Raw genomic sequence first — 72,089 nt, 5'->3', positions numbered from 1 at the left:
GGAGGGTGTGGGGCGTCGTGAGCTGGAGGGTGCCTGAGAAGGACGCAACAGCTCATGGTGCCCTGTGAGTCCAGCACTATTTTTGCAAGTCTTGCAAAGTGATACTGGGCTTGCAGGGCACTGTGCACCCCTCAAAGCTGGCTGGCCAGTGTGCAGGTGTTGCTCTGGCAGTGCACCCCAACCCCATGGCGGGCTGAGTGCGCATACCCCAGACACAGGCAGGAAATGCTCCACCACTGTGAGCATCTTCAATCCCACTCTCCTAGTGTCCATGGCACTCAATGCAGCTCTTGCCAGAAGGGTGCAAATGAGGACAGGGCAGTGCTCTTGTACCCTTCTGCCCTTTCCCCATTATAAAACAAAACAAAAACACTTTCCTCTCCCTTTGGAAACAACAGGAAGGAATAAATTTACACCAGATCCCAGGCTGGTAAAAATTCCTCCTCAGGATTGCACAGGCATTGGCTCCTTCAGATCCAAGCCTTCTTGTGGCCTCTTTTCATCCTGCCAGTGTCAGAGCTCTGTTTTCTGTAGGGTCAGGGCTGCAGAAATTGCCTCAAGGAGTTTAAAACCTGACATGAGCTTCCTCTCTCCATGGTCAGAGCTTTCTTTCCAATCTTGGAAAAGACCTGATGTATCATGAAACCTTCCGATAAAATCATAGCTGAAAATACAAGAAATACCACAATAAAAATGCATAAAATACAAGGGGGGGGGGAGATTTGGTGTCCCGAGAGAGCCCCTCCCCCACTCCTCCCCAACCTGTCCTTTATCTTGCCCAACCAAAGGTGTCAACCCTAGAGGAGGACATCTGCTTCTGATCTTAGGAAGCGGACAAGATGGTATGGGAGCAGAACTCTTGGGTCTAAACTATTAAACACAGATTCCTCTCTTGGATCTCCCTTCTACCTAGATCTCTTTCTTAGGGGTTCCTCTTGCATAGCTTTAAACCCTATCTTTAGTTGTTATTTTTTTACTGGTTTTAGCTGTTCTTATTGTATGTTTGTAAAAGAGAATTCATAAATCAAATGAAAAAGGAATTAAGGGCTAGAAGTTATTATATACAAAGCGCCTTTAACTTTTACAGTGTACAGTACTATTAGTCAAGCTGACAGTGTTCATTGGGCCTTGTACCCCAGTAACTACATAGGAATGCAACCTTAGCCTCAGATTTTGAGTTGTAGGGTTTTTTTTTATAACCACCTGATAGACAACGCTGCAGCTGAGCATATTTTGTATAGAAAGGCTCACTGGACCGTGACATTTAGGGTCAAATATGTGGCATCTTGATCTATTTATTTTATGAGTTGCAGTGATGTGATCAGTGCTTTCATTCCATGCATTCAAGGCAAACAAATACTGTGTGTAAAATGGTTTGCATCTTACAGATGGCTTGCTGAGTTATCTAACACTTGCAATTTCGAATTTGGCACTCAGAATAAAACACCAGAAAGCTTACAGAAGCGTGTCGGAATTATGACATTTCCACCTTTGAAGGGCAATTGGGTTCTTGCAGAGGAATCTATGGGGTAGCAGAAGAGTTGTTTCCAAGGAAATAATCTAATTTAGGTTACAACATGCATGTGGATCTTTTACAGCAGTTTCCCTTCTTGCTTCAACCCCAGGGGATTCCTTGGTTAAAAGGTTTGTTTCCCTCATTTCTCACTTTTGTTGCTTGTATGGTACTGGAAAGGAAAGAGGCAGTGGGAAGGGGAAACAGCTTCTATGTTTTGATCTGCAGGAAGCGTGAAAAGAGCGCACTGTCCACATTGGAAGGTTACAGCGGGGGCACTTTGACAGGAGGGGGCTTCCATTGTTACAGTCCCACTTGCTCTGTGAATTAACACCATCCTTGTGGCAAAGTTAAACAGCGGCTTGATTTACACCAGCTGACAGTGTAGCAAATATTCAGAGGTTTCTATATTGCTGTTTTCCTGGTTCTAAGTTGAGGTTTTGGTTTTTTAAAAAATGCTTCAATGATATAATGTGTTTTAAACTGTACACCACTTTGATACTTTTGAAATATTGAGTGGCATAAATGTGCTTTAAAATAAAATAAAATAATAAAAATAAATCAGCCATTAGCAGATCACAGATTAAAGGGGTCAGAAGAAACCCCTGCCCTAAGACCTTGTAGAGCTGCTATTTGTCAGAGAAAACTTACTAGGTAAGGTGGACCTACTGCCTGCTTCAGTTAAGCAACTTCCTATGTTCACTGATAAAACAGATCCTGGTGAGGTCATATAAATCAAAGAGCTAGTAATAAGACAGAGCTCACACTAGCCACCTGCAACAAATCAAAGTCTTTCTTCCAGCTGTCTCAAGATTATCTTTGGCTGCCTTAAACGAAACTTGGAATGATACGTGTTCACAAAAACAAACTCTTCTGTCATCAGCATCCTTTGCAATGGTGACAGAACCTGTCCTATTCTCTAATTATGCAAAGGCTAGACAAATTCTATGCAAATTAAAAAGTAAATCCACCGGGTTCAATAGTCCTGCAGCAAACCACAATGAAGTCAATGGGACTCATTTATGCGTAGTCATTATTCAATTATGCTGTGGATTTTTTACAGCTCCATTTATAAATACAGTTGCACAATTTTGAATAGAGGTGGTGGTATATTTCTGTTTAGATCTGAGTTGTTCTTGTTTTTAAGATTCAGCCATACTTAAGGGGCAGGAGGGAGCATTTGTCATTTATACATGAAAGTTTATTCAGGAAGACATCCTTGGCATAAACTATCAATAGAAAAATGAAATACAAGAGATTCCTTTCTCCCCAGTGCATGCCACACATTAATGCCACAACACTTAAGGGCTGATTCCTACATTGTGTGAAATAGACCTCCAGATAAAATGCTATCTGCAGGAGGCGCTCATCTGCAGAGTGCACAGTTAAGTTGGGTATATAAGGCAATGACAGAGCAAGAAGGCGGAAGATGAAAACATGGATACCAGAAATTGGGGAGTAATGTTGCCAGGTCCAGGCCCTGAAAAGGCTCCTGTAAAATGAAAGTCAGACTGAATTCTCATGTGTGACTTCCCTGGTAATTTCAGCACTTTGAAAAGAAAATTGTACACGGTCACAGTCTCTTCTTTATAGACGTTATAGAAGTCCCTTCAAGGTCTTGGCCTAGCAACCAAGCAATGGAGGCACAGAGACATTGAGTAGGCTTCACATCTCATCACTGAAAATTAGTATACTCCACCTCTGCAATTGGACACCAAACATAATTTTTTCTCATCATTCATATAGAGTAGAAATACTTTGCAAAACAGTAACTGATTCTCAGGAACATAGGGAGCTGCATCTTGCCATGTCAGACTATTTGTCAGTCCAGATCAGCATTATCTTCTGTGACTAGAAACAGCTCTTTGGTGACATGGGCAAAGGTATTTTACATCATTTTCTACTTGACGCTTTTTACCTGGGATCAAACCTGGGATGTTATGAAGGCTCTATCTCTGAACCCTCCCTGGTTCATCGTGCAGACGATATGCAGCTCTGTAATTTAAGTGTCAGGGCTATTTAGCTACACTTGACAGGCATATTAAGCGACAATCCTATTTAGGCTGTCAAATTAATGTAAACTAAGGCACACAATATCTTCTGTGATTCTGCTGGCTGCTGTTTCCAGATCTAGATCTGCAGAAACTGGAAATGTCAGTGGCTCAGCTGTACAAGATTTAGATGGAAAACATACACTTGAGTACCGACTGAAAAGGTCAGAACCTTGAAACAATGTTTCCCCAAAGCCTAATTTTGATGCCATTGAATAATTGCAAGAGGAAAACCCTTGCTACTTAGAAATATATGCTACTATATGAACATAGGTCTAACCTTATCTGATCATAGCACTACCAGTTGTGCTACTTACACCTAGCTTTTTACATTTGATTAATGTCACTACAAATAAATCTCTCCCAAAGAAGTGCCTTGCAAAATGAAGTAGGAATACCGGTATGTCTTCTATTCAGAAACAGCTCAGTGACATAGCATCTCTGCATTCTCTCTATTGTCTTGTTTATGTTCAAGTATTTTCATTGCTCAATGCCTCTGGGAAGCAAATAGCAAGTTAGTCTTCTTAATTCATTTTTGAGATGCTGCTGAATAGAGTGAAAAGAAGCCAGTCATTGTTAAGGAAACCACAGCTAAAGGAAGGAGAAAGAGAAATGGGCAGCCATAGACTGGCAGCTAGGAAGAATGGGACAATTAAGTGGGGCTTATGTTGGGCTGGCATGTGAGCAGATATGTGCAAATGACAAACCTGGAAGTGGCTACTTACGACAGAGCCTGTTCACATTGTGTAGTCTTCATACAACAAAATGAATCCACTATACCAGCCTTCCCCAATCTGGATCCTTCCAGAAGCTGCTGAATCAAACAACCTGGGCCCAAAGTACCTTAAGGATGATCTGATCCCATGCTCCATCTTGATCATTGAGATCCTCTGATGGGGAATTAGGGTAGTTCAACATACTCCTGATTTTTTGTTGGCCTTTGCAAGGGACCAAGTCTTTAGTACCAGGCAGGGAAACCTGGTTTGGATTCCCAGTGGATAAGTTAAGTCCTAGAAAGAGCTGAGTGGTTGTTCTTGGCTAGAACACTGACAGCCATTCTAGGTGGGAAAAGTCTACCTCTGAGACCTTGTGTCATGAACTGGCAGGATGATGGGGAGAAGGAAGAAGGTTGGAGTCAGGACTGGGACACACTGGGGAAGCAGAGGATAGAGAACAAAGTACTCACAGGGCGACGGAGGTTGGCGAGGGATTGGTGGTCAGTGCACAGAAACCAGAGCAGCAGGACACATCACCAGAGAGGGCCCTGTCCCCATGAACACAGCAGACTCTGAGGCATTGGGAGCAGCAGACGGGGCACTCCAGGAGGCTGAGGCATGCAAAGGCCCACAGCCCAGTTCCCTAGCTGGCCAGGTGGGGCTTGCTAGCTCTGGAAGAACGTGTGTTCTTCTTCAGCTGGAGTAGGCTTGAAGCAGGTGAGGGTCACATGTCTCACCAAGCCCAGATGCTGCAATCAGCATGGAAGGTATAAAAGCTAAAGCAGAACTGAGAGTCTGTGTCTGCTCAGAGATCCATGTTCCTGGCCCTTAGGGTACTGTGCTTTGGGTGTGACTCTGAACTGTATCCTGACTGCTTCAGACTTGGTCTGCAACTCTACATGGATTGACCCTGGACTGTGTTTCTGGACCCTTGGATTTTGGATTTTAGACTTGGCATACTGACTTGCTGCAAGGTAGGCCAGGGTTTCAGGACACTTGGTTTCAAACGAATGCTGCTTAAAAGCTGCTCTGAAAATAGTGTGTGTTTTAAATTAAGTTTTGTTAAAACCTCAAAGAGTGCAATTAAATAAATGTACAGTACAGGGCTTCCATTCTGGGCTCCTGCACACATTGGTGGAGTGTACATAAGCCCGCCTCATTACGCCTGTCCCTGGTTTGCCCTTTTCCTGGTCCAAAAGGATCTGCATCAGCGGTCATGCACCAATTGGATGCATGCAAAATGGTTGCCCCCTGTAGTGCCTCCTCATACTTTGAACCTCTGGGTAGGGACTGGGTCTTCACAGAAATATACCTTTGTGACTGTTAAACATAAAAGGTAGTACAAATAATTAATTATTGACCTCTGCTGTGTGAATATGATGGGGGGTGTTAATTATTGCACCCATTATATTAGCAGTGTCACCCAGCACCCATCTTCAGTGAGGCTGTCTGTAACAACTATACAGTGGTACCTCAGGTTACATACGCTTCAGGTTACAGACTCCGCTAACCCAGAAATAGGGCTTCAGGTTAAGAACTTTGCTTCAGGATGAGAACAGAAATTGTGCTCTTACGGAGCAGCAGCAGCAGGAGGCCCCATTATCTAAAGTGGTGCTTCAGGTTAAGAACAGTTTCAGGTTAAGAACAGACCTCTGGAATGAATTAAGTACTTAACCCGAGGTACCACTGTATTGTGAAAGTAACTGTCCAGGTTTGATTTACATTAACCAAAGGGAAGCAATGCTAGTTTTCATTCTCTGGTTGTATTTTGCTCCCGTTGTAAATGCATACCACCCTGGAATATTCTTTGATTGGAAATCATTGTTGCTCAGTAATACGTCAGCACATTTCAATTTACCAAGACCATGATCAAGTGCAGCCAAACTCACTCGTCCCCCCCCAACTGTGAAGCAATTTATTTAAGGCCTCCTTGAAGGCTCTTTCAGTGGACCTCACACAAAGGCTTTCCAGCACATTTATTCTTGAGAGGTTGAGTCAGTCACAAGGAAGTTTCACAATCCAATTTCTCCTTCCTTAAAGTAACCCATCAAAAAGGGCAAAAGTTCACACAACCCGCTACTGTGACCTAGCACTTGAGGCAGGATGTGCAAACAGCCAATGCAATGGTGACAGACTTGCTGCCTATGTTGCCCAGTGTAGAAAAAAGCTTATTCACAGCATTACCTTATTAACTGTCATTTCAGAAGCAATCGGTGAGACTACATAGAGGGGAGAAGAGCTTCAGAGCACAGTTTTATTTAGTATTGCCTCTCTGTTGGCAATGTTTAAAATTTAAAAAGTTGGATAAACATTTATACTTCCTCTTTAATGCAATATGCTGAAAGGACAAGTTGTCAACAGCTTTGACTATAACTATAAAACATAATTTGTTCATGGTTTTTATATTATTAAGGACAGACTTGCGTGCTCAAGTCTGGACTTTCACAATAAGAGGAAAGTGAGATAATGAATTTAAAAGAATGCATTAGGACTCTGTTAGATGCCAGAAAGAATATGCTAATACACCCATTTCATCCTTTCCTTTAAATAAACAAAGGGATTCCTTTGTGATGTCATAAAATATTCCCTGTGGGATTTGCACAATGTTTGTAGATACTGTGCTACTGAAATAGAAGCTCATAAACAAGCATTTGATTTATGTCATTCCTTTGGAAATTTAATAATATTTTTTCCCCCTTGGAATGGAATTTTGGCATATTTTACATTATGTTTATTATTATTAAACACATCCCACAGGAAAACATTATTGGCCGTGAAAGCTTGCAATTCATCGCAGATACTTTCTGCATGCAAGAGTGCCCTCTAGATACGACACAATATTGCCATATGCAAAAACATGTCTAGAGCATGAGACTAAACTAAAAGGTATCAATTTCAAGAGTTACTGAAAACCGATATACATAATGGGTTGCATCCATTGGCAGTGGGTGGCCATTTAATCTGGTGAGTTGGAGGCAGGCCCTATCACACAATCTGTCTGTCTCTCTGTGTGTGTCTTTCTTTCCTGACACACACTTTTTCTATCCTCCCTAGTGCTAGCACACACTCATGTGCACGTGTGCACACACACAAACACACATGGGAGGAGAAGTGACAGTGAGTTGGCAGTAAACCACACTGTTCAAGTTGGAATTAACTCTTTACTAGCAAGAACACAATCAAGCAATAGGGGAATGTGCCTGCACAAAGCCAATATTTTCATGCCTCTTCTGGTTCTGGGAGACAAGGGGAGGGGAGCCTGTCACAGTAGGAGGGGGAGATGCCCAGCCTGGCTCATCTCTGCCTCTTGGCCTTCCTCATCTCACTCTCCTGCTTCAGCTTCTGCCTCTGATTCTAGACTACAGTGGTACCTTGGGTTAAGAACTTAATTCGTTCTGGAGGTCCGTTCTTAACCTGAAACTGCTCTTAACCTGAGACACCACTTTAGCTAATGGGGCTTCCAGCTGCCGCCACACGATTTCTGTTCTCATCCTGAAGCAAAGTTCTTAACCTGAGGTACTATTTCTGGGTTAGCAAAGTCTGTAACCTGAAGCGTCTGTAACCCGAGGTACCGCTGTACTCTCTGCCACAGCCTCTGCCTGCTTACTAAACCCTGCTACCTCTTCAGCTTCCAACACCTCCTTCTCCTAGTCATTGTTGGAGATTCATTCCCCATGCCTGCAGTTATGGGATTGTTGTCTATCACATGACGGTGTATGTTTTCATTCCACAGTGTGCGAAGTGACGGAGACAGGATGTTTCTGTTACAGTGTTCCATGAAGTGGGACTATTGTCCTTTGTTCCTTTCTCTCTTTGGTGTCTGATGAGAAAGAGGGAGGAGCTAAGTCAGAAAGCACTGAGTGTATTATATGTAAATAAACGTAGATTAGCCAAAATGCTGTGATATTGGTTCTGTTACGCAAACCGTGGAGACTCTGCGTATCCCTAAGTGTGCCAATGTCTGTTGTCATCAGTAGCTGTGATGTTCAGGCAGAAGAAAGCTTTTGAAGCTCCCGAAAGATTGACCAGGAGGGAGAGAACATGCCAGTTGGGCATGTGTCTCTACCAGGGTCCTACACGACAGGAGGACGCTCCTAACTGTCGTCCTCCTCTTCTCCCTCTGACAGCTCAACATCAGCCTAGAATCAATCCCCTGGCTCTTCCCTCGGTAGTTCCCTAGCTGGTTCCACCCACCATCCCTCTGCATCCAACCGGTCCATGACCTGAAGCTAGAGTCTGCGAGGAGGAAAATAATAAAGCTAGGGAAGGAGAGCATTTATATAGTTCCTGGTCACCAAATTGCACAGAAGCAAACCAGAGGAGCTGCTTGGGGAAGAAGTGGACAGCCTCCCTTTCTTCCCTGAGCAAATCACACCCTTTCTTCTGTGGCAACAAATACAACATCTATTGTTTAGACCAGTTTTCAGAAGAAAAGCTTTCCTCAAGGCTTGTTCTCTGCCAGAGTGAATTGCAGCTGACTGGGTCTTTTTTTTACCTCATCAGTGCCATCTTTTATTTCAGTCAGATTCAGTCTTCCATTTCTCTTCCTTCCACTACTGTCTGCATTTATATCTTTTTCTACTGAAGTGCTCAGGTTAATAAAAGTGAAGCTTGATTTACAGGAAAGTGTAGACTAAATACCAAATATTCAAGTTCTTCTAGCTTTGTGAAAGACTGGGTGTATAAGAGTGTGGCAGAGGGGAAAGTAGCATTGTGACATTAAAGGAACATAGGTGCAGTATAAAGTTGTGTAGGACAGCTCGCTTACACAAACTGGTAGATAATAAAATGAATGAGGGTTAAAGGGTTGGCTGTGTGCTTTTAGCAGAGTCCTCTGAGAGATACAATGTACATGTGGCTTTCATTTGCCAGGAAAGAGCTAGGCTAGCACAGTTTCTAGAAGTGTCTATGTGCTTTTAATGCATTTTCTGTTATGTCAGTTGTCATTAGAGACCATCTTTTTCCTTGTAAGGTACAGTAGGATCAAAAAAGGGCAGACATCTTTTACTGGGCATTGCATTCAAACTCATTGGTCCTTAGCTGCTTTTTAATGACATGTCAGAGGGTAACTTTTGATTGGTTAAAGAAAATAACATAGCAGCAACTAAAGGAAATAACTGGTATTTCAACATAATTAGAGAAGGACTGTTTCCTTTGCTATTTATAATTGACCCTATCCATGAGGACTCAAGACAAGTAATTGAAAGAGCAGAACTCTGGCTGTATTAAATGCCAGGCATGTGTTCATGGAATGCATACAAGGTGCCGCTGATGATGAAAAATTAAATACTCAATAAACCAGGCATGGAGTGGAAATAAAGCTTCTTTTATTATAACGCTCGGACAGCTGTTACAAACCAAATGCATTTTCCTGACATGTAAGTGGAACCTTGGTACAATCTAGTTAGGACATTCCTTTTAGCTATGCACTAGCAAAAATAAGAAGTATTTCCTAGAAGCCATTTTGCAAAAACAGTGTGTACAGCTAACTAACGGAAGCTATACAAATATCCAACAGAAGCTGGCATGGTGGGTCAGAGATACTCAGAGCTCCCTCCTGACACCAGTATTGCTACAGCAATGGATGGAGCAGCTCTGCCCACTCCAGTCTCATCCAGGTAAGGTGAAGCAGCACCAGTCTTGGGATGGTGGGGGGCTTGCCCCAACACACTGGCTGCTACTGCAATATTAACAGATGTTGGCAATGGCCCATCTCAGAAACCAAGGGTCACTTGGAGACGGCACTCCTACACATAGAAGTCTCATTGTGCACAATGTGGTTTAACCCCAGGAAAACAAGTGCACACAGGATTGCAACCTATCCCCCCCCCCCAGTAGTACAGTATTCTGAGGAACTCTGGGATTCCTCAGTTAAAAGCTGAATAGTGGAAGACAATCTGCCTTAAGGGCTTTCCGCAGGCATCTGGTTAGCCACTGTGAACAGGATGCTGGACTAAATGGGCCTTTTGAATGGCTCCAGCAGGGCTCTTTTTAGGTTCTGATAGTGGAATGAGCTGTGTTTTCTTGAAGGACAACTTTTCTTCCGTCACTCATCTCTCCTTGCAGTGCACAGCTGCAGAGGATTGTTGGATATGTTCTGGAACATTCAGTTTCCACAAGCCAATAGGCCAAGCCAGTGAATCAATAACACATCCTAAACCATCCTCGAGACTTTTCTGCGGTTATGCAGCAGATGTGTAAGAATTTGTCAGCAGATCAAAAAATCTGGAAAAGTGGTTTTCTGTAGACCGAAAATGTGAAAACCACTTCTGTACAGTATTATGTTCCCTTCTATTACTATATAATCCCCTTGTAGGAAATATATAAATGTTTTAAGTCTTTCTTTCTTTTTTACACTGGGCACAGCCAAGCCACAGTGAAGCCCTCGGAAGTCCTGATTTCAAAGTTAACCCTCTCGTGCATAAATGAATCTGATTTCGAAGCACTTTGCTTTAGCTGAATTATGTCCATGGTTTATTGTATTTTACAGTCTTGCTTTGGTGCTATTGGTAGGGAACTCTGTAAATACCGTAAGTCACTATTACTGCTACTCATTCAGAGATATACAAAAGTTCATACCCATTACAAGTATCTTTTTATAATACCCTGAAATAAATCAGCTGCTTAATCTAAAAAAGAACAAAGGCATAAATATGAAAAGAAAAAGAAGAGAATGCGAAAGAAAAAAATTAAAGAATGATAAAGACTTCAGATTCATTGTCCTGCAGCTAAATATAGTATCCACTCTTTAAGAGCCAACCATTCTATCCTCTGTAAACCAATATTTTTTCAATCTTCAAATCACTGTGCTACAAGTTCATTTTCTCTTTCACACAGAAAGTCAGTAAGAAGTTACCAGTCCTGAATAAATGTCAACAATTATTTGCCATCTCAGCCTAGTTTAATAATTTTATCAGCCAGGGCTGTATTTTTTCATCTTTGTGCATATAATAATCTTGCCATTGTAAGCACACGTTGGAGTAATCTTCTATCATTCTTTTCTGGTTCTGTATCCATTAAGCCCAAAAGAAAGAGTTCCAGCTTCAATTGAATATTAACCTTTAAAATCTGCTATATCAATGTATGCATTTGTAGCCAATATATTTTAGCCTTTTTACATGTCCACCTTGGAAGTACCATTCCTTGTTGGCAAACACATTTCTTGCCACTGGTCAGTGTCTGAAATTATTCTTGCACAAAATCTTGATTGGGCAGCACAGGCTCTTGATGCACAACATTGATTTAGCTTGACTGCTTTCTTAGTGTTGACCTATAGGTTCCCTGGTGAATTCCAAGTACCATTAGAAACAACTTTTCAGAGCATCAAATGAAAAGGGAGCTTCATTTACAAAAAGCAGCTGTTGCCACGCAGGTTTAGGTTAGGACCATGGTGCAGGAATGAAATCCAATCATTTGCTCCCATATTAGTTCCAGAAGCAGGCCCATAAGCCTTCTCTTCCATGTGTTCCCCAATATGATTCAGGGTCCAGTTTGGCATTGTTTGAGTGGCCTGGGATGATCTAGGCTCCAAACTGGTTTGTGGGCCTTTCATAGCCATGCAATCAGGGGACGTAGGAGAGATATGCCTCCCCTCCCTCCTCTCTGGACCAAGTATTTAATCAAGTTTTAGGACTTTGTGGTCAGGGGTAGGATGGAGGAGACATTTATAGGCTGTCTGGGAGCATCCTTCTGCCCCACACTGTTTCTTGCTGCCAGACCATCTCCCCCCTTTTGACAGACCTAGATCACTCTGGATGGCTCCAACCTGGCCCAGAGTAATCTGGGACTGCTGAGAGTTCTTGTCCTATGTTATTTAACTCAAAGATGCTGAGGATTGGTACATAAATAGGGATGTTCCTGCTTGAAAGGGGGAAAGTAGCAGCATAGAGCAAAGCACCAGCAAGAAGAATGAAATCAACAATAATATAACTAATAAATAAATGAGAATTGATGTCATGTTTGTGAAACCAGTGGAATGTTTGTCATATCATATATAATACAGTTGGTGTGGGCTCCAGCAACTATTTTTTCTCACATTTGTGCATCTTATGGTAAAGCATTCCTTTTTTGGGATTTTGTAGGATTGCAATGACCAAGCTACCCTGGGACGAGAGCTCACTAGCTTGGTTATCTTTATAGGCTTTGAGTTCTCACATGTTCTTGGCTTAATTTCTATCCTTGGTGACTATTTTTGGCAGGGTGAATTAAATGTTAAGGTGGTTGGAGTGTCAAAAGTGTCCCACAATGGATTGAGATCATGAGCACACCAGATGTTTCACTAACATTATTTGCAGTGGTGTGCTAGAGTTTTATACATTTTTTAACACGTCTCTTATAGGTTTTGAGTGCCTTGTTTTAGTAAGGAAGACAGGTCATGCTATACTTTCCTGCTACAGAATGTAAAGGTGACTACTATTCAGCTGAAGTTAAGTTCCGTATATAAAAATATTACAAGGGAGAAGGATCGCAACGCCTAATAGAAGATATGAGGATGAATTCTGAAGAGCTCTTATGACTAAACCTAATGTAATTTACAAGAAGGATTGCCTTCAGGGAATGAATGGTAGATGCTTGGGTATTAGAAGGGGGAGAGTAGCAACCAATATTTGGATTACTTGAACCTTCGTTTTACAAAATGTCTGGAGGAGTTTTAGAGAGCTCTCATGCCAATGCCTCTTACTTAGTGCCCCAAGACAGATTGTACTCATGGAATGAAATAAATGAGAATTCCATGTGGACGTAAGTGACATCCTGCACTAGGTTCAATACAAAAGAAACAAGATCCTCTTTGAAATGGTGAGGTGACCATCCAGAAATGACAGCTGAGTAATTTGCCTTGTGATTACCTACTCATGTGAGTCATAGAGCATGATGCACACAAAACATTACTCATGTTTGAAAATCAATGGGTACAAAAATAAAGAGATGAATTCTAAAGCCAGATAAGACCCAGCTTCGCCAAGGCAAATCATACCACGTCCTCCATTCTCCAATCTGCAAAGACTAGTAGTGTTATAACAATGAACATGAAAAGTTGATAGAGTACTGTAAGTGTAATAATAAAGTGGTTGCTGCTACTAATTATTTTTAATTAAATAATAATTTTACACCACAGTTCCATATTAACAAACCCTGGCTCACATTATCTCAAGTAAGCCTTTTAATACATCTCAACTTCTCATCCCCTGTGGGTTTGCAAATTACAACAGCAATTTGGACACAGGACAGAATCTTCAGCACTTCCTCCTGTGCCCTCTTGGCCAGAGGAAACGGCCCTTTTGCCATCAGTATCTGAAGACGAGCAGCATCTCCAACATTCCCATCTTGTAAAAGGTTGTGGTTACAGAACAAGGGATCCTGCCCCTTGTCCAGGCAGCTCCCACAGAAGGGGAGGTCTTTCCAGCTTTCACAAGGCTCCAAGCAGCATCTCTGCTATGGCAACATCCCATTATTACCCACAATGAAGAGTGGGAGGAAGGGTAGCAGAACTCACCGGGAGCAGAACTCACTGGGAGCTATCCATGGTCCTGATAAGGCTGCCTAAATCTGGACATACCCTGCCATGTCAAGCTATAAGTTTCTTTTATATACAGCCTTGTAAATATGTCTTGCATGTTACAAACTTTTTGTGGGGTTTTTTGGTCAGTGTTTCAGTTCAAAGAAGCACTGTGCCAAAAAAGTGCATGCCCGTGCACTTAGAAATTGCATGCCTATTTGTTTGCAAAGGAAGGCCTCCACCTTTTCTACGAGATCCACCAAAACCGCTACCCAGTCTGCACAAAGTCCTACGCCATCAACCACTTCCCCAAAAAGATGGCATTGAAGACAGACTTCTGTTTGAGCTGCTCCCTGACTTCTGTCTGTGACAATAACTCACTTGTTAAAACTCACTTGTTTAAAACTCGTCTGCTTAAAACTCCTCTGCTTGTAACAAATAGCCATCAGTAAGCACAAACTGGTTGTTCCTACATGTGAGTGTGGAATAATGAGGTTAAGCTAATGGCAACTTCAATCGGAGCATCTCTTAAGTTCCCACCCTTTGCAGGAAGCTGCTGTCTCCTGGATGAATTTAGAGCTGATTTCGTTGTGCATTGATTAAAGGTAACGGGACCCCTGACTATTAGGTCCAGTTGCGGATGACTTTGGGGTTGCATCGCTCATCTCACTTTACTGGCCGAGGGAGCCTTCCAGGTACAGCTTACGGGTCATGTGGCCAACAGTGCACGGAAACACCATTTATTTTCCCGCCAGAGTGGTACCTATTTATCTACATGCTTTCGAACTGCTAGGTGGCAGGATCAAGCAACGGGAGCTCACCCAGTCACGGGGATTCGAACCGCCAACCTTCTGATCTGCAAGCCCTAGGCTCTGTGGTTTAGATCACAGTGCCACCCGCATCCCATGCATTGATTCGCATCTGAATAACAGTACAATCAAAGTCTCTCCTCCCCTGCCCCATTGCTCCAGTTCACGTACTCTCGGTATGAGGCAGCAGACTCTTTCCTTGGAGGTTTATAAGCAGAGATTGGATGGCCATCTGTCATGTATGATCTGGTTGAGATTCTTGCATTGCTGGGGGTTAGACTAGATGGCCATTGGGATCCCTTCCAACTCTGCAATGGTATTACTGGCAAGTTATAGTCCTTCATATGTCACTATAGAAATGGCACACATGCAGGCCAGCACTTCTGCTACCCCAAGCATTTAAAATAGTTTGTAGTTTACTGTGAGGCTATTAGTGTGACATGAGAATACCTACTGTACCCTCATGGGGTATGAGCCGAGGCTTTAAAGGTAGTGTATGCAAGGGAATGTATTCCTTGTGACACTTAACAGTGCTATTTGCATTCTGTTGGTGAGAAAATTCTACGGATTCAATAACATAAGTAAATGATTTTCATTTGCTTTTATGCAATACATGGGCTGGATTTTGTTCATGGGTGCTGCTAGTGTACTTTCTCCTGGAGCTTGAGACACAACATAGAACAGATTGTCTCCTTTTCAAAATGGCCTTGATTTTCTGTGGTGAGCCATTACATGCCAACAGTTTACCACAGAGACAAATGCTACGTGATGTGAAGCAGCCTTTGTCTTGCAGCTGTGATGTGCGCAGCAATCTTAACTTCAGTCATTCTGGCTCCTCACTCGACTTCATCGGCTCCTTTTCTTTACCTTGACACTATAATGATATGACTCCTGACTTGGCTACTAGGCTTGCTCATGAAACTGCCAAAATGTACTATATAGACTGGGAAGGAATAACATGGTTTCTCACTACAGCTTGCTTTCACATGTTACACTCTACAGTGGTACCTCGGGTTAAGAACTTAATTCGTTCTGGAGGTCTGTTCTTAACCTGAAACTGTTCCTAACCTGAGGTACCACTTTAGCTAATGGAGCCTCCTGCTGCTGCCATAGCACGATTTCTGTTCTCATCCTGAAGCAAAGTTCTTAACCTGAGGTACTATTTCTGGGTTAGCAGAGTCTGTAACCTGAAGAGTCTGTAACCCAAGGCACTACTGTACAGACATTGGCCGAACTAGCTCAGTATTGTGCACAATGACAGTCAGTAGTTCTCCAGAAATTTAGATGGGATATTCCTAGCTCTTCCTGGAGATGCCAGAGCCAGGAAGACCGGAGACCTTTTGCTCTACCACTGAGCCAAGACCCCGAGTATACAAAATCATTTTCTGCTAATGCTGTTCTGCAATTAAAAGCATTAATGAAGGACAGTCGATTAGCTCCATTTTTTTCTATGATCAAGAGAATGCATACTAGCACTTTCTCATCAAGGATAGATACAAGAAGCTAACGGAAATGAAAAACGTATATAAATGGCACATGAGAAATGGAAAGGAACCACTGAGTAATTTAGTACCACCTCCTCACTGTGCGTGTGCTGTTTATTCAAATTACGAAGATATAGATGACGTTTGTTGTGGAGTTAGATGAAGCAAGGTGGCAGTGCATAGCACTCATACTTCCATAAGCTAGTCAGGCTGCGATATCCAACAAGTATGTAAACTGCATATTTTTCAGCTGACTGTTCAGAATCATTACTGAATATGTTAGGGTTTTGTTTGACAGAATTTCCATTTTAGACACACATAAAGATTATAAAATGAAACAGATGACAAATATTCCTGAAAAGCCAAGGCCATCACTGTGTGTTTATATTTTAAATCTATGACTTAATATTCTTATAGCTCTTCTGAGAGCCTGGTGTAAGCAAGGAACAACTTCTTCCCAGGATGAGCATTTACAGGAATGTACGTTCCGTTCTGAGTAATTTAAAAGAGGAGTGGCTTCAAATGTTATGAGAAGTGCTGATAGGTGGATGCACAAAGTGGCACCTGCTTCTGCCTTCTCACTTTCAGTGTCCTGAATTAACAGGGTTTTTTTGCAAGGAGGAAGTCCAACTTCAGTTATAGTTTCCCTCTCCAAACAAAATACCACCCCACCCGCCACTTTGAGACCTTATAGTCCAGGGGTGCCCAAACGTTTTCAAAGAGGATCAAACTTTTTTCCAAAGAGGACCAAAGTGAACATGCGTGAGGGCCGACCACAGTTGTTGTGCTTTTAAAAAAATGTTTACCCCAAAATTGTTCAGCTTTTTTTTTTAGAATTTTACCCCAGGACATATCCTGCCACGGGGGCCAGATTAGGCCCCCAAAACAGACTTTAGACATGCCTGCCTTACACAGAATATGCAAAAGGAAATATCTCCACAAACCAAGGTATGAAGATAGGATCTGACCCTGGCTTCATATCATAGCTTGGCAAGAGCTCTCAAGTCACAGTCACTCAGTTTGGGTGTCATCGGAAACTGGGGGCTTAAGAAACAACAAAAATCTTCACTGAAACCAGGGATGCAAGGAAACAGCTTCTTCCTGCCCATGGACCCACAGTTCATCAGAGTGGAATGATAACATTTGAAATGGGCCACTGCTATTTTTGCTTATTTTACTTCTGTGTGGTGAAAAGAGAAAGTGCAGTAATGTGTATCTTTGTCATCAAGTGTCTATTTATAGTGCCCCTATATCCAGAGCAAAGAGCTCAGGGTTACATAAAGTTCACAAGATTTCCAGAAGTTTTGAAACTCTTGGACATTAAATGTAGATTGAATTCTACAGTTATTCTTCTATGGAATTACAAAGAAGAGTTAGGAAGATACTGTGCATGAAGAAAAATGGTTAGAACAAACACTATTTTGCCTTGTCCCAAGCAATTTATTTGAACCATTTTACTTAGATGTTTTGCTGTGCAAACATGAACTCTCATTAGAATTATGAGCTTTGCCATACACTGAAAGTTTCAGAATGCTGTTTCTTTTGAAATAATACAGGCATTTTATATTCATACAAATTATCTTATACATTTAAATTTAAAATTTACAAGAACGGTCTTGGATAGAACTGTCGTACCACACGGGCATTTAAAAAGCATGCAGACCATTTAGACATTTACAGGTTCAAATCTTTATTGTTTGAAAATTCTACGTGTCTTTTACAATACAATAATTTGTTACTTCAATGACCTTTTCATAGTTAATGTACAATGGATTCTTTTTTTCCTGAACCTCAGCCATGAAATATAATTTTATCAATATGATTTTTCTAAATAGATTAATACAAGACTTCTCTGTGGTTTGGGAAGGTTCAGGTGCTTCTTTTAAATACAAGAGCACATCTGCTTCCCTTCAAAATTCTGTGATCAATCCTTTGAAAAAGCTTTACCTATTGCTGTTTCGTATCAGTCCAACATTTTTCTTCTCTCTCTCTTCTATTAAAGGGCTTTGTAACACCAGTTGCAGTAGTTACCTTTTCATCTACTGAGGCAAACTCATGTTGAAGAAACTTATGATTATCTGCATGCAATGAACACTCCTCTTTAAATAACTGATGAATTTATACATATTATAAAGAATCTGTTAAAGAGTGCAAGTATTTTGATAATGATTTCACAAAAGGTCATATGCTGGTAATAATGGTAGCTAACATTTAACACCTAATAGGAACTAATGTATATTTAACAGGCTATTAGCATGGCTAGTAAATAAGCCATGATATGTAAGATTTGCCCTTTCAGAAAATGAACTCATTTGGTCCACACTTCTAAAGTTATCCAGGTAAAAAAAATTGGAACAGTTAGGCCAGACGTTGTGATGAAATCCTTGTTTCTAAAATGTAACACGTTAAAAAGGAAGAAGGGAGGGGGGGACAGTATTACATTGTGGAGCATTGTCATGGGACCTCAGTATAAAAAGATGATGGCCTGCTACTTGGGAGTGGTGAATGAGCACTGAAGGCCAGGCCAGAAAAAAATGGTGATGAGGAGTTTCCATCATGTGTTATACTTTCTTGTTCCATGGCACTGCTTTTACTCTGTAGAATTTTGTACCCAAAGGAACTTTAAATCTGTTTTGTGCCTAAGCAAAAACAAAAACACACATATGCAAAGAATTATTTGAAATATACCAGAGCTAGTCAGAAGACAATACTTTTTCATCTCATTTCTTTGCAGCATGGTTGAGCTGGCAGCTGAATGGCCTCCCCCCAGCCCAGTCCATAATCACAGCTTGTTTTTATTCACAATAATGGTTCACTAATTCATGCAAGCACAATAACACTAGCTAAATATAAATCAAGCGTCCTTTGACAAGCTCAGTATCTTTAAGGTGAAAATGGTCAAATATGCAGAAATTCTCTGTGAATGGGCAATGTAACTAAATCTACCCAATTTAACAGAATAAGGTATTTAATGTACATTAAGTGAAACTGAATCTCCTTTTGAGGTAAATTACTATTTCACCATCTAGTGGGCTATGGGTAAAAAAATGTAATTTTGTGACACCTCAAAGCACTTGCTTCTTGATTAGCTATTGGCAGCAGCTCAGCAAATTACTGAAGTACTTGCCCCAAGATATTTAAAAGTATTTCATAGTTAGCCAAGCTTTTAGACTTAAGAAGTTGATCCAGAGCACTTTCATAAAAAATAGTAGTGTTGATGGCTATGATATGTGAGGGATGAATTAAAAAGCTAACAATTACTTTATTTTTCCGTGTATAAGACTAGGTTTTCCCCTTAAAAAATAATGTCAAAAATTAGGGGGCGTCTTATGTATAGATACATCTCCCCTCCATTTTCTTAAATCTGAGTCCCCCAAAATAGGGGGCATCTTACAGACAGAAAAATATGGTACTTTAAATATTACTCCTACAACTGAGTTTAAAACAGAGTTATGAGTAAGAATGAGGGTAAAGTTCCCTCTTAACTAAAAGGAAATCTTGCAAATATTTTCAATGAGCCATGCTGAAACTGAATATCTATCCTTACCTTTTTTGCCTGACAATATTCCTTTTCCATCACTTTTCCCAACACCCAAGGTCTTCGAGATGCTCCTGAAGCTGGAAGGAGAATATTTATTACTTGTGGCATGATATTATCCAAACTAGGTAAAAGGTAAAGGTACCCCTGCCCATACGGGCCAGTCTTGACAGACTCTGGGGTTGTGCGCCCATCTCACTTAAGAGGCCAGGGGCCAGCGCTGTCCGGAGACACTTCCGGGTCACATGGCCAGTGTGACATCGCTGCTCTGGCGAGCCAGAGCCGCACACGGAAAACGCCGTTTACCTTCCCGCTGGTAAGCGGTCCCTATTTATCTACTTGCACCCGGAGGTGCTTTCAAACTGCTAGGTTGGCAGGCGCTGGGACCGAGCAGCGGGAGCGCACCCCGCCGCAGGGATTCGAACCGCCGACCTTTCGATCAGCAAGTCCTAGGCGCTACTTTAGGCACAAAATTGTCCATGGCCATTTATCTAGCAGGCACATTATAATCTTAATTTTAATTATCTGATGGAATAAAAAACTTCCATATACAAAATGTTAACTCAAATTGGTACAATATTCTAAACTCATAATCTTGCATTTGAATTTGAAAAAGCGTATACCAGCAAAAATGTGTATAGTGGCATATTGTCATCCTTTTGCGACATACAGTGGTACCTCTGGATATGAACGGGATCCGTTCTGGATCCCCGTTTGCATCCTGAAGCGAAAGCAACCCGGATCTGCAGGTTGCAATTCGCTGCTTCCGCGCATGCGCGTGATGTCATTGACCGTCTGGGCATGTGCAAGCGGTGAAACCTGGAAGTAATGCGTTCCATTACTTCCAGGTCGCCGCGGAGTGCAACCCAAAAGCGCTCAACCTGAAGCATATTTAACCTGAGGTATAACTGTACTGACAAAAGAAATTGGTTTATTATATGGTGCGTAAGAGGGATCTACTCTCACCAAGGAGCAATAGAAGATAAAAGCAGGCAGACAGCTCACCTTCATCTCTGCTACACTTCAGTTGCCCAATCCAGCACTGTAGGAAACTTCCTTAGGCAACTTTAAAGCTACATGGACATTAATTAGTGGGGCATACTTTGATTCTTCATCTTTTTTCATGCCACCTCCCCATAGCTGTCAACTTTCCCCCCTTTTTAAGGGAAATTCCCTTATTCCGAATAGGATTCCTCGCAAGAAAAGGGAAAAGTTGACAGCTATGCACCTTCCTCAAATCCACCCACCCACAGATATTGCTTCCCTACTACTCATTAGAGAAGCAAAGCATTAAACCTCCATCCTCAATGCTGCTCAACTAATCTGCATAGAACACTTAAATAGCAGGAGAAAAAAGACAGCGGCTACACCCTCATTCTCCCACTGCTCAGTTCATCAGCAGGAGAGGACACCACAAGCTGCATAAAATTAAAACAGTGGGCTGGACATAGTATGCAGCAAGGGATTGCCCACCTCTGTACTACAGATAGAAACAAAGGGTATGTTTCTTGGTACATCTGCATAATGGCTGGCAAATGTGCACATTGCCCAGAAAATGTAAAAAATGCAGTTAGATTGTATACAATGCCCCACTCAAATACCTTTGGAGATAATGCATGGAAAATATATGTACAAAATACTATCAACTTGTAAGCATTCAATAAGTCCTGCTGGAAAATGACTGGAGAATGTGCACAATTCCCTCTTCATGTTTACATTTTTCATAAGATGTGGGAATCATGCACTAGCCAGCGGTTATATATATACTGGCTCCAACACGTATATGTAATACATGCATTCACATGTTCAAACATAAATTTTAAGCAGATTATTGCAAGACTGAATATTTAAATGCATCAGAAGAACATTCTCTCCAGAGTTATGACACTTACCACACTCACCTGGTTTGAGATCCAGTGCAGCAAGAGATTCTGAGTGTAAGAAATACAAAGTTGGGCTAACAGTAAATAATACATAGTTGTCGTGACGTTCATCCAAAATAATGAGAACCAAATCGCCAACCTGAAAACTGGATAAAAAATACAAGGCTCAGAAGAAAAGCAGCACAATTGTATTTTTGTTTACTCAGGGAAAAGCCCTACTAAGTTCAGTGGGCTTCCTCCTAGGAAAGGGACCACAAGATTGCAGCCTGAGTCATTATGCCCTTTACACACTTTGGTGCCGTGATATGCTTTTGAGGCATTATGTAGTTTTTGCTTTCACCAGCTAGGTATGGACATGTTGCCAGAATCGGGGACTGTTGTGTTGAACCAAAGGCGAAATGTTCTGGAAGACACTGTCTTGGTAGTCAAGATAACCCCAAACTAATTGGCAGTTGTTGCACAAATGAGCTCATAGATGTTTATATTCACTTGCTTTGATATATGCTAACTGGCTTGCTTTGATGCTGTGCTTATCTGTGGGCTCTGGGCTCTAGGCCCAGAGAAGGGAGAAGCTTTGGACAGTTGCCACCTATGGCCTCACTGGCCAGGTGTGATGGGAGGTTCTGGGTAAACTCACGTATGTTGCTTTGTGCATAAAGGATATATACATGTCTCCTTGGGTGCGGACAAGCCACCTCCTTACTGCGATGTCCACCCCACTTTTGTAAAGGCTGGAAGACCTGGCAGGCTGGTTGGCTGCAAGTCCCCACCTTTTTCAAAATAAAGCACTAGAACTGGTCACTGGCATTTTTGACATCCTTCTTTGGTATCCCTGCATCTGACCAGTCCCACAAGCCCTCCTTTGAGCCAGTGGATCAGGACAACTTTATAAAACAAACTGCATCCCATTAGGCGTTTCTATATGACTTTGTAAAACAAAAGTACATATGTAGTGGGCTGTTGTTCTAAAAAATACAGCCAGTACTGTGCAGTAGGTAGTATCAGAGTAGAAGTGGGAAGACATGTTCAAATCCTCACTTTCAGTTGCACAGTTGTGTGTGGGGAACCTCTACAGGAGAGTACTCCCTTAAGGATGCAGACCAGTATCTCTTGAATGACATCAACCAGGTTTTTCGTATTTGGCAGTTTAATTCTAGGATATTATCTATCCCAACACAAACAATGCATTTTTTCAAAAGGACACCCAGGGTGGGGTGGGGCAATTTGATGCTTGCCTAAAACAATAGGAACAATTAAATAAACCAAGGCAGAGAACTGACTTACTCAGTAGCTTTTCAGATATACTGTTTTCAGTCTGCACTCAATTAGAACTTTAAAAAGCATTTACCAGAGGAGGATTTTTTTAAAAAAGAATTCAATAAAACAGAAAGAAGAAAAAATACTTGACCATTATCAACACCCATACTTACTCTCTGATTGCAATTTTCTCAGAATGTCTTAGAGACACCGAAGACATGCTTTGAGACATCTGCAAAAATGAGACAGCATTATTATTATCCTTTTCTGAAGGGTTTCTGCAACATATTCTCGCTATAGGGTCAATATTGTAAGATATTTCTATTACCACTTATTAGACTGCCTAGGGACACACCAGACACCAGTGAAGGCATAGCCGGAGTGCTCTTTAACCAATAGCCTGGATGCAAAACTGGTTCTCTCTTCACAGGCTATTTTTGACAGATGAGTGGGGCCACAAAGATTCCTACCAAAAGCACATCTTGCATTGGTGCTAGATTTTTTTTGCAGGGATCAGCTACACTCAGGAGTTCCAACTGAGAATCTGCATATGGTGATGATCATTCACTTGTACTCAATTTAACTTTGAATGGCATTAACTGAATAGCTGGTACTGTACTGACCTGCCACTGTGAAACTCAATTTTAAAAAGGAAGGCAATGAGGACAGAGGTTCAGTAATGAAACAAAAATGTGTGAATGCACTGGGATGGTGGTGGCAGCAGCAGCAAGTTCCTTTTTACTATTACTTGTATGAAAAAGAGTGTGATGGGAAGGTTGTGACAAGGTTTCTGTGTGAGGATGTGTGTGGCAGTAGGGCATGTATGTGCACACACAAACATGAATGTAAGCACGCAGTCCTCAACTTACTGCCAATCCTGCCTACAGCCCCTTGGGGTCAAAAAGGTTGCTCACCCCTGTTGTTTGGGCTTGGAGTGAGTACTTCACTCTGAGTCAAACGGGCAAGAATATAACAGGAGTCCTGCTGTATCAAACCAAAGGTCCAACTAGCTCGGTATGCTGTTCTCACCAGATGCCTATGAAAAGACTGCAAGCAGGACTATTCCCCACACACCAAAAGGGAAAGGAAAACCTTCAGAAGCTGACCAAATTATGCTCAGCATTCACACCGCTACCAAAAGAGCATGGACACTTACATCAAATACTGAAACCCATATTCAATGACGCATCAAAATCATTTCCACACAATATAAAACTTCTCTTAAAAGTATAATTTTTCCAAGGACCATTCTGTGCACAACCATTTCAAAGAGACGAACAAAAAGTAAATGGGGGGGGGGGGGAATCACCTATTTTATATTGTAAAAATCTTTCATGGCATTTCCAGGTCCAACCACCATCAATAAGTTTATTAACATGCTTTCTTATTTCATCATAATTTTAAACAAGGCTTTTAAAAACTATGTGCCTCATCACCAGATCTGGCCTTAAGTCTCAGTATATAAAATAATTACTTTTATCATCTGTTTCCTCTGTTAGGCTTTTCTCTTCAACATATTGGCCTGAATCCAAAGATCGACATGCTCGACAGGGCTATTAAGAGGCAACCAATTTGTGTTCTGCTATGTTGACAGTGTAACTTTCTGTCCATATGGAACATAAAAGCTGAATATATACGCTTTTGTCCGGTCACCCCACACCTTTTAGAATCTTTCCTTTATTTTATGACATTTCAACTCAGGGTTTTTCATAGTCTCAGTCACAAAAATGACATGTTCCAGTGACTCTAGATGAAAGAGGTCTGTTTCCTTACTGCACCTCGTAGATACTAAGAGGGTCCTAAAATAACTCTCAATCAATGGAAAACTGAACATAAATCCTTGCTCTCACAGTACATCCGAGCTGAGAGAATGTACTTCACATCTCTTCTTTATGATGACGTAAATGAAAGGAAGCATTTGCTGATAAAATCTTGGGAGTATCAAGAAAAAATGCAGTCATGCTCTTGGCTGCTACATTAGTTGCTTCAAAACCAAGTAGCAGCTATAATTACCCATGGACTGGCAAAAACTAGCTTTAGATTATTCGTGCTTACTTGTGAAATAATTAAGTTACTGTTTTCCCCTTGTGAAACTTCTGTTACTGACAAAAACGGTCTTTAAATCATACATCCAACTCCCAAATGCTCTCTTGTAGCTTTGTTAGTGTTCAGCTGAACACAATATAAGATTCCTTCCAGTAGCACCTTAAAGACCAACTAAGTTAGTTCTTGGTATGAGCTTTCGTGTGCATGCACACTTCTTCAGATACACTGAAACAGAAGTTTCCAGACCCTTCTATATAGTGAGAAGGTGGGGAGGGGTATTACTCAGAAGGGTGGTGGGAATGGGTGATGGGCAGATAGCTGTGATTGCCCATCACCCATTCCCACCACCCTTCTGAGTAATACCCCTCCCCACCTTCTCACTATATAGAAGGGTCTGGAAACTTCTGTTTCAGTGTATCTGAAGAAGTGTGCATGCACACGAAAGCTCATACCAAGAACTAACTTAGTTGGTCTTTAAGGTGCTACTGGAAGGAATTTTTTTTGTTTTGACTATGGCAGACCAACACGGCTACCTATCTGTAACTGGAACAATATAAGATATATTAGACTTCACATGAGGGGGAAAAGGAAAGTTTGCCATTAAATGAAAGTTTGGCTACAAACTTTTAGAAGCAAATTATTTAAATCAGTGAGACGTACTTTACAAGTAAAAATGGATAGGATTACGTAGGATGGTAGTCAACTCAATAACTGCACTCGCACAAGGATTACCATTGGGATGTTTACTGTAGTACTATGTTGGATCCAACCAATAGTATTTTAGAATGCCAGTGAAAAATACCTCCAATGAAAACTACTTTTTACTGCACTTCAACATCATTATTATGCAAAACTATTACAGTATCACTGATTCTTAGTTTCAAAGTAATTAGAAACCTATAATATTTCTATTCCTATGAAGTGGTTACAAAATCTCATTAAAGAAACCAGGCAAGACTCCAGCTTGCCTGCTGAATATTCTCTGTTTTGCAGAGCCTTTGGGGATGCATCAATAGCAGGGGTAGCCAATGTGGTTTCCTCCTGATTTTGCTGGACTATCATTTCCATCAGTCCCCGGCAACATGGCTGACTGACTACAACACCCATCATCCCTGACCGACTACATCTGGAGGGTGCTATGCAGGTTACTCGTTCTAAGGCATGTTTTCTATACTCCCAGCACTCCTTGATGGCTGTACACTGTGGGGAAGTTCAGCAATGAGGGACAAGCCTTCCTGAAATAATCTTTAATCAAGAATGATTTAATCAATTGATCAATCAAGTCTACTGCCAACCATCCCTAAATGAACACCACTGCATACCTAGTCAAAGTCCTTTACACAAATCACAAACAGAAACATAAATAAATCTAATAAACACTCTTAGTGCTGGAATACCAGCAGCTTTCATGAGTGCTATGAGTTCCAGAACCCCATGTAGCCACATCTCTCCTGTTATGACATCATGCTTCTAGACTAATGCATCACAATTCTAGATCATACATCTTAGACTAGATCAGCTCCTAGCAACTCCCATGGAACTGCTTCTGGCAAGGCTGTTCCTCACTATATATTGCTAGCTTTATTTTCAAGCAATACACACACACACACACACAAACATACATATGAATAATTTTCCTTGTTTCTTTGAAAAACTACTCCCATCCTCAAATTCTGAAATGTCTTAGATTTTTTTTTTAAAAAGAGAGAAATCAAATAAACAAAAATAACTTTTTTAAAAAGGAATATTTGCTCTCCCCACCACTTTGAAAGTATTGGTTTAATTATTATTTTTTACTCCTCAACAGTTTTCCTGGGCCTCTCAATTACAAGGATCATCACATCCAAATGTAGCCTGGCTTAACGCTGTATTATAAAGGCATACCCTCTTGAGTTAAGTCTCATTGCCACAAGCCAAGAGTGGCAAAAACCTACCTGTTTAACCACATCTGTTTTCTAAACACATAATTTTGTTATATGCTTACCAATCTTTGATTAAGCCTCTTATTTTCCTCCTCTTTCAACTGCAACGTCTATAAAACAGCATAACACAAACCTTTCAACATTTTGTTTAAATATAGTTTTACATATATTAGTTTTATAACTTCATATGCATGTTTTCAATATTTTAAGACTGCAATTCTATACTTATGTGGGAGAGGATGGCTCATTTATCTCAGTGCGACTTAAAGTCTGAGTAAACGGGTTTAGGGTTGTGTTGCTAGAGGCTCTGTTTTTTAAAAACACTACAGATGTAAGTGTGTGTGTGTGTGTGTGCGCGCGTGCGCGCACACAGTTAAGTGTATAACCCACACTTATTTATTGTGCCATGTACTTTAGTGGGTTTGAATATGTTTCAGATCAGATTTGGCCTACTGGAACAGAAATTCATACCAGCTGTGCCATCTATTAAGTATGAACTCAAAGAATGATGTTCATAGCTGAATCATTTTTCTTCCGAGTAGTTACATAACTTGGAAATTCAGCTTTGATTTCATGAAAGTTAAATTTTCTCTCATTGGCTAGCAAAGAAGTCATAGAATCATAGAGTTGGAAGAGACCACAAGGGCCATCGAGTCCAACCCCCTGCCAAGCAGGAAACACCATCAGAGCACTCCTGACATATGGTTGTCAAGCCTCTGCTTAAAGACCTCCAAAGAAGGAGACTCCACCACACTCCTTGGCAGCAAATTCCACTGTCGAACAGCTCTTACTGTCAGGAAGTTCTAGAAGATAGAAGAAATCCTCAAAGCTTTGATACTGTTAAATTAATTTGGCCCATGGTGTCCGAGCTTCTAAGACACGTCCCAACCGCAATTTATGACCTGCAGTCTGAGGGCAGGGGAGGAATTTGAAAACAGTCATCTCTATAGATGAGCTCTCCCACCATCACCACACCAGCTTTGACTGGAGGTGGGTGAGATCCAAGTATTCATCTTCCCTTTTTTACTGGCATATGGCTGGGTAGGCGAGATCTGTATTACAAGTTTAAAAACCAGTCAACACATCTACAACCAGTTGTTGTTTGACATCTTTTTAACTACAGGTGTTAGGGATTAAACTTGGGGCTTTCTGGATACAAAGCATGTGTTACATCCCTGCTTTTTCTCAGTAACCTATGAAATGTGTATTAATTGGAAAGCCAAAGTAACCACAATTATTCCTATGTTTCTAGTTTTAACAGGAATCAGTTTAAATGTCCTAATATGAAAGGGTAGTATTGACTCTGATCCAATAGTTCTAAGCACCTAAAATGAGGAAATGCTTTCAGTCATCCAGCTGCATCCTAAAATGAGGAAATGCTTTCAGACATCCAGCAGCAGTAACAGTTGTGTTACTACTCAGTAATACTTAAAAAGGTGTTTGTCAAAGTAAAACTATGGAACTCACTTGATTTAAGAATGGGACAATGAATTTACATTAGTTAAGAATTAATAGGATAATTAACTTACAGATCTTACAGATTACATATAACACAGTAACAGGTTTGCTCAATAAACAGCAAACATGGTAGCAAGGTAGGCTTGTGCAAAAAACAAAAACACAACAGGCTCCTGTGAGCAAAGGTCATGTTGCTGTGAGCAGATCTCTGGCTGACCAGGATCCACATGTGCAAACAAGTGCAGCACATGCAGTTCCTGGGCTGGATTCTCTGTATCTTGCACTTCGAACTGCACACACAGTTTTTGTCAGTGCTTTGGGAACTGTTCGTGCTATGTCAAATAGCAACTCAGGCTCATCATGCATCCAAAATAGAATTCAGCGTCATTAAAGCTGCTATGTATGACTCTGGATAGGACCAATGGATGAATTTGTCTTTCTTCCAAATAAGCATCTTCAAGTATCTTAAAATCAGAGGGTCGAAGGGTGGCATCCAATGCACTCACTCCATTAACACAAGGATATAAGCTTGCGCAATGGAACTCTCTCCTCTGCCAGAGTACAACCCACACCCTTCCCAAATCTGGGATAAACTCCCAGAACAGATTAAGGGTAGAGGGGAATAGAGTTCCATTGTGCTAGTGTAAACACCTGCACTAAGGGAAGAAGTCGCTTAGCACTACATTAGATATAGATAGCCCTTACAAACATTCTTACAACAACCTGAAATCACAGGCAAACGTTCCCTAAATAACCAGTAGCGGTATGCATAAGAAAAAAGGCAATCTTTTTTCTTATGCATAAGAAAAAAGGCAATCACAATGGACGAGAAGAAGTTAGGACTTTTGCTTTTGTTAGCTCCCATGTGGTTCCAGCCCACCTTATTTCAGCAAATGTATGACAATACATTAATACATGAAGCTGAACACAGAGGTTCCTAATCTCTCTTGAAGGCAATAAATAGGTAACCAGAGCAAAAACTACTCACTTTTTCTAACATCATTATCCTCTGTTTTTCCTCTGACAAAATCTGCACATTTTCACTAAAAATAAAATAAGAAATGGTTAACAAGATGCGCAGCTTCATTAATAGGAAAATATGTCAAATAGAGGGTTTTAGTAGATTAATATGTCACAAGAAAATGAAGATAAGCCATATTATATTCATCTTGACATGATACATTGTGTCTCCAGTGTATCTAACATGCTGTATATTCCCCGCTCCTAAATAGCAGGTGACAAAAAGAACGAGGAATCCAGGCAGATTAATTAATCACAATACCTTGGAAAACATGCATGGTATTTCTATTGTGCTCTTTTGGATTTTCAAAGGCAGTTCGGCAACCATTTCTGAGGTGAGAGAGTCTTTATACCAGGTGAGTTCTCTTTTTAGTTTTCACATGATAACACAGTTCAGTGAAAACACTTCCATGTGCTAATATAGTAGGGCTGTGTCCAGAAGAAATATTCTGGACCTTCCTGGTTGGTTTGAAGAGGGGGTTTCTTTGGGTCAGTGGCTTATACTGACTTGATGATTCACTCTGGATCCAAGACATAGGGTAAAAACCAACAATTCCTATGACATCTACAGTATAGTCTAAATTTTCATTTTTTTATACAGAATTGTATATTTATAGGCACCGTAGTCACTTCTGAGGGAATGAAGCTCTCAGATTTTGGACCCTTTAAAGTCTGAGGTGTTTTTGTTTTCTAAAAAGAGGCCCAATGATTTCCTATGTACTTTTGCAAACAATTTCCATGAACATGACCAAAAAAAAGAGGAAAAGGTGCCAGTATATGGTGCCTGCAAAAATTATAGAAGGATGGTGGACGGGTTAGAGTTATGAATAAAGAAAATTATTTGAGGCATTTAAAAAAGAATATTGTTTTCTGTTCAAATTTCCACCAAAATCACATGCTGCCAAAGCCGAACAAGGTGTAGATGGATGTGTTTTATCCCTCACAGCAAAATAAACACTGTAACTGGAAGTAAATGGAGAGTGCCGATAACCAAAGAAATAAAGATGTCATTCACAGAACTATATACTCCTCTCTCTGTCTGTCTCCCTGCCTAGTGTTTTCCCATTCCTGATGAGCTTGGAGGAGATGTAAAAATGTATCAAATCAGATCAAAATATAAATACAAATTCCCTCCATAATTCCAGGTTGTCCGAAAGCCTTGCACCCACAGCCTATTCACCTCAGATTTGAGTTGCTTCACATGACAGCGGAGTGGGGGAGCATTTTCAAACATTTCAAATAAGAAAAAAAAATTCAAAACAATGCCTACTGACATTCAGATACATATCTATTTCAAGATTTGTGTACTAACTTTACAGCCATCATGCTTGTTTCCAGCGTGGAATCCATTTTTCCTTCTTCTGTGGTATCTGACGTTAATCGCTCAGTTTCTGCTGTAAAATCAGCTGCACAAGCTCCGGGAGGTTCTGGAGGAGGAGGTAAACAGGCTGGTGGAACAAAATTGCTACTTCTCAGCTTATTAACCTCTTCTTCAAGTTTCTTCTTCTCTTCGAGTAAACAGGCTCGGTCTTCAGAAAGACTTTCAATCAGATCTGAGCAAAAGGCAGCCAACAAGTAATATTCAACATTCTGATATTCTGCAGAGCAATTAATTGGATTCAAACTACATGTACAAAACATTTGCTTACCCTTATCCCTTTCTTGCTGCTGTATTATTGCTTTTAATTTGTCACTAAGATCATTTATTATGTTCTCCTTTTTCATTTTTTCTCTTGTTAGAACAGTGTTAAACGTCGTCTGAAAATACAGAATCAGCATTATTTTAAGCAATACAATGTACATATACATGACATGAAAAAAATAAATAGGTACTGTAACTTTTCAATCTCTGAAGAGGCTACAACGTACCAGCTTTGGCCTCCTCCCTTAGCAGCCATCTATCAGAAGCCATTCCATCAGGTACAGGAGAGGGAGAGAGGTAAGACTGAAAGACTGGGAACTTTTGGCTCTGCTTCTTCATATCTTTCAGTTCCAGCTTGCTTTCCCCACCTCCTTCCCCGTTCCTTTTCTTTTTTGTGCTATACCTCATTAAAACTGTGAGCCTGCAGGGACTGTATTATCATCATCAAAATTTGTAAGCTGCTTTGTGAGCCTTCCTTGACTAAGCAGGGTAAATATGCTTTTTGGAAATAATAATAGTGATTGCTTGCTTGCTTGCTTGATTTTACTTTTTAGAAGCATAAGCCCAGAATGCATCCAATTTTGATGTTCTCCAAGCTGCTCATGTCTCCTTGTGCCAGCATCTTTCAGATGTAGTGGCACAATTGCCAATCATGCAATAGAAGTTGTTTGGAACCCCAGTGAAAACTCCACTCAAATGAACAGGGATTGTATAAGAACAAGCAGTGGCTGTATGTGACATGTCAGAAAACCAGTACTAGCCTGAAATGCTAGGCAATAATCTCTTTGCAAGCTAAAGACATAAGGAAACCATCAAAAGATCCTGGAATTCTGAGGAATGAGAATTTCTAAGGCTGTGAAAAACAAAGGAGCTCCCAGTTACTTTAAAGCATCCTCCCAAGTGTATCTAATCTGAAATCTTGAAACAGCCTCGTCTACCTGCTGTTCTGCAGTGAGTGATGTCCGAATGTTTTGCATTTCCTCATTTTTTCTTTTCTCATGTTCTTCAAGCTGCTCCAAAAACTTCACTTTTTCTTCCTGAAGTTTTTCTTGAAGTTCTGCTACTAAGCTTGATGCAGATGATTCAACCGAACTAGGAAAAGGAAAACATTGAAAATTTAAATGACCAGCCCAGGATGGTACGAACAAACTACAAAGGGAAACCTTAAACCTCAATATCACTTTATCTGGTGTTTCTCTGGCTAAGAAATTCAAAATTCTGACTAGTCAAGGGGAAACATTCCTGATAAATGTATGGGGAAAAAGCAAGATTCTTAGCGCACGGTGTGTTCGCCTTCTTTTGCTTGACTTTGCAGGAGAAAGTTCAGATGTTGTGCAAATAATCGGTGTGTTCATGGAAAGATAGGAGAGTAAAAAAATAACATCTAAAAATGAAACTAAATCTTGGTTATAGGAGGAACAATAAATTTAGTTTTGATCTAAACTTGCATTAATCCCTATATTACAGTATAATGGGATTGCAAAGATGGAATTCACTATCAAGCAATTTGCTGCTCTAAAGTCAGAGAAATTCAAGAGTTAATAGTTGTCTGAATATATCCTACTACAATAGCAGGCAAGGGAGGCTTTGTGAATCAGGTACACCACCAGCATTATTCAAATGCAAAATAATCCAGCTACAGACACGTTACACAGTGGTCTTGACATGCCACATAGGAAGCACAATGTATATTCTTGTTTTAATAAAGAGATGGGAAAAACTCTGTAAGAAATGGATCTGCTTCCAATACTGTCTTTCTTGAATATTCTCCAAGATTTATTTCTCATATGTTAAGACAGCTAAATTATTCTACTTGTAAAGCAATGTATTAAGCAAGTCATTTCAATTACACAGTAAAACCTCTCAGCTTACTGAGATGATAGTGTGGAAACACTTCAGTCCGGTATTACACAATTCCCATGCAATTCAACAAACTCAACTCATGAAAATTACATTTAGAATTTTAAATATGATAAAACAACTTGGCACTAAGCACATTATGTCTTGATGTGGCCATGCCTCACAAACTGGCTTGATCCCCAACAACTGAAAATGTATTATTTTTGCTTTTAAAACTTTGGTACCAATGAATCCCTTCCACAATCCCCTGAGAATATAATAAAGCTCGATTAAAAAAAACAAGTTCTATAATCTACAAAATAAGGCTGCAGCTCTGTGTTTATTTCCAGATAAGAAACAAAATCCATGTGCCTCCCCTTTCTCCTAATTCCAGGACTTCTGCCAAGGTTACTTTCAAAGAATCTCAGCCTAGTGTTATATTCAAACGAGGAATCCTGGTTAAAAATAAACCCTGCCCTTCGTCCAGCATGCATAGTTCCTTTCCGTCCTCATAACAACTCTGTGAAGGTATGTCAGACGGACTCAAGATCTGCCAGTGATCTTGGAACCGGCCTTCTTTCAGTCCTAATCTTACCCTCTAACCAAACAATGGCTCACCACTGTTTGCTTCTACTACTTAGCACACCCAGTTGCAGACATGAGAGAAACTGGAAGCTGTATTGTCCCACCACATTCCCACCTTTCCCCCCTTCTCCAGGCATTCCTGCACCCAACTATATATATGTATGCCCAGATAGGTTAGTCTTTACCTGAACAGTTGCCTGAGCCTGGCACCATCTCTTCTTGTTCTATTTGTCCCCAACAACAGCCTTGGACTATTTCTACAGAGCACAATGCTTTAACCTTCTAAACAAAGTATTCCAAGGGTTTCCTGGTGATGTTAGTCCCTGATCTTGTTGGTGCACATCCTTGTGGATAGGGACAAATAATCTTTTCCTCTGGCCAAGAGGAGTGGTGAGCAGACAGATACTCAAGGATCTTTGCCATGGGGGCACTGGCTCCACTCAACCATGCCCCAAAAGCTTTGGATTGCCTTTATCCCTAGCAAGCACCCCAGATTACTCCTGCATCAAGTGGTCTAAAGTTGTGTACTCTTGGAATGGAGCAAAAGAACAGAGAGTTATCTCCCCCCCCCCCCGAGTAAAAGAGAGTATAGATAGATATATACAGATTTATATAAAATAAAATCTCCCTTGCATCTATCCTATCCCCCTGGACTCTGAACTCGCTCTTTGCTGATTAAAAGGCATGGGGTTGCCCATGTGGAGGGAGAACAAGACACTTTCATATCTCTCCCCCCCCCCGCCAACCACCACTTTGTGTCTATACAGAGGATGACTGCATAAAATTTCACCCTAGATGTAAAAGCTGGCTCAACTACTAACAAGATCACTGAAGAAAGTTCCTGTGGCAGTCCATGGCCCAGACTGCACTATGTGAAAAGTTCCACACAAAGAGAAAAATGCAGGCTGCCTAAAGAAAATCATTATGTCTGACTTGACCTGCATGTAACAGTTTTGAGTAGATAATGTCTTGGATTGCTAGTTTGTTGTTGCTGCTGCTGCTGTGGTTTTGAAAAAGCTTTACTTCATTAACCCATAATACTTTAATTTACACGGTCAAAAAGACTTACATTGTCAACAGAAAAAACTTAAATCCATACTAAAACCAACATAAAGTACATATAAAATTAGCTAAAGAACCTTGAAAACAACTAAGTAGTTGATCATTAATAAAGCTATCTTAGACTTACTTTTCATTATTCATGTTGAACAAACTATTGACTCATGGAAGAGAATACTTTGAGTGGAGATGGAGGAAGTCAAAGTCTAGCTAGCTGAGTAGGTCAGAGTTGTTGGGCTAATAATGTCAAGGTTGTGAGTGCAGGGTCCATACGAGTTGGGTGGGGTGGATGGAAGCCTGTGAGATTTTCTCTGGAGTAGAATACATTGTCCACCTGTGCTGGACTGGGTTACACTTTTCCTTATGGCACCTTTTGTAGCTTTGGAGTGCTGTAAGATCTGCCACCTACTTAACAGCCTGTGACATCTGTGGTACAAAGTACCTGAGGCTGCTGCACAGTTTTGAGGGTTGTCCAAATACCACAGAATTGTAAGATTTTCTATGAAAATTAGGGTAATCTGCATTTTAAAAAACAAAGTATGCCCTAGGTATATGATCTAATTTTGCATTGGTGGATGTGTGGGGGTTTTTTTTGGTATTTCATAAACAAAGCTAAAAAATGAAACTGCCAAGCTTGTCTAATATTTATTTTCAATTGGCATCAATTCATTGTTAATAAACAACTTACAAAACAGGCATTTTTTGCCATGGAAAAATACCCACCCCACATCACTAGTGTTGTGAGTGGCAGGACTCCTTGGTGGGTAATTCAAGCTCTAATATCATCCAGTGTGTAAACTACAAGGTGTTGTACATGTGGCTGCCTCTGCAGACTACTTGGAGGATCTCAACTATTCCAAAATAGATCACCAAGACCATTGAGAAAAACAGATTTCTTTGGTTTAAACTAGTTTCCCTAGCTCAATTAAAAAAACAACAATGCTGACTTAACCTATAAAGCCACACACGGCTTGTAGTCTGAGGAATAGCCTGATTGCATGTGAACATGTTCACTCATTAATATTTTCCTCCAAAGCCCTTCTCTCTATTCCCCCATTAATAAAAAAACTGAAAAGCAGTCGGTGGTATTGCATTCGGCTGTGTGGGTCATCTGTTTAAAGAAAAAAAACTGTTGAGTTTTCCACTAAGCCAGTAGAAGCCCCTTGTATGAGCCAAAACAGCTTCTTGGATTTGTGGCCCATGTTTTTACTCATTGCAAGCAAATTCTTCTGTCCAGAGAAACTTGGCTGGAAAAACACACACCTATGCATACACTTCTGTTTCTTCTTCTCCTCCTTTCACTGCCGCCACCCCCCGCCCCAGGCCCACATAATAACCATGCTACTAGTGATCACGTGTTGGAAGATCAGCATGCCTGGATTTAGACCCTCAACATCCCCACACCCTAGGTAATCAACTTTAACAAGCCTGATTACTACTTACAGACATATATGTAATTGCTCTTCTATATGCTATCTAATGAAGTGAACAACAGAAGAGCTCTTTCAGTTGCAAGTAAGCAATTGTACATAGTGCTTTTAAATTTCCTGAGGAATGCCCCTTCAGGCATGAGCACTGCATGTATTCAATGCATGAGCATAAATGTCTAATTTATATACATTGACTATCACAAATGGCGTAACAGCCATAAAATAAATATAGGACATCATTAGACTGCATAATTTTTAACAACGTATCTTCACTACTGAAAATTAGTCATTATAACAAGCATAAATACTTAGCTCGATATCACATCACATTTGAAGATGGCCCATGGTATTTCATTTGAGGTAAAGAACATAGGTCATATGTACAAAGAACCTGTTTAGAACATAATTTTACTTCAGGCTACTTCTGAACTGTAGAAGTGAATACATTTGCCAGATTTTCAGCATCTTAAGTTTTTCAAATATCTGGGTTTTGTTTTGGTTGTGACATTGTGGTGTCCAGTGATCTTCGTAAAGTCACTTCAGGCCTCCCAGAAATAAAATATCAGCTGCTCCACTAATCACTTTACTTATAGAAAAGCTGAAACAGTTACCACTATTATTTTGCTACTATATGCTTCAAAAGGTAGGAAATGAAGCCTGAAGTATTTTTGGTAAACAGGTATCTAATTCTGGAAAAGTCTGTTACTGGGTTCCTTGAATGCAAATTATGCACACTATGAACGTTCTTAGAATCTTATGTTCCAATTTTAACACTGTTCAGTACTTAGAACTGTGCTTAGGTAAACAAACGTATTTTTGTGCCACTTTAAAGACTATTAATATTGCTGTTGTATTCGTTTTCATGAACCAGAGTCCGCCATCTGACTAACATGGCAACCCTTCAGGAACAGTTCACTGTATGGCTCTGTTAGAAGTAACGAGAAACCACAGCTTGTTGCTGAAAAATGGACTGTATTGAGGCTTGGGCTTCTACACTCTCCTCTCCCTACAATTTTCCATTTTAAAATAACAGTGGTTCCCTGTGACATCCAAACTCAAATAAAGGTAGTTTGCTTAAATGACAGCTTGAGAAGCCACAGTTTAACCTTCACTTATTTTCATTAACCAAAGTTTAAAACAAATTACAGTTCTTAAGAGTTCCGAAGATACTGTTTAAATTTAAACCAGAAGTTTTTGGTCTCCTTTTATGGGTAACAAGAGGGGTGGAGAGGGAGAACCAGGCCTATGTGGAGTGTTCAAATTCCATCCATCAATCAAAAGTTCAATTTCACTCTTGGATAGGGCAGCTTCAAAATCTTTTTTAAAAAACCTAATTCCTAAAAGATATCTGGGGAATAAATGAGTCCTGTGAATAGGAACAAAAACAAGTGCCAGGGTTTTTAAGCAGCCTTATAGTTATATTTTAAGAGCACTTTTTTGTAGTATTTTGTCCCTGATAAACTGCCAGGCTGGTTTTTAAAAACTCCCCCATGCTGCTTTCCCATTAAAATCAAATTTTAAAAAGCCAGAATCTCAATTGATAAAACTCAGTGACTCTTAAAGCTATTTGTGTGCAGCCAGAAACATTGTTATGAATATCACTTTATGCTGTCAATGACTGATCTTAAAAGACAGAAATATTCTTCCATCGTTCACTTAAGGAATTCAGTCTGCTCAGCTTGGACAGATGTATCACTTCCATCTGGCATTCAGTGCAAACTCCCCTTCATGATCAATAAACATTATGAGCTGGATCCAAAGGATCCCTTTCACTATGGGGAGAATTCCTTTACTAGAAAAATGAGGGATTCTGCCCTATCAATCAAAAAGAATTTTGAATTTAGATGTGACAGTTTTAAAATAATGCACATTGTGCTTGATTAATGCTGCAAGATTGTGTGAAGGTGCTTCTCTTATCCAACAACTTTTCACCCTAGGGGAAAGGTAATTTTTAAATTCTTTCTTACACACAGCTTGTGTTTAACATAGGGACACCAATTTCATGGGGTGATTGATTGATTTAGGTCCACCTATCCATTGGAAGTTGAAAAATAAAAATAAAAAATCTACACCCAACAGGAAGATGTGAAAAGGCGGTTTGAATGAAGTCCTCAACTCAGGAGCTTGAACTATCTAAAAAGAAGCAGAAAAGCTCAGCATTTTTGCAATCACAATGTATACTTACTAGCTTGAATACAGAAGTTCAATAGAAAAAGAACTACATGCTCCTGAGCATAAGTCATGTAATGATGGAATTAGGGACTGGTTTGAACGAGGGGAAAGGATAAACATATCTAAGGAGACAAGATGCATCTGAGCAAGAGCAGGAACCATTAATCCAAGAATAGAGAAAACCTTCTAAAGTTTGAGACTGCACTTACTCAACTGACTACAAATTATATTAAGCACTGTTGGTTTATTTTATTTCAAGCATTAGAGGGCAACTTAATTCATACAGTACCTCTGATTAACTTGCATCTCTAGTTGCTGGATTTTCCCCAAAAGTTCTTTTTCAACAGCTTCCCTTTGCAATTCAAATTCTTTAAGGGCATTTCGGACTGCATCTTCTTTTTCACAGTTGAGCTTTTGAACAAGCAGTTTCCTGTCCTGTTCATGGTTAGTTAATAGTAGCTCTTTTTCTTCTGCAAACTTACTGATAGTGGCTTCATATTTCTTTTGCTGTTCACTCAATACCAAATTTTCTTCTTTTTGCTTTTCTAGGGCACTGACTTCCAATTCTAGCTTACCTTGCAACTCTGTTATTTGTTCTTCCAATCTTTTTTCTGCTTCAAGAGCTTGTTGGTGCAAAGAAGTTACTTTACTTAATTCAGTTCTAAGCAAATTTGTTTCTTCTTCATGCCTATCAATTAATTCTGAAATGCACTGATCTTTCTCAATTGTCATTAAAGTTCTTAGCTCTGCAAGACCCACCTGATATTCATCATTATTAATTTGTATTACATGGTTCAAATTATCAATCTGTTTTCTTAACGTTTCAGTTTCCTTGTCAATAAGACTTTTTAGATTATCTTGCTGTTGAGTTTTGTTTTCTTCTAAAAGTATTTTCATTTCATCTGTTTCTGCCTCTTTCAGTGCAAGTTCAACCTCTAATTTGCATCTTAAGTCAGACAGTTCAGAAACCTTGACCTTTAATTCCTCAATCTGTTGTTCTTTCTCATGGACATTTGCAGCATGAGTTTCTTGCATTTGTTCAAGTCGGAGTTTATTCTCCTTTTTCAACTCCTCTAAGCAATCATTGTGTTTAGCCATTAGTTCATCAAATTCTTGTGTATGTCTTTCCTGTAGATTGGATTCCAGTTCCTTTAAGTGATCTTGCTCCAAAGTCTGAAGTTCTGCTCTCAGAAGCTGCATTTTTTCATCGTTTTCAGTATGAAGTTTTTTCAAACTCTCCATCACCCTTTCACGTGACTCTCTTAGTTCTTTAATTTCACAACTCTGATTCTTCATTTGACTTTCCAATTCAAGCAATTTTTGCTCCTTTTCATTTTGTAAAAACACAACTGCTTCCTTTTCATTCTTTACTATTGCAAATTCATTATCTTTATCATGCAAAACATCTTCAAGACCTTTTAAGTCACCTTTTAATTTTGTGATCTTTTTTTTGTTCTCTTCACCATCTTCAACTAAAGTATTCATTTTGCTTTCATATTCAGTTTTTACCAATTGCAGCTCTTTCTGGTGTTTATCTTTTAGCGTTTTTTCAAGAGAAAATTTTACTTTTTCTATAATATTCTTTATTTCTATTGAAGTACATTTTAAAGAACTGGAAAGGTCACACTGTTCTTTTTCTACAAATGTTCTAAAATGACAAAGGTCTTCTTTTATGTTTATTAAATTTAACCGAGATTCCTCGGCAACATCTCTACATTTTTCCATATAAACATTTATAGCAGAATTTTCTAAAGCTTCCGCTTTTGCACATATATTTGTGTCTTGCATCCGCCTGCTGTCAATTGCATTGATGACTGAGGAATAGAGAGATTCCACCATCATTTCTGGACTTTGAGGATCACTTATCACATTCGGTGACGTTAGGTTTTCTTCTATTATGAACTCATTAACAGCTGACATAAAATCAGATTCTGGACTTTCTGCCAGTGAGTCCAAGTCTAATGACCCTTGCTTAAGGGCTTGTTCAATGCTTGGATGGGCAATCGTTTCAAAATCAAATGTATGAGCATCAATACTGTCTGGAGACAATTCTTCTAAAGGACCTGGGGGGCACACAGGAGGGCACAAAGGACCATGAAGACTGAGTGGTGGTGGAGTTCTAGGAGAGGTAGCAATTGTTGTACTTTCCATCCTTGGTGTAGTGACAGACTGTGGTGAGGCTTGACTGTTGGAAGCCTAAAAGTATAAAACACAGGCCAGAGTTAAAATACTATCATTCCATAAACATAAACAATTCCTAAGATAGGCCTCGAGCGGGCTCCATACATGTGGCAGGATTTCACAGTAGAGAAGGAGGAATTTATAAAACCTTATGACATCGTACTGGCAGCTATAGGTAGCAGAAAGTAAAACCATGGTTAATCCAGGGCACACCAGCAAATCAGTACCCCAATCTCATTTGATGCATCTTCTGAAGCTGCCTCATTCTTGCATCCCATCAGAGTTCCTTTCATTCTGTTTCATTCATTTGTTCCTAGTTTAATTTCTCTCTCTCTCTCTCTCTCTTCCCCCCCCCCCCACTTTTATATCATTTCAGAATATTTGAAACGGACAGTATTTTATCTGATAAAACATAAAGGAATTTTTAAACAACTTTTTTTCCTGCTTGCATACTTTGGAGAAAATAACCCCCCTTCCAAGCTGTCCAAAAATAAATTGGTATGCTTATGCTCTAGTTCTGCGTGTATGTGTGTGCATAGTATGCCGAAGTAAAATGGGAATTATTTTTACTTCCTTTCTAAAAAGGGCCTGGAACCTATATGCTTGTACTAAAAACAAATGTTTTTATATGTATCGGGTTTACTTCTGAGTAGACTTGTAGAAGACTAGGAATTCTAATCTGAGGTAGCCATAATGCTATTTGTGGCAGGGTGGCCTTTATTCTGAATCAGTTAATTTAGAACATTTTTGTCACTGGCTCTATCGACCACCAACATGCAACCCACAACAAAGGTTGCTTGCTCCTGTGCTAGAACATTATGTAGCAAACTGGTTATAATTAGTGTATGATAGAGGTCCTGAAATACTTGTCAGATGGTAAATTACATTACTCTGAATTACTGGGATTTGCCCGTTTACATGCATTTATGGAAGTACAATTTTATTTAGTAAGTGAATCACATAACACAAAGATATGAATGAAATCTAGCCATGATCACTCTCTGTAATTTCTACCTTAGTTTCTTTCAAGCTGTATCTCCTTAAATTAATTGTTTATTCAGCTTTTATGCTGTGTTGACAAAACAAGGTGCAAAGACTGAGTTCAGAAAAAGCACACTATAACTAGTGGATTCTGCTTCAGTATCACATTTTCTTTCCATTCAATTAGTATTTTAAAGAAAAATATTTCCAGTATTAGCCATGCAAGCCTAATTTAGGCTTGTAGCAAAATGCTTTCCAATTAATATCAATAGTAAATTCCCAAGAAAAAAAATATCCTGAGAAGCAGAAATATGAACAGAAGCAGCCCCTATAACAATGTGCTGAAAAAGAACACCAAGATAAATATTTTACAAATTTCCTCCTTGATTTAAGTCTCTCCATATGTTACCTTTCTAAGAAGGGTGGTGTAATAAACAATCAAAGGATGGACCCCTGATGAGGTGACAAGCTCACGGATTTGCAACAGATGCTTTCAGAAATACATAACTGACACTTAACTATGTTTAAACCTGAAACGTTTTGTGATTAAGTATGTTACTTCAAATAAATGTTGTGAATAAGAGGTCCTAGGTATTTCAGAAACCCAACATTTAAGCACCACAAAATATCTTTGGAGGTTAGGGAAAGCAACTTTTAGCTGACTGTTCCAGTATGTCCAATAAGTTGTGTTAACTTTACAAAAAAATAGGAAAGTATTTAAAAAGGTCTGTTTGGCAAAATGCCAAGATTCAAAGGATCGAACCCTCCTAGTTTCTCAATCAAAAATTTTAGGGCAGTTGATTGTGATATTATATAAAGTATGGGCAATAAGCTGCCAACTGCAGGCAGTTTGCCTTCTTGTAGAGAGAAGATACACTCCACAAGAAACATCTACTGAAAGTTGAGTACTCTCAGGAAAGGCCGAGGAACTGAGAAGCAACTTTTTTTTGTTCTTGTTCACAAAATACATTTCTCAGAAATATTCCTCACCGATTCACTTCACAACTTCACAACAGTACATTTCCGAGCACGATTCAAAGTGTTGGTGCTGACCTTTAAAGCCCTAAACGGCCTCAGTCCTGTATACCTGAAGGAGCGTCTCCACCCCCATCGTTCAGCCCGGACACTGAGATCCAGCGCCGAGGGCCTTCTGGCGGTTCCCTCATTGCGAGAAGTGAGGCTACAGGGAACCAGACAGAGGGCCTTCTCAGTAGTGGCGCCCGCCCTGTGGAACGCCCTCCCATCAGATGTCAAAGAGATAAAGAATTACCTGACATTCAGAAAACATCTTAAGGCAGCCCTGTTCAGGGAAGTTTTTAATATGTAATGCTGTACTGTTTTTAACACTGATTGGGAGCCGCCCAGAGTGGCTGGGGAAACTCAGCCAGATGGGCGGGGTATAAATAATAAATTATTATTATTATTATTATTAACTTAGTTAATTTCTAAGTAATTGTGTTTAGGATTGGCATTCAACAATCTACCCATATATAAAGTCACACATATAACGCAATGGTACCTTTTGTTCATTCAGCAGATCTGTAATGGTCTGTGACATTTCATCCAAACTTTGTGCTGCTTTGACCAGATTATGTAGAGCAAGTACATGCTGGTGGAGAGGTTCGAAATCACAAAGTATAGGAACCCTTAAAAATACAGAGTAATTAACACAGATTACATTAAACAGATATTAACAGATTACAAATGTAAACTGCGTTTAAGAATATTTATTTATATATAAAAATATACCACTTAGCATATTCAAAATCTTTAAGTAGTTTAGCGGTCGTGGGTTTGAGTCCCACGTTGGGCAAACATTGCAAGGGGTTTGGACTAGATGACCCTCGTGATCCCTTCCAATTCTACAGTTCTATGATTCTATGATTTACATAAAACAACACAATATTCAACAAAATTTCCAACCTCTAAGTTAAAAATGACAAAACACAACTGTATTATCACAGATAAAACCAAACCATGCACAAAACAAAAATAAACATAAAAATCAAGAGCCAAGAGTCCCGGAAAGCCTGGGCAGACATTTTAAAGATGTTTAAAAGTTCACAACTGTCTCTGTCTTACCAGTTATTCAAAGGAGGGCAATCCTGTGCTATCATGAAAAGTCCTGCTGCCACAAAAGTATTCAGTTTGAACCCTAATTGCTAAAGATCAGAGGTTCTAATACATAGCCTCTAAAACTAGGTCACCAAACCATACAAATACCTGGCCAAAGGAAATAAATGAATACTATAAAGCAAGGCTAGCTATGGCAGATATATTTTTTTCTCTGAGCCACCTTACTACAATTTTACTAGTTTATTGTTATGGGAACCACTGCCAATCTACTACAAAATGCCCAGAGATCTAGCAGTAGATCCCAATCTATTTTCTGCTTGCCCACATGCTTAGGAACTCATTTTACCTGAGTAATGGTTGGACTTCTGAAGGACAAAAGGACTGCAAAAATTGCAGATCGGATAATGAGATATCAGGAAGTTCACCATCAAACCTGCGAGGTTTTCGGGTCTGTATGTAAAAGAAATCAATGAGAACACGATAAATAGCAAAATAGATTGGACAACTGAGATATTTTTTAAGCCCAAAAATAAAGACCATTGAGATATATTTTAATTTCCATTTATTGGTGAAAGACTGTGCAGGGAGCTTGAATGTCTCCTGATCACTAAAACAGCTGCAGCTGAAAGTAGGAACATCTGAGGCTTGTAAACAAATCTAGAAAAGTAGCTTGCCCAATAAATTTGTTAAACAAATGACCAGATATTTCTAAGAAAATATTCAAGGTTTGAGAAATTCCCAACCTGGTTGCTTCTTCTGTGCATCAGACAGGGTAGAGACTATTTATAAGCCTGAAATATTTGTCTACACTTTTAAATGAAAATATACACATAAATGGTTACACTGGATGAAAGATCACTAATTTATGCTACCAGAGAAATTATTCTAGGGCAAGTAATCATTCTATGCCACCAAGAATCTAAATACCCCCCTCTTCACAAGCTAGTTAATACAAAAAGTAGCTACACACTTCCTTCTAAATTCAAATTATACTAATTCCTCAAAGTGTTTGGAAAAGCCAAAAGTCTTCATTAAAAATAAAAAGCATGGTATACTCACACAAAAGGATGGGGGCCAGGCATCAAGTCCCCTGAACAAACGATTTCTTAGAAAAGATTTCCCTGTTCAGAGAAATAAATATTACTTCACTTATTCACATATGTGTATATGTATGTGTATGTCTCTATGTGTGTGTGTACACACATCAAAACAAACAACAACAAAAATGGGGAGGGGTGTTTTTTTTGGAGGGGGGAATGAGCCCAATGCATTTCCTAACAGTTCTTTCTCAGGACACTATTAAGAGGAACAATATAGAACTACATTGCAAGTTATTTGTGCAAATTTAACATGGGCAATTTCATTTTATTTTCCCCATGTATACCTATAGATCTCCTCTTTTCAACTTTTACATAAAAGGTTATTTCATTGTATAATTCAGGTGAGGGGTGGGAGAGAAGGTCCAAGGGCAGCTGTGAAGAATCTTTGGCCCTCCAGATGTTGCTAAACTACAATTTCCATCTGCCCCAGCAAGCATGACCAAAAGTGATGCAAGCTGTAGTTCAGCCACAGATGGAGGCCCACAGGTTCCTCACACCTGGCCTAGGGCAATAAAGCAAAGGGAAGAAAGAGAAGGGATGTGGTAGTTTTCAAAAGCCCCCCCCCCAATGATCTAGTTTTTATCTGCACACAACTAGCTCAACATAAGGTAACAGTCGCAAAATGCTGCGATTTAAAATAGCCTTTACATGGTAGCCACAATGTATGACCTAATTATTATTCAGAGATAAAAGTGGTGTATGTATCAATATTACAGGTTTAAGAATGAGAGTGAGAGAGAGAGAAAATACTTACTAAATAACTTTCCAAAAGATTCCCTTTTGGCCTTTTCTGCATCATAAAGATGTTTCCCGTCTTTTATTAAAGCAGCAGCCCACTATAAGAAAAAATACATATATATATTAAACATACATACACACACAGTCATGTTCCCTCCTCAAGTCTTCAATCTGAGATCTAGGTTTTGTACTCAAGTTGCTTACCTCCCTGTAGTGTTTTACAAACATCTTTCTCCTTACAACTTCAACAACAGCCAAGCAGTACATCTGAGGGACATTACTAAGCTTCTCTACAATCTTCACTCTTTCTAGCAGCTCTGTTACAAGACGAAGCAACGCTTGAAGTTTCTCTCCATCCTGGTCAGCATGAAGCATTACAAAGCAGCACCACCTATGGAATACAAAGTTTCACTGTAGCATACTGAATCGTTAACAGCAATAAAATTTCTCCACTGGATGCTTCTACCAGAACTTCTGTTTCCAGAATTGTATCAGTTTGCTCATTTGTAAACAAAAGAGCTCTGTTCATTTTCTGCCAAAAACCAGAATATAATACAGAATGCCAAAAACCAGTTCTACAAATCTACCTATATTTGCTTATACGGCATATTGGTCAAGCGTCAATGGCATGGTAAAAATACAAAAACAAAACACTAGATTCTCATACAGTTGATTTATGCATCGTGTACCAAGTTCAAGATCCCAGAACTGTCCCAATAAGTCACATTAACAAAATTAAATCTAAATTCAGGTTTGACTGTCGGATATGAACTAAATATCTTTCTTGCACAAGACTAAAAGCAAGCCCCCACCCCACCCAAAAAGAGATGAGCGAACTTTACAGATATCTCCAATCTTAGCACCTAGTACTTAGATTGGTGATAACTGATCTTTATCTTTATGCCATTTAGTTACTGACCATTACGAAGTGGAGGTTTCCCATCCCTGCATAAAAAAATAATTTTAGAAGTGTTGCATGCATGACAGGCTCGTGACAATAAAAAGGAAACAAAACAAAACATGGTTGAGGAGCATATAGCACTGCAGCAGCATCACTTACTTCAGCCGGACTTGTAGATTATTTGCAAGTTCTTGTTTGGCAGTAGTACATTTCTGTTTAATATCTAAAAGTTTCCGGTGGTTAGTTAACATAATCATCAATTGATTTGCATGACTCAAGCACAAATCAGGTAATACAGAAGGATCTTTCAAGTTCTCTGCTCTCTTCTGATTAGCCAAAAATCCCTATAAGAAAACAGGTTTAAAACTCATTGTTGTGGCAAGATATGAAAACAAAAGCAGGACATAAACACTGCCTTTTTAGAAGACATCTGAAGGCAGCCCTGTTTAGGGAAGCTTTTAATGTTTAATAGACTATTATATTTTAATATTTTGTTGGAAGCCGCCCAAAGTGGCTGGGGAAACCCAGCTAGATGGGCGGGGTATAAATTATGATGATGATGATGACGATGACGCCTGGTCTTCACAGCACATAATCACTCAATTATAATACATCTTAATGCTCCCTGATAGCCCAGATCCATGCATATCCCAAAACCAAGCTAAACAGTGTTAGTTATTTGAGCTGTCACATTTAAAACAAGACATTGTGCAGTTTTATAAAGAAACACAATTCAATAGACAAGGTAGGACTCGAACCAATGGCTTCAAGTTACAAGAAAGGAGATTCAGACTAAACTTTCTGCTGGTAAAAGCTGTTTGACAGTGGAACAGATTCCCTCAGAAGGTGGTGGACTCTCTTTCCTTGGAGGTTTTTAAGCAGGGGTTGGATGGCCATCAGTCATGGATGCTTTAGTTGAGATTCCTGCATTGCAGGGGGTTGAACTAGATGACCCTTGGGGTCCCTTCCAACTTTACAATTCTCTATTTCTATGAGCTTGATGTTTCATTTGTAACCCAAGCTGTGACACTGAAATGATGGTGGGTGGTATAAAAATGGAAATTAATACATATTTATTTATTATCTTGTCAAATGTTCTGTGCCAGCTTCATATACACAAACCAAGGACAAGAACACTATTCAGATCATTTAGTACTCCATGCAAAATGGGCACATCTTCTGCAAACCATAACTTAATTACTGGCCTAGAGTAAAAAACCTCATTTGTTAAAACCTACTTATATAACTGCATGACATTAAAATAGAACATCTGTCAACAAGACTAACAAACCATACTGTTCTGTCACGCAAACTGCTAATTTTAAAACATATTTTTCCTACTGTTTCAAGGACCTTGCTCCATTTTAGTGAATTATTACTAAAAGAGTTTCAATTATGTTTTTACTTCTGCTACAGGGCAATCTTATGCCTACTCAGAAATAAGCCCCATTGAGTTCAATGGTAGTTGCAGGTAAGCACGTACAGGATTGTAGACACAGCTATATAATGAAATTGCAAACTACAAAAATTCTGCATCTTATTTACATGAAGTAGCTTTTTAAAAAATAATAATAATCCATGGTTAGCTTCCAAGGTAGCCAACAATAAAAATTTAAACCACAGAACAATAAAAGCAACAAGAATAAGACTGTCCATTAAAAACTAAGGAAAATATGATTGTCTTCTTTTAGTGCCAGAAGGTAGTGAAGTGGGGAATAATGAAATGTTTGAGGAAAACATTGCACCATCAATTGGGAGTCGCCACTGAAAAAATACATTGGACAGCTAGTAAACATGTGGAACTACATATGAAATCATTTTATATTTATGAGGTGAAGCTGAATATTTGTGTTCAAGAATTATGTCCCACATAGGGATTTCAATTAACACAAATAGTGGCTGTTGAAAGCTACACATAGAGTGTGTCAACTGTGGACACAGCTGTCAATGGCAGGATTGCTAGCACATAACCAGCTGATCGTTTGAATCCTTCAGAACTTCAGATGTCTATACATAATTATGGGAAAAGGCATTGTATTCTACATATAGGAATGGCTGGATTTTGAATAAAATATAGCTTTTTATATTCATAATACAAAGATTTTAAAGAAAAGCAAACAATCAACACTGTATTCTTTCTAGCGACAGGCTTCAACCTTTTTATTTGCCCAGGGATTTTAAATTGCTGTACTTTTAACTGGCTGAATAGTTTATTCCTCTCAATTTTCCTATATTTTTGTTTCACGACTTTTAAGTTTATTTCAATATTGCATTTAATTTTTATGTATGCCACCTGAAAGGCATTTTTGGATAAAAGATGTGATATATGCATTATTGAAATAAACACAACCAAATGAAAGTCACAAATGAAAGTAAGTAGCACAAACATCTCTACAGCTTTACATTTGATTTAGGAGTTGAGCGGAAGTAGCCTTATTATGCAATGCCACCTACTGACCATATTGATGAAAATCTAATGGATGAATTTATTTATAAAATCAAGAATTTATTTTTATTTTCACTCTATGTCATGCACAATTCACACAGCTATGTGGAAAATTAAAATAATATTGTCAGCATTATTAATGGATCCCAGTTCCACAAACAGGATCCAATCCAGTTCACAGCCAATCGTTCTCTCTGCTTTGAGGCAGCAGCTTCAACACACCCTCCTCTCACAATAAACCTATGTGGCTCAGGGTCACTGTGACAGAGAAATGTTTATCGAAGAGTAAAATCAGGTAGCTTAAAGCGAGCAATTAATTACTGTTGCTGCAGGAGCAACAGAGGTGGGGGTTATGGGAGTGAGAAACTCGAATCCCAATTGTGCTGTAATACTGTAACCTGCCCTGGGAACTTAGGGTGAAGGACACAAAATAAATAATGGCAACAGTGCTGGAGCCTGCTTCACTTCCAAGAAAGAGAAATGCAGAGAACTGGCACCACAGCATGCTTTACAGCAGGGGCACATGGTACCATCAACAGATCTTTATCCACAAATCTCAGTGACTAGGATACAGGAGGAAGAGGTGACTTCTCATATACCCTTGTACAGAACTATATAGGCTTTTTACACCAGTAATAAGAACTTGAATGTAGCTCAGTAGCAAATCGGCAGCCAGAGCAATACTTTCAACAGAAGCTTTATACGTTGTCTCTACCATGCAACAGTCTTTTTGTACTAGCAGCAACTCTAGATGAAATTTAAGGACAGCCCCATTTAAAGTGGACTATAGATCTAATAGTACTATTGTGTGAACCACTGTCACCAAACTCCCCTTGTCCAGAAATGGCTGCAGCTGGCGTTATTAGCTGAAGCTGGTAAAAGGCATTTCCAGATGCTTGTGCTTCCACTGGCAATGCTGGATCACGGATCAACCCCCCACGTTATGCACCTGTTCATTCAGAGGAAGTGCAACCCCATCTAGAAGAGGCAATGGACCAGTTTTCAGATCCAGTATCCACTCACACACAGGGCCTCTATCTTTGCTGGTGTTTCATTTCAGTTTGCTGTCCCTCAATCCAGGAACTGTTTCAGGACTTCCACAGCACCTCTTGATTCAGATGTTACGGAGAAATAGAGCTGTGCTATAATACTTCCTAATGGCATTTGATTCCACTGGCCCCTTATACTGAATAGCACCATGGAACTCCCAGGGGACTGAAAGGCATCACCCAATGCTACCTTCTACAAACAGCACTCCCTATTCCTAAACCCACAGTGGTGATCCAGTGGTATCAAAGGCCACCAAGAGATCTAACAAAATCAAGAGTGTAACCCATCCCTACCCGGTTTCTCTCTCATGTGACTGGAGCTGGTTTGGTCCCCAAGCAGGCCTGAATAAAGACTGGAACTGGCGTACAGAATCTGTCTAAATTCATGAGTGCCTGGAGTTGCTCTGCCTCCACCTGAGCTGTCGAGACCCATTTTGCTGCTTGAGGTGAAACAAGAAGTACCACCTTTACCTGCCTAGCTTCTCTCACCGTTGCTTCTCTGCCAGCCCTGACACTGACACATATTTTGGGGGAGATCTCACTGAATCATGTGAGATCTTGCACACTCACAAGATCTCATGTTATTTTAGCCAATACAGTGGTACCTCCGGCTGCAGACAGGATCCGTTCCAGAGCTCTGGTTGGATCCCAAGGTTTCCACAATTGGAGGGACCGTTTCTGCGCATGCACGTGCAGCAAGACCCGAAAAAATACTTCCGGGTTTGCCATGTTCACATCCTGAAGGATATGCAACCCGAGATGTGTGTATCCAGAGGTACCACTGCATCAGCACAGAAGTGGCAGGGCAGCTATGGGGCTCTGCCTTGGGGGCTTCTGCCACCTGAGGCAGCCACCTCAGTTTGCCTAAAGGCACAGCCAGCTTTGCTCCACCCTCTTCATCACCTTTCAAAAGACAGCTGTTTCTTCCATCAGAAGGCTAGCTTCCAAATGCATGTTCTGATAAAATACAGCACATTTCCTAGCCTGGGTTGCACTAATCTAGGGCTTAACACTAAATTATAAAATTGTGATACTTTAAAAATAGTGACATTATTGGGGGGGGGGGGAGAGATACAGTAGCCTTGGGAAACAGTCTCATCCACCTGCCACTCACATAAAAACTGAAAGAGTCATTACCTGAGCAAGTTCTTTTTGTTCATTTACCAGTCTGCTACAGCTAGCTATCATCTGGTCCAATGCATAAAGCCTGTCCTCAAGTCCCTTAATGGCTTTCATGTTCTGATTATCTAATTTGGCAATTGTTTGTCGACAGTCTGCCAAAAAGGGCTGAATAATCCTTGGATCGAGCTGAAAAACAAAAAGGCAGTTGGCATGAATAACCACTTTTAGTGCAAAAAATACTATCAATGGATCATGGAAAGATAATTTCACATATGTAACTTTAGAAACCAAAAGCTTGAAAGATTTTAAACTGCAGATGAAAATGTCATCTCTAATTAGTTCCTTAAACCTTCTGATTAACAACACATTCCAAATGCATGTTTACTTGGAAGCAAGTCTCACTATGCTCACTGGAGCTTACTCCCAAGAAAGTGTGCACAGGATTGCAGCTTGTTTCATTTGAACAAAAAAAGTCTCCAAAATATGCTTCTTTTGGTCTTTTTTCTTAAATCAGGCCTCTAAAGCTTTCAAGCCCATGTACCATGTATCCATCAGGTATGTGATGAATCTGAACTGAATTGGGCAGATTATGAGAGATTTGGGACTTGTCCAAGCTGAAGTGGGCTCCCTCTGAAACAATTCCATTTCAATCTGGTTTCAGGAAGAAGACTACTCTGGTCACCTTGGTGGATGATCCTTGCTGGGAACTAAATAGAGAGAGTTGCCAACAAAGGTTCGTATAGTTAAAGCTATGGTTTTCCCAGTAGTGATGTATGGAAGTGAGAGCTGGACCATAAAGAAGGCTGATCGCCGAAGAATTGATGCTTTTGAATTATGGTGCTGGAGGAGACTCTTGAGAGTCCCATGGACTGCAAGAAGATCAAACCTCTCCATACTGAAGGAAATCAACCCTGAGTGCTCACTGGAAGGACAGATTGTGAAGCTGAGGCTCCAGTACTTTGGCCACCTCATGAGAAGAGAAGACTCCCTGGAGAAGACCCTGATGTTGGGAAAGATGGAGGGCACAAGGAGAAGGGGGCGACAGAGGACGAGATGGTTGGATAGTGTTTTCGAGGTTACCAGCATGAGTTTGACCAAACTGCGGGAGGCAGTGGAGGACAGAGGTGCCTGGCGTTCTCTGGTCCATGGGGTCACGAAGAGTCGGACACGACTAAACAACAACAAATAGAGAGAGTACCATCCCTGTTGGTTCTAGAAGACCTCTTAGAAGTTTCAGATACCATCACCTACAAAGTGCTTATGGACTGCTAGATGGAGTAGGACCATTTTGCAGTGACTCCAGTCCTTCCTAGATGGAAGGTTTCAGAAGGTAGTCCTGGGGACACTTGCTTAATGCCTAAGGTATCCCACAAGTTTCTATTCTGACCCCATGCTACTTTTTAAAAAAAGAAATGCTAACAATGGGAGAGCCTATTTTCCCATAAAAGAGTCTTAAAATATATTTCAGAGTTAACATGATGGGCATATTGTGACAACTTAGTCAATTCTGAAGTGGACCCAAGGCTCATTTCCATTTTTTAACAATGACAAAAGCAGCAAGTGGCTACACCTAGCCTCTCAGAAGATGATTGGCTGCTGATACAAGGAAAAGGATATTTGTTCATTACAATTCCCATAGGGAGTGACCATGCTAGAGTGAAAACAATATCGTTCATGAACAGTGGGAACCTTGCTCAAACCACAACCACAAACCACAGCAAGATCATCATGCAATGTAGGAGTAAGAAAGAGGATTGTACAACTATTATTAAAATCTGATTCATAACTCCTGGTAAGAACATCTCACCATATTCCTATGAAGAATGCTTAAACTTGTAGCAAGCTGGAAAGCCAGAACGCAAAAATATTAAAAGAGAACCCAATGGCATTATTTGAAGCGTTAACTTACTCTGCTCATGGAATCAAAACATTTTCTGACCAAGGATTCAACATCATTAGGTCTATCTTGAACATTTATCCAGTCTAAAAGTGAGACATTGAAAGAAGGCAGATCAGTCTCCTTAAGTTCCACTGAAGCATCACTGTCCTGAACAGAAGGATTTTGACTGGCTTGGCTGTTTTCATCCACTTTTTCGGAGGATGTGCCATCTGGGATTGTGTGCTCTACCGATTTGCAAAATGATGCTAACAGCGATTGTTTGTTCATTTTAAGCATGTCAGGAGAAAGTGCCACTTCAGCTGACTTCTCATTCTCAGTGTCTTCACTTTCCGTCCCACCACGTTCAGCAGAAGAATCTAGTCGTTCTAAACATTCCCGGTAACTGTGTCTGGTTAAGCTTTCCAAGAGTGGGATCTTGGCCATTATCGAAACAGCAGCCCCTAAGCTTGAGAAAAGAACACACACAAAAATCTATTAAGTACAAAGAAACTGAGGTACAGTGGCAAACATAATTTAAAAATATGCTCTCAAAGGTGTCCTCAATATAATTTAATACTCAAGTCTTCAACTTTTTCCAATTAAGAAATGCTTCCTTATAAAATTAAATATTCAAACCTATTCTGAATTGGACTATGACTTGAGCCTTATTCGGATGTTCATTAATTGTATCCATGGAGGATGGAGGGGTTGCAGTGACCCTGCTCTCTCCACTCAATAATCCAACATTATGAAGGAAAGTCTGACGGGGAACTGTAACTGCCTCCAGCTGAATGTGGGTACAGTTTCCCATGTGACTGAGAACCCTCTGTAACTGGGGTCAGCTGAATGTGCTTACAAGCCCCCTTCAGAAAGGGCAGCAGGGAAGGGGCAGGGCTGGCACATACAACCCTGTGGGTACTCCATGGATTCAATTCCTGAATTCTTGAATAGGATTATTTTTTACTAGAGCTAAAACTTTTACGTATGCATGTGCAACACTATTTGGCAAATGGTTTCAGATGAGCCAGTGTAGTGTGATGGTTCGAGTGCTGGACTACTCCTTAACTGTGAAGCTCCCTGGGTGTCCTTGAGCCAGTCACAGTCTTGCATTAGAGCGTTGAAGAAAAAAAGGTTAGGAAAACTTACTTTTTTTTTTACAGTGCAATCCCAGTACATATCTACTCAAAAGTAAGAATTCAGTGAGATTTAAGTTTGGGTTTATAGCCTTAACTCCAAAATTAAGCCTCTATAAATAATACCATTAGCACTACTTACTATTTCATTTAGTACAAAGACACTGGAACTGTATCACATATAATTTACTGTAAATGTAAACAAACCCCATAAAACCTTAGTTTTCAGTAAAGCGACTATGCAGAGGTAGCTTCTTACTGAGGAGTCTAATGGCAAACCTACTGTGTAAGTTTCAGCTTAATATCATCTATGGACTGCAGGTAATTTGAATATGCATTTTCAAACTTGAAAAGCAGCTTTTGGTAAGAATATGTGCAATCTTCCAAATTTGCCATTATGGCAGCCCAGCCTTGGTGCTGAAGATGTTCATCATGGACTAGGCCTTCACAGAAGGAACAAAGTTTCTTGGCAATCTCATACATTTCCTGTACAAAAACAACATAAACATTAACGTGTTAGCGCTCCGAACATACATATCAACTTGTTGCAAAACATGATGCAAAAAACTCTGACATTTTCAAGTTAAGATATATGAAACACTAAAAAGCATTTATTAGATATTCCTTAGGAGGAAAATGATTCACTGGTGCAAAGACAAGATGTGCAGTAGAAGGCCCTACAAAAGGAATCTGAGTGAGGGTAGTTGTCCTGGAAGGCTCAGAACAACACAGGCTCAAATGCCTCACCCCCTGCAGATCACTCGTCTGCCTTTTTTAACTAACAAGGTGATATGCTGTGCAGTTTCCAAAGCCAGCCAACACATAGGCACTGCACGTTTTGTTAACATGCAAGAAAGCATCTAGGAAGAGCAAGAGAAAAATCTCCTCCAGCTTATGCTCCATCTTTTTTATTCCCAAATCCTGGCTAGGTGCCAATAAGCACTTCCTACCTACTTCCAGGCTGTGTAAAACTCCCAAGATCCTCTCTGATTGGCCCTCATCAGTACATCAACAACACCCAGTACTATTTTTCCACACCATGTGAATCAGGTGTGGCGGTGCTGAAGTGAGCTGGATAAGGGTCAATAAACTAAGTTTGACTCCTGCTATGATGTTAGTTCTGGGTAAGCACCTGTCCCTTGGAATGCACTTCCAGCCAACATCAGATAGGCACCTATTACATTGGAATTTAGGCATCTGTCAAAAATCTATTCACTTCTGTCCAAGGGGTGATCCACCAATGTTGATGTATTCATCAGTTGATGTATTAGTCAGATATACTAATTACAGATATACCTGTAATATATTTTGTATTTGTTTTACGAATGAAATTTTATTCACTTCATGCTGTTGATCGCGATATTTCCCCCCCTAATGTTGGTGGCATAAAATTTTTGGAAATAAAACCAACTAACTTCATTAAATATGATAAATTATCCTCTTTTCAAAGAGCTCAGGGTCACTGAATAAAGGTGACCAGCAGCAGGCTCAGGACAAACTAGCAAGAAGAAGTACATTTTCCTATAGTAAATGAAGTTTATGAAATTCATTGTCACAGAATATCATGAATGCTAGGGTTAAATAAATGAAGGCAGGACAAATTGCTTTGTTCAGAGGTAGCATACCTTTGATTACTAGCTGTTAGGGAGAAACATGATATGGCTATGAAGGAGCATAGGAAGCTCCACCAGACTATTTGTCCATCTAACCCAGTAGTTACTTTGACTGGGAGAGGCTGCCCAGGATTTCAGAAAGAGTTTTCCCAACCTCCTGCTAGCTGATCTTTTAACTGAAGATTCCACACATTTAACCTGGAATCTTCTGCAGAAGCTGAGCTATCAAATCACCCTTATAGATCACATGCTACTTGTTAAGCTTCTTTGAAACATCTGGCTGACCACTTTTTGATGCACTTTTGATACTGGATCCCACAGTATCAAAGGATTCATCCACCCAATCAAGGCAAAATGAAATCTGTTCTTAACAAACCATCTAAAATACCTAATTGTAATCATATTTATTCTGTAAGATTTATATGCCAACTTTTAAAAAAAGCCTCAAAGCATTTTACAGAAAGTTATGAAAACCCATGTAGTTTTCATGCAACACACATATCTATTTGCACTTCCATAAACAGCATAAAGTGCATTTGCATCAGAAACACCACTTTTATTGCAAACATGTTGGTGGTCTTCCGTTCAAAAAAATGTAATTTTGAAAAATACTCAAGAGAAAATGGTACTAACTAAAGGTAGGTGCAAATGCAATGTTTTCTGGGCATTTACCAAGATTCTAAAAAGTTCTAAAACAGACTATGGGATCACACATTTCTGTTTCATGCCACAATCCCTTCCTTATTCCACACCTGTTCACCCTGTCATACCATACCATTATCATTACTTTATCATTACTTCTAACCTCCTACAAACAGAGGACATTTCAAAACTTGTTTACAGACTCCTGGATTAATCCAGTATGTCAAAATCCAAAAGATACTATTCCATCCCCACAAAATGAAACAGAAGAGTACCAAAAGTAAAACTTTGTACCATGAAAGCAGCAACATGTCCAGCTAGCTTCAATTTGAGAGAGTTTACTGAGTGCTCAATGCTTTAACACAGCCCAATTGTTAAAGGGTCTGAAACTGCTTACCACAGCAAGCTGTGTCCGTGAAGCTACCGTGTGAAAAACTGCAGGCATCATAAGAGATTCTTCCACTTTTAATTCCATCTCATTTTCTGCTGAAAATGTTGTTTTTGGAATAGCTGGAGGACGTTCACACAAGATCATTTCTTTGTTGAAGAGAAAAATTGGGTTTGTATCCTGTGTTAAGATAATAAGTATTACTTTCTTCTCCTTCCAGACTTTTTTTTAAAAAAATGAAATAATGGAAAGAGAAGTGAATATTTACCGTTCCAGCACTATAACTACAGACTTTCCTGTCAGCTGCCATACACTCTCCTCCATTGACAACCAATACTTGATGTTGAATAGCGATCTTGTATTTAGTTTGGATAGCTTGTTTAAGGTCTGCCACACTGATTAAAATAACAAAAGAAAGTTTCAGTATCTTCCACAGATCCTTAAGAATTATACATTTACAGAGTACTCTAAATGTTAAAGACTTAATATAGATAATGCCAATGATAGAGGCTGGGAGTAGCAACTGCCCTTTGTCAATCCATCACTAATGGCATTTTATAAGAGAAACCATCCCAACTGTTTAAGGACAGAACAGGCAACTTAAGTTGGTCCTGCTGCAGGGACCATGCCATATATCCAGCACAAGCTCTCTTAATTTAGAGTGACTGGCAAAGGAGGAAGGATCTCAAACAAGGACGAAGGGGGTGAGCTCCAGCAAGGTTCGTGTAATGGAACAAAAACCACATTAATAAGAGAGTATTTATTAAATTCTCTAAATGTCTCAGAAAAGCTGGAACACTAAAGGTTCATTCTAATAGCAGTTTTGCTTTAACTCTCACTCCCAAACAAAACATATACTGTGAATCAAGAAATGGCTTTGCTACGAACATTCCAGCAACAGACTCCTCACAGAAGACCAGAAGGATTTACTTACTTCTGTACGGCAAGTTCTGTGTCAAAGGTAAGGGTGGTTCCAGTGTTGACCAGAAATACATATAACTTCATGGTGACTTCTTTAGGATCCAGAAGTTTATAGCTTCAACTCTGTGATTATTATTTAAAAGCTGAAAAGAAACCCAAATATCAGCTTAATAATAACACATAAAAATTATTTTCAATCTAAAGGTTTTCAGTGTCAACACTTGAGGCACATTCATAGTAGGAAATCCTAACATATAGCTATGAACTGATGCTGCAGCAGTTCCAAGGACGTAAGAGAATCATTCCATTACAGCATATTATGTGTGGTAGCCTTTAGCAGGGGTTGATTTGCTTTGCGACATTTTGGGGAAGGTCAGAAGCAACTGTGTCAGTGACCACCCCATGGCTATTAGTAACCAAGGTATTATGGTAACATGATACAGGGTATCACTGTATTAGTAGTCTATTCTGCCTCTTTCAACCATCTCTTGCATACATGCCCTCCCCCCCAAAAAAATCCTAAACACAAGAACTAACTCAGATCCCAATAATTGTATGTCCTCCTGGGACATGCAGGTGACATAATTTCAGAGTACACCCACTGAAATTAACATACCCAAGCTGGTCTCATCCACCCATTTCAATGAGTCTTCTCTAGAGGAGGACTAACACTGGATACAACCCCATGTGTGTGGTACCCTAGGAGACTGACACTCCATAACATCCTGAGAATTCCAAATTTTTCACACATACTTTTTCATGATTTTTTGCAAAGGAACTAGGAAACAGGCTGCTTTACTAGCCTACTGTATAAAGGTAATCTGTACATTTATTCCTTCACTCACTTTCACCTCTAGCCCCAACCATCACTGGCAACAAAGGTTCTGTACCCAGATAGGCTATATTTTTAAGACTTTAGGGAATTGTTTACATAACTGCTAGAATTACTTCAATGCCTGGATGGTCAGGAGGAATCATTATAATATATTAATTAAAAGAGCAAAACCCGGCAACTTTAATTTGTTTATGATGACACCAATCACTTAGAACCAAATTCTCAAAAAAACAAAAACAAAAAACCTGTAGCAAATAATTTGTTAGGAGTTTAAACTTGAAATGTTTGCTCTCTGGGATGAAACAGTTACCTTCAGGCACTGCATGGAGGTTCCACAGTCTTTAACAGCTGGGTTGCAAAACCACCTATTTTCCTCATTTGACTTTGGCAAGAGAATGAAGTTTCTATTAAACACAGAGCATCAAAGACCTAAAAAGTAATGGGGGGTGAGAGAGAATGAAGGGTGAATATTTGTGCAACAGGAAGCAAGTTAACAATGACTATTCAAATGTTCACAACAATGCTGCACTTCAAAAACTACTATTAAAGCACTTTTTTCATGCCAATTGTATACTTCGTACTAAACAGAACAAAAAACAAAATTGCCATAGAAGGTTTACAATAAACATTAGGCGGGGAAAACTAGGTGATTGTAGAGAAAAGAAATGTGAGACTGATTAATTCTGAAAAACCTCATTTAAATTATTTCTGTACGGCATGAACACAACAATTTCATCTAAGCTGAAACAGAAAACTCAGACTCATGAATACCACCACATATCTATGATAGTAATTTGGTGTATAGTGGGATAGCTCAGTCAGTAGAGCATGCAACTCTTAATCTCAGCTCCATGGGTTTGAGCTCCACATTGGACAAAAGATTTCTGCATTGCAGGGGTTGAGGCTAGATGGCCCTTGGGGTCCAACTCTACAGTTCTATGATTTTAAGAAGGAGAAGGAGAAAAAGCAACTCTTCTGCAATTTACAAACGCTTCCCTGTCTAGTTGCCCAGAGGGGAGACTAAATTACCACCAGTGACCAGGCTTTGTTATTTACAACTGAACAAAGCAGAGACCTTAGTTGTCATCCTATCAGAACCACTGTGGGAAGAAAAACAAGTGCAATATACTTTGAGAGGCTTCGTTTGAAATGCAGTACAAATACTATATATTCTTGCCCTAAGTTCTGATGATGATACTGAGATGAACAAAAAAATCAGGGCACATCCAAACATAATCAGATTACAGGTTTATTATGAACGTTGCTTGGAGACTTTGAGTTGCATCCAATCAAACAAGTTTCTCTCTCCTTCAACCACATTCCACCCAACTCATTTCCATCGGTTCCCAGAGTTCCCTGGGAAGAAGCATCCAGCGTTAAACCACTGAAAGTGTAGCTTTGGGAAGCGAATGGGGTCTCCTAGCAACTCTCAGCACCCTTAACAAACTACTCTTCCCAAGATTCTTTGGGACTATTTAAAGTAGTATGTTTTAAATGTATAGTGTAGATGGGGCCTGAATCCTGAGCAGTGCCCTAAATCAGATCAAGGATGTGTTGCCAAGAAATTACAACTCTATCATATTCAACACGCACATGAGCAGAAAACTGCCTAGCAAGTCCAGCACAGTTATACTTCATTTCAGAAGAGGCAGCCCTCTAAATGGGAGATGATTTGTTTAAAGTAACTTGGTTTGGAGATATAACGAAGGCCCAGATCGTCCCAGAAAGCTTGGAGGTTATTCAAACCACTTTAATAAAAATCCAATAAAATAAGTACATAAAATAGAAAGGATAGGAAAGGAACAAATCCAAGAGACTATGTGGTTAAATGTCAAGAACACCGTAAACTGCAACGAGTCTTTTTTAGAAAAATGGAAGCACTGTTCAAAAGAGGTAAATTAACCAGACTGCTTACTGTGGCAAATACAAGTTGAAGCAAGCAAAAAAGATGAACAAGGGTATTAAAAAAAAAAACAACCACAAGCACTTAAGTTAAGATATTAAGTGCAGGAAACCAGTAAAGAGGCAGTAAGAACCTTGGATAGCAAATGGGTGAAAGAACTACTGTAAGAAGATTGGAGACTGCAGCAAAACAAAATGTGTTGTTTCCACTAGTTTTCATTGTAAAAAATGCTGATGAGAGCTCCACAGTCAAACCACTCCTTTTGGGGAAGAAAGAGCCATGCCAAATAAAGGTGCTAAGCAATCTCATTATAAAGCTAAATGTCACATTAGAAGTTTAACAGATCACTGGAACAAGATAGCATTCATCCAAGACAGGGATAGACAAACTTGGCCCTCCAGATGTTTTGGGACTACAACTCCCATCATCCCTATCTAACAGGACCAGAGGTCAGGGATGATGGGAGTTGTAGTCCCAAACATTTGGAGGGCCGAGTTTGTCTATGCCAGAGCCAAGACTTCTTTACAAACTCAAATGTGAAAAGTGCCAAAATTTCACAAAGAATCCAACTTATTAAAACCAGAATCAGAGGGTTAGAAGGCTATCAGTGTAATTAATCCCAGTATTTAAAGGGAATCTAGCAAATTACAGACCAGTAGGCCTAAGTGACGTTTTAAGTAATTAGAAGAAAGCATGATTAAAGCTAGGACATTAAAACACCTAAAAGCATAAGCCTTGTTGAAGACAAGTCAGCATGGCTTCTTCAAAGAGCTTCTAACTTGCCACTTTTATTTCAGAGTGTCACAAGTATGTACATTGGGGTAATCAGCTAAATTTTATGTACCTGGAATGTCCGCAGAGCTTTTTATACACTATTCAAGTGCTTCTGAGCAAACTTAGCCAAGAAGCACGATCAAGGGGTAGTCTTACAGGTTGAAAACAGGTAAAAGGACAAAATGGCTAGAAGAGACATTTTTTTACAAGGAAGGAAAATAAGCAGTAAGGTCCTCCAAGGATTCCTTATGGGAGTGATTCATAAGTGAAATAAAAACAAAAAAACAAAATATTGGTTACAGCTTGTGGTTAGCAAGGAGAGAGTGTAACTCACAAATCCTGGTTTGATGTCAAACCATGGCTTAGCTCAACACAGGACAGCAGCAAAAAGGAGAAGAAAAGCAACTGCATACTCCTCTCTCAGAGCCCATATTTGGGCAGTTTCAGTAAGTAAGCTATCATTTCGCTTATTATGTTGTGTGGTCCAGGACAGTGTCTGTACCATTCTTACCAAGGGCGTGTCTAAACAGAAGCAAGAAAAACTCAAAGAAAACTGGAAAAATCCTAGGCACCAAAGTATTTTTAAGAGCTGGAGCCCAGGAATTTCATTACCCCCAACAGTAAAATATGAAATGTGCTATGAATATTGCTTTGCTGTGTGGAACACAAAAAACTCCATATATTCCAAAAAATAGTGTTGTTAGACAGGGTGGACGTGGGTGAATGCATAAGACTGGAGCTAGGAAACTAAATTCAAAATTGTGACTAGGCTATGAATATGTATTCATTGACCCCAAGCAAGTCACAACATTATCATCTGTGATCTTTGCCTGCATTTTGCAGACAACAACCTACATGCAAAACTGTTGTGAGGAGAGTTTGGAATGCTAATTCACTATAGAAAGTAAGTAAAGTAAGTATCTAGCCCTCCTAGAAAGAAAGTTATGAGGCAAAATGTCCAGTATGGTGTGGCCACCTTGTATATTTTTTCCTGGTACTGAGGAATGCTCCCATTTCTATTAGAAAACAACACTATCAGTGTGTGTGTAAAATTGATATTGTACAATCTCAACAATCAGGACTTCCCATGGTAAACATAAGGTTGTTGGGGGGGGTCACTGTTTCTCTAATTTAGTGTTATGCCATGCAGCCATTTTGCATTACAAGCAGCTATTTGGTGACTAGTGTCCCCAGAACTCTTAAAATTCAAACGCACCTGGTGGTCAAAAAAAGTTGGCAAACCCACACTATACAAATAAGGCATTCTATCAAGTAACAATTCACATTTGCATGGATTCTTAAGATTTATGGATACAATTTCTTCCCTCCCCCATGCCAACAGAGTTTAAATTCTTTAACAGTTCATTTACATGTCATCCCAAACTCTCCTACTGCAAACAGTAAACATATTTTAACATTAAAATGTTAAGCATCATGAAATTTCATAGATAACAACCATTATTTTAAAAATCACCAAAGCAGTTATGGATCAAGACAGATACATGTTGGATGAAAACATCTCTCCATCCATACTGAAATTAAACCAGTAGAGCAATCCTATACATCTACTTAGAAGTCAGTGTTGTGCTGGGATGTACCTTAGGAAAGTATATGTAGGGTTGCTCAACAAGACCCCCCATAAAGGAGACACACATAGGGTATCCTTGAAGATTCCTAATGAGAATCAAACCAGTAGAGAATACATAGAACAAAACACCTTACATGGAGCATTAGCTTCTCATAATGATATCCTGGAGCTGTTCAAAAACAAGTATATCACAAATTAAGGTGAAATACTTCACAACTATGATACCTATCTCCTGCCAACCTGGCAGTTCAAAAGCATGTCAAAGTGCAAGTAGATAAATACGTACCGCTCCAGCGGGAAGGTAAACGGCGTTTCCGTGCGCTGCTCTGGTTCGCCAGAAGCAGCTTAGTCATGCTGGCCACATGACCCAGAAGTTGTACGCCGGCTCCCTTGGCCTATAAAGCGAGATGAGCGCCGCAAGCCCAGAGTCGGTCATGACTGGACCTAATGGTCAGGGGTCCCTTTACCTTTACCTATAATACCTATACCCCTCTATCAGTACAGTTAATGTAAACTATGAGGCCAATGGAGTCTATAGCATGGCACAACTGTGAAACCATAATTTCATGCAGGCTATATCATTGTCTGGTGTGTTCCTGTATCATGGGAATACTTTAATACCAACATATTAAATACTTTCTACCTAAGCGCTAGACTAAAATGTCTGATCAATAAACTATAAGCACATAGGTACAAGCAAGGTCCTTCCCCTAAAAAATAAATAAATCCAAGAAATAGTTGAATGCAGCCCTTGCCCTATTAATACACCTAAGATTCACTAACTGCTAGTACTACAGCAGTAGTTGGTTATGTAACTGCTATGTACTGTTCTATGTTACATTAAGAAAGTACTGTGACAGGGAAATTTTCTTATGACAGTTCACATTAAATTCTTGATTTCCCAAATACATTGTAGGACTATTTGGCTTTACATAGTTCTATCCTTATTTCAGACATCATGATGTATCAATATATTGCTATGTTTAGCTGGTGGATGTATCATGGTGCTCAAAACCAGGTATTGCCCAGTCCTACTGTAGGTTTAAACTTAAATAAATATCTAATACTATATACAGGAAGAAAGATGATTGCTCTCTAAATAAAAAAAAAATTAAGTCCACACTGCCAATGACTTAAATATTTTGTCAACTAAACACAGTCTTACAAAAAGAAACACCAATCATTGGAACTCATGTGAACACCACACTATGCTTCACAGGTTCATAAAACTAAATTTAAAGAGTACAAATCAAACTCCCATCTCCTGCCAATGGGGTTTTGCAGAGCAGTGTAGCCACTGCCACAATGGAAGCCCTGCCACTCTCAGTGGACACAGTGGAAAGTGGGGACACAACAACTGGGCCTGACAGCACTGAGCAACAGCAGTCAGACAGCTTGCCACCTGCTCAGCAGAAGGTCTAAGAGGTGGGCAGAGGAACACCTCCACCTAATGCAACCCCCACTCAGCATAAAGAGGAGTGGGTGTTGGATTGCTCTGCTTGCTATTAACGCTGATTGGGAAGGCTATTATTCTTCACATTCTACATTTGGCAAAGACCTACAATGCACCTCAAAGCTTCAAAACTTAAGGACACAAAGAAATAGAAGCAAAGTTTGCAAAGCCAGCGTCTGAAGTTAGAAGCCAGTGTCCGAAGTTAAAAATAAAAGCAGTTGCAATGCTACTCACACTGACAGATGTTCCAATAGCTTTCACTTCACAGTAGAAAAATTAAACACTTTTTGTAGTATTCATGTTAAAAAAAAAGGATTACAGTGATTTACCCCACACCAACTTTTCATAACATGTTCAGCATAACCTACATATCACTTAAACCAATCTACTTTCACCTGACCCAGTGTCAATGAAATACATAATGGTGTCAATGAAATACAATGTTCTATAATGCTTATCTAACAAACAGCCATTTAATTGACCCAAACAATTTCATATTGTAACAGCATGTTTATGTGTATTTTGTCAACAAGCTCAAACCTACAACATAAGCGAAGCCTACAAAGAGGCAATTGCCTGGTTTTATGTGAATATCACCGAGTCAGTGACACCCACCCACACAAACAGTGAATTTGGGCCAAGCCCACCTAACTTAGAAGACCATTCCGACCCAATGTGACTTGGCATTCACACAGGGCCTTCAGCGCAAAAGGAGGGGGGGAGGGAAAGTTGGGTGTGGAGGAGATGGAGCAAAAAAACCCCCCAAAAAACTAGAAATCCTTCGCTAGCATCCGTGCGAATGAAGGCTTTAGGTAATGAGCCTGCTGTCCTGGGTGAGGAAAGAAGAAAACAAAACCACCCCAGCCACCCCCTCGGAGCACGCTGCCTCCTTTTTCGCAACAAGGTGCTGTGGGCGGGGCTGCGAGAAGCGCTGATGGGCTGAGTCATCCCCCCTCGGAGTTAACTTCAGGACGAGCCGGTCCCCCTTCCGAGCTACGCGGGCCAGAGGCGGGGAGGGAGACGGGGAGAGCCTCAGCTCTCAGCCCCCAAACCTCGAGGTTCTTCAGCCCACGGACGGAGATAACCCCCCGCCCCACCCCGACTGAGGGGGTGGCGGCGGCTCCGCCCTCGCAAGCCCACCCCCACCACGAAAAGAGGGTCCTCGCCCCTCCCCTGCCGAAGGGAGGAGAAGGAAGGCGGGCCTTGGTCGCCCCGGCGACAGCAGCAACTGCCGCGGCCGCCTCGCTCCCCCACCGCGCCCTTTTCCCGACGTACCCGAAGGAGAGCCAAACACCAGCGGCGGCGCCAGCGGCAGCAACAGCTGGGCGGCCCCGCGCACCATCCCGCGCCGGTGACCGGCGGCCGCGGAAGCTCCTCCTCCTCCTCCTCCCCTTCGCTGCGGCTCCACAGGGCAAGCTCAGGCGCCGCCGCCCGGAGGACAAGAGCGGGAGGGGAGGCGGCGGCGGCGGCGGGGCTCCCTGACAGGAACAGGGAGGGAGAGAGACGCGGAGGTGGCGCGCGGGGAAGGGAAGCCACACAGCCGGGGATTCCGGGCGCTCCTTCGCAGGGCCCCCCGCTCGCTTTACGCGCAGCCCTCGCCGCCGCTGTTTGTTATTGTCGTCACTCTCTTCCGCCGCGGTGCACGCTGGGTAAGGCACAAGCCGGAGGACCTGGAGCGGGGGGGGAGGGGGAGGAACCATAGAGAGAGGCGGTGACTCGGGGGATAGAGTGGCACGGAAACTTCCTCCTCCTCCTCGGCTAAGAAGGGGAGGTCCATATAGTTTCCCCTTCCAAATGCTGGAAGGGTCGGTTTTTGAAGAGGGAAATTGTCCCTCCTCACCTACCCCCAAAAAGAAGGAAAAGAAATGGGGAATTTACCAGGAGCAGAAGCGTAGTTGGGCGGTGACTCGACGTAAACGTCATGTGTTGTTGTCCATCTGAGGTTGTATTTATCCAATTTTGAGTCCTGCTAAAGAACAGGAGATTGTTTTTATGTCTTCAGAAAACTACAGGATTCAAAGATGATGCCCTTTCTTTTTCCCATGATTGTAAATGCCAATGTAGAAACCAAGGGTATAAGAAAGAGGAGGAAATTTTGTGGACAGGAAAAAATATGTTTACACTCCCCATTGCTACCATTCAGCAGTGAATATCTTCCTGTAAGACTAAGACCAGGACTGCAATTCTAACCCCGTTTAGCTGGGAGTAAGCTCCATTGAATTCAATGGTACAGTACTTGCTTCTAAATATATATGGTTAGGCTTGCAGCCTCAACAACAAGGGTCCCTGACCAAAGGGTCCACAATCTACGGCTACCAATTTAGTTGAATAAATTAGTGCTGTGCTGAGGCATGAGGTTACCTAATTAGAAATTAGGCCACTGTGAATAGTGGGTGTTGTTTTGTAGAGCTGAAGGTGCTATTATGTAACATTTGATCTATATTTTATTTTCCCTCAGCTTTCATTTAAAGAGAATGTAAAAGGATACTGTCTCTTTTGGTTAAAAATGAAAACATTTGGGCCCCAAGATTCACAATTCTGGCCTGTTTCTGAGCCACTGTATGTTCTTTTTCCAATCTGAATTCAGCCCATGAGCTATTCTGTATAAAACAGACTCTGATTCCTCATGCACTATAACAGGGAATCTAAACACAGTAACTTTCCTTTGATCCAAACTGGATGAAATCTGCTGGCACAAGAATCCCTATAGTGTGGATTAAGTCTCCCAAATAGTAGACAAATAGGTCTGGGGGTGGTGGGAAAGTAAAAAAAGATTCACTTTCCTAAATAATAATCCCTTATGGGAAGAGTGGGTTTTCCCATCTTTCTAACTTTAAAGAAATTCAGAGGTGGCCAAGTGATGTGTATTCTTGCCTCTACATTAAAAAAAATAAAAATTAACTTGAATGCATCACACTAGCCTTTCTGGTTATTACTGGAGTCCTCCAGTAAGCTATATAGGTCTTCAATAGGGCTTACAATGTGAGGCTGTCTAGAATGCTATGTGCAGAGTTCTGAAGAGCTCTGTGTTTTGTTTTGTTTTGTTTTGTTTTGTTTTGTTAAAGCAGAGCAAAGTAGGATTCTTTAAAAACTTAAATTTAGTTTTTTATTCTAAAAAAAATCCTTCATTTTAACAGTTCAGAACTCTGCAGTGCTCCATAGACAACATTTTAGACTAGGAGTGGGAACCTTTATGACTTCACAGGCCAGATCCTTCTCAGATCTAGCCTTGCAGGTCACATTTGATGTGCAGGCCACCCACCAGTCAGTAAACCTGACATCACAGGGGATTTAGCACTTTGAAGTCCTGAAGTTGGAACTTCAGAGAACCATGAACGGCTTGCAAAGAACCTGTGGCTTTACCATGCCCAGGGAAAGGTGCCAGCTACCTAGCCACCAGAAGCATAGGTGTACATGTTGAGTACAACTCAGGAGCTTCTGCAAACCCTGCTTATCAATAAAGAATTAAACTACCTGCCTGCCAGTTGTCCTCTTGGACTGAGTGTGCTCAGGGCAGATAGTGAGGGAGTGATATGCCATCCTGCCCAAGCAAGGGAGGAGTGTATGCCCACATCAGGGAGGAAAGTTGTGTGTGACTGTGAGGCATCTGTGCCGTGTTTAAAAATGGGAGGATTCTGCTGTGTATTTATGAAAACACAGGTGTGTGTCAGTGTTTGTGTGCAGGAAGGGACCAATGAAGATATTTGTCCTTCCTCTGTCTTGCCTTATTTTCCCGCTACACACATTTCACATTTGCTACTTCCAGAAATGGTTTGTGTATGTGTGTTTTCATGTGCATATCCAGATTCCCAACTCTGTTACAGTTGTCTTTCATTTCCCCGTGTGCGTGATTCTCCTATACAGACTGTCATCTACAGAGCTGTCATATTGCTGCATATGCAGAAAACTACCCTTGTGGGATCTATTCCGTCCCAGTCATGTCTCGGTGTGTTTTTGCAAGGCAGCCTTTGTGTTACTCTTGTGCCTGCTGAAAGTGTTGCTTAAGGTGTAGTTTATGATCACATTGTGGAAACTGGCAACACTAACGTGGGATTTGAGGGCAAGGCAAGACAGCAAATAATAGATAGGTTTAAGCAAGTATATGAGCTGCTGCAAGAATTCTTTTGGATAAGATGCAAGGCTTGTTAGGATGTAACCCTATTATTATATAAAGGGTCAGTCTACACTAGGCTTCCCCAACTTGGTGCTCTCCATATGTTTTTGAATACAACTCACATCAACCCCAGATGACCCGAGCTGTGTGCAATTGTACTCTGAAACACCTGGAATGCATCTGATTGGGGAAAGCTGATTAAAAAACAGTCCTTCTATCCCATTGCCCCACTTTGACAAGTTCTTTCACTTTTTCTTACTAAAAAAAAAATCATTAATTTTAAAGCACTGGAGTGTGCTGTAAGTTCCATGTCTTGATTTAGAAATAATCATTTGGCAACTTGGTTCCCTCCAGGTGTTTTGAACTACTATTCCCATCATCCCCAGTCAGTGTAGACATGCTTGACTGGGGCTGATGGGAGTTGTAGTCTAAAACCTCTGAAAGGAACGTGGTTGCTGAAGACTGGTTATTGTTCTGTGGTTGTTCATTATAGGTATATAATTATATGTAATTGTTCATAATTAGTTCTAGTTTGTATTTGCTGCACAATTTAAAAAATGCTGTTTAACTTCTGCCACAATAGGACTATTAGGGTACTACCTGTGCCCAGACAGTCCCAGTTCCTGTCTTCAAATTGATCCATCCTATATTTACGGTAATTATAACAAGAGAAACTAATATGTTTGCAGACTTTAATTACACAAGCAAAAGCAGTAAAATATACATGTAACTACAGAACACCTAGTAGAGCTTGTTGATGTAAGCAACCAGGGATGTCAGTAGTCTGTTCTAGACTATATGTCCAAGTGATACAGAGGTCATCATGTAAGCTTCAGTGTCACCCGCACATACATTTTACACAAGCTTCCCATAAGCATTTGTTTTCTGCATGGCTATTGAGCAGTTGTCAAATACTCCTCCAGCCGATAAACAAACAAAGGCCCAAGAAGAATAGGAAGGAGTTCTTGGTTGGATGTGCTTGTTTATTTGTTTTGCAGCTGCCAAATGAAGCCTGTTGGCCTGAGACAGAGAAGCAATCGTGGCTGGGATAATCATGGGCTTGCATGTTTTTATTTTTAAGCTGTCGCTTGCCAATTGTGTCTCAGTGCTGTCTGTCTCTATTCATTTTCTTTTCATTCTGTGTGAACAGAAAATATCAAGGGAAGAAAAATCACTCTCTTCCTTGATGGTAGCTGCCTTGCAAATAACTCATTTTCAGAAACACTTATTTAATTAAAGTTCTTGGGACACACTGTTGCATTCTAACTTTAGCCTTTCTGGGTAAGGTAAGATCTGTTTATTTGCCTCCCTTTACTTAGGCCACTTGCTGGCCCATACTCTATACACCGTTGAAAGTGACACAAGTGTTTTTTTAATTTATTTCTTGCATTTATATCCCACCTTTTCCCAAAGGAGCTCAAATCAAGGTGGTGTGCATGGTTCTTCCCTCTTCATTTAATCCTGTGAGGTTAGGCTGAGAGGGAATGACTGGCCCCAGATCACCCAGTGAGCTTTCATGGCTGCATGGGAATTTGGTGTTCCGGGTTGTAGGCCAGCACTAACCACTACACCATGCTGGCTTCGCTGGGGATTACTAGCAGGTTGCCCATGGGCACACATGTGCTCAGAGGCCTTTCCAGGGTCTTATTTCCCTCCACCACATTGAAATTAGACTTGAAAGAAGAATTCTTTCATGACCAATAGAAAAGGTGGTTGTATGCGCATGGTTGCAGACTGTGTGTAACCACTGCAATTTCTCTTGTTTGTAGATGTGACCATAAACTCGAAAAGGTTAACAAGCCCTACTTTGAACCATGATGTAGGTGAGGGGTGGGGGCTCTTTTCTGCCAAAGGTCACATATTCTTGGGCAGGCTTCCTCAACCTCGGCCCTCCAGATGTTTTGAGACTACAATTCCCATCACCCCTGACCACTGGTCCTGCTAGCTAGGGATCATGGGAGTTGTAGGCCAAAAGCACCTGGAGGGCCGAGGTTGAAGAAGCCTGTTCTTGGGCTTTACATGTACAGGAAAACAGATTGGAGTTAGGGGTATTGTTCAGTCCACAAAACAAAAGAATAGCCTACTGGATCAAGCCAGTGGCCCATCTAGTCCAGCATCCTGTTCTCTCAGTGGCCAACCAGAAGCCTGTGGTGAAGGAGGAGGAGGAGTTTGGATTTGATATCCCGCTTTATCACTACCCTAAGGAGTCTCAAAGTGGCAGACAGGAAAATTGGCTTCCAGGTGGAAAAATCAAAATTGGAGACAGAATTGTTAGAACCAAAAATTAAGAATTTGTCAAAAATGTATAACTTGCTGTTGAAATGGAATACACAGGATGAAACGGTCAAATCACCTATGATCAAGTGGGCACAAGATATTGGTCATAACATTATGTTTGCTGACTGGGAAAAGTTGTGGACCACCGGTATGAAATTTACGGCATGTAATGCCCTAAGAGAGAATATTATGAAAATGATTTATAGGTGATACATGACCCCAGTCAAGCTTGCAAAAATTTACCACTTGCCTGATAATAAATGTTGGAAATGTAAAGAAAATGAAGGTACATTCTTTCACCTTTGGTGGACGTGCCCAAAGATTAAGGCGCTCTGGGAAATGATATATAATGAACTGGAAAAGGTATTTAAATATACCTTTTTGAAGAAACCAGAGGCCTTTCTCTTAGGTATTGTTGGCTAATTGGTGCCAAAGAAGGATAGAACATCCTTTATGTACGCTACAACAGCAGCAAGAATACTCATCGCAAAGTATTGGAAGACACAAGACCTACCCACCTTGGAAGAATGGCAGATGAAGGTGATAGACTATATGGGATTGGCAGAAATGACCGGCAGAATCCGAGACCAGGGAAGAGAGACGGCGGAAGAAGATTGGAAGAAATTTAAGGACTATCTTAAGAAACATTGTAAAATTAATGAATGTTAGAACGATGTTGGTTTAGAAATTAAGTGGTTTCTAGCTGTAATGATCATGCAATTAAGAAAAGAAAGGTTGAAAATCAATAGAAATTATGGGAGGGATTTGCTGAATTAAATAATTAGAAATTGGATACAGAAAGGGGAAGTATGAGGAGGTCGGGAAAGTAAGGTATAAGAAAATAAGGGATTGAAATTATACTTGTATGTGTTTTGTTTGTATTTTTGTCATTTTTTTATTTTTATATAACTTTTTGGAAATTTCAATAAATATCTTTTTTTTAAAAAAGAGTCTCACAGTGGCTAACAATCTCCTTCCCTTCCTTCCCCACAACAAACACCCTGTGAGGTGAGTGAGGCTGAGAGACTTCAGAGAAGTGTGACTAGCCCAAGCAACAGCTGCATGTGGAGGAGCGGGGAATCGAACCCAGTTCACCAGATTACGAATCCACTGCTCTTAACCACTACACCACACTGGCTCTGTGAGACACCAGTAAGCAGAACATGAGCACAAGAGCACCCCCCCCCGTGGTTTTCAGCAACTGCTATTTGGAAGCATGCACTGCCTCCAGCTGTGGAGGCAGAGCATAAACATCATGGCTAGTAGGCATCAGTTGCCCTCTCCTCCATGAATTTGTCCAATCCTATTTTAAAGCCATCCAGGTTTGTGGCCATCACTGCCTCCTTGGGAGTGAATTCCATAGTTTAACTATGTGCTGTATACTCCCAGGCCACCCCCTAACAACCCCCCTAGACTTGTGCATTGCAAGTCGGTCTTCCGAAGAGCACAGATTTCATTGGAGGATGTCTTGCATCTAGAGGGATCAGCTGAGAGCAGGAATCCTGAACCTGAGAAAGAACAACCTAGTGCTCAAATTACAGGGAGAGGAGAAGAATCCTGGCACATTCCATTTATGATGCCCCCCACCTTAGGTACTGCTTTTAAAAGCTGACCTGTGATTTGTCTAAAACTGACAGTGGGTAGGGCTTGTGCGTTTCATGACCTTTAGCCTCCTCCCACCACCACCCCAGTAGTGTGAGTATGAGTAATCCAACATGATTTTTGTGTTACTTTGGGTGGGTTTCACCTAACATGCCCTGTCAGCGGAAGCAAGCCCTGTGCAAAGACTTCCACCCATGCAATGGGATTCCCGCCCCCTCCTGCCTCCACGTGCCCACGGAAGTTGACTGGGCGTTCAGAACAGTGTACCGTGGGGGTCACTCCATCTGGCAAACTGCAATGCTTGCACAGACAGAACACTAATACTAGCACAATGTTGAATTTCACCCTTTGATTCCAACTCTGCGCTGGTGGAGATGGAAGTATCTGTTTCTTTGCCTTGGAATGATCACACACAGCCTGCTATATTTGACTTGTGTCATATATCATATGTCA

General features: G+C 40.3%; 1 protein-coding gene across 3 annotated transcripts; it reads right to left on the bottom strand.

The window, feature by feature from the left end:
* Nucleotides 1-17,488: 17,488 nt before the first annotated feature.
* On the bottom strand, nt 17,489-65,285 carry RB1CC1 (RB1 inducible coiled-coil 1). 3 transcript variants are annotated; one of them, XM_081917507.1, is made up of 24 exons: nt 64,919-65,285; nt 58,236-58,354; nt 57,104-57,233; nt 56,438-56,564; nt 56,179-56,349; nt 53,810-54,012; nt 52,424-52,859; nt 50,530-50,700; nt 46,057-46,241; nt 45,201-45,387; nt 45,013-45,094; nt 44,218-44,279; nt 43,505-43,608; nt 42,602-42,728; nt 38,210-40,116; nt 31,774-31,927; nt 30,843-30,951; nt 30,506-30,746; nt 29,162-29,216; nt 26,778-26,825; nt 22,921-22,979; nt 21,500-21,636; nt 19,617-19,687; nt 17,489-18,708 (listed from the first exon to the last, which is right to left on the bottom strand). In XM_081917507.1, the coding sequence occupies exons 3-24, from the start codon at nt 57,172-57,174 to the stop codon at nt 18,631-18,633; spliced, it is 4,785 nt and encodes a 1,594-aa protein (XP_081773633.1). In that variant the 5' UTR covers nt 57,175-57,233; nt 58,236-58,354; nt 64,919-65,285; the 3' UTR covers nt 17,489-18,630. The 3 variants fall into 3 exon arrangements, with proteins under 3 accessions (XP_081773633.1, XP_081773635.1, XP_081773634.1); XM_081917509.1 differs by having other exon boundaries at nt 21,509-21,636; nt 64,919-65,284; XM_081917508.1 differs by lacking the exon at nt 64,919-65,285 and adding an exon at nt 63,878-63,902.
* Between the last annotated feature and the right edge of the window lie 6,804 nt (nt 65,286-72,089).

This window comes from Podarcis melisellensis (genome assembly GCF_964234715.1).
Source record: "Podarcis melisellensis genome assembly, chromosome: 7".
NCBI classification, from domain to species: domain Eukaryota; kingdom Metazoa; phylum Chordata; class Lepidosauria; order Squamata; family Lacertidae; genus Podarcis; species Podarcis melisellensis.
The sequence above is the reverse complement of the archived record's forward strand: the minus strand, read 5'-3'. Positions and strand labels throughout refer to the sequence as shown.

Bases quoted from the DNA above. Each gene is read 5' to 3' on its own strand.
- RB1CC1 (XM_081917507.1), bottom strand. From the start codon at position 57,174: ATGAAGTTATATGTATTTCTGGTCAACACTGGAACCACCCTTACCTTT. The intron at 56,350-56,437 runs GTAAATATTCAC...ATCTTAACACAG, and splicing joins GTAGTTATAGTGCTGGAACG to GATACAAACCCAATTTTTCT. The intron at 19,688-21,499 runs GTAAGTGTCATA...TTCTCCTTCCAG, and splicing joins TCTCAAACCAGGTGAGTGTG to CTTCAGGAGCATCTCGAAGA.